Raw genomic sequence first — 72,089 nt, forward strand, 5'->3', positions numbered from 1 at the left:
TTAGTTTCACTAAAACTGGGATCTGGATTTTATTTAAGTTCAAAAGGATGTTCTTTCAAGAAACACTTATTGGATGGTTACTATATGCCACGTGATACTGTTAGTACTACAGAGACATCTCAATTAATACTCAGAAAGATACTATTCACTAGCCATTTTAGTTTTATTTTTACATCTTAAAATAGATGTGAAAACAGAAGCTCAGAGTTGTCAAGTAACTTCCCCTAAGATCCATAGCTCTAAAGTAAATAAAATCAAATTAAAATGCACGTCTAATTCCAAAGGCTTTGTTCTTTGCCTCACGTCACACGGCTTCCATAAACTCTCCTATTTATTGTAGCCTAATGCGTTACCTTCAAGATGCTTAGTTTTCATATCCACTTTAATTTTAGCACGATTTCTTATTGTACTTCCTTCTTCCCTTCCCCAGATTTCTGTCTTACACTGTGCTTTACCATCATGGGGTAAAAAAATGATCCTTCCAAAAAATATTTATGGGGCAATGGCTCTGTGCTCGGCACTGTGTTGGGAGATTAGGAGAGAGTAAGACTTGGTACCCTGATTCGTGAAATCCCAGGAGTAAAAGGGTAAAAGGAAAAACACACACACAATAATAATCATATACTAATTAATTTCTAATTAATATATGAATTAACATCTATGCGACAAACACTGTGAGATAAGTACTTTACATGTGAAACTAATTCTAACAACATCCCTATAGAACAGAAATGATCAATATGCCCAACTTATCAGGGAAGTCACCATGGTTTAAGAAGTTAAATAACTTTTCCAAAGAAAACAGTTTTGTAAGAGACAGAAATCATAAATTCATGCTCTTAAGGGAATCCTAAATTAAGGGGATTACCTTTTCTTCCCAATTTGAAGATAACCACCCTTGCTCCATATACCTACCAAAAATATATATATTTCTTCCAATTTAAATATATAAAAAACTTCTTGGGGATGGATTTGATATATTCAAATGCCCCATATCAATACTTAATTTATTATCATGGTAATGTATAAGTATATTTAAAATCACCTATTTTAGAAAATAACCTATTAATTAAGAAAGACAATATTTCTTTTTCTATTATCACATTTTGGGAAGCAATTGCTATTGCCACACTTTAATATCAGGATCTTCAACTCACTGGAGCCAGGGTTCAGGCATCGAATGCAGCTTCCTGAACACTTTGTTGTTACTTTCACCAACATCGTTTGAGCCACGGTACCTTCTCACTCCATTTATAATGCTGTCACTGGCAACTGTACCACAAGCACCAATTCTCATACCCATAGAGCTGCTGTTTGCTTCATATTCATCCCGTAAGTGGGTATTTGTTGAGATAGAGCCAAGTATTGTGGGATTTTAGTGTTCCTTAACAGGCTTGTTTACAATTTCCAACATCCACAGTTGCAAAATTATGAACCTAGGAAGTCCGAGGAAGAGTTCTGATCTAGACACAATAACAGAAATGGTCGTCTTGGATACAAATGGCCAACAGACACATGAAAAAATGTTCAACATCACTAGCCATCAGGGAAATACAAATCAAAACCACATTGAGATACCACCTTACACCAGTCAGAATGGCAAAAATTAACAAGACAGGGAACAACGAATGTTGGCTAGGATGTGGAGAAAGGGGAACGAACCCTCTTACCCTGTTGGTGGGAATGCAAGCTGGTATAGCCACTCTGGAAAACAGTATGGAGGTTCCTCAAAAAGTTAAAAATAGAGCTACCCTATGACCCAGCAATTGCACTACTGGGCATTTACCCCAAAGACCCAGATGTAGTGAAAAGAAGGGGCACATGCACCCCAATGTTCATAGCAGCAATGTCCACAGTAGCCAAACTGTGGAAGGAGCCAAGATGTCCTTCAGTGGATAAATGGATAAAGAAGATGTGGTCCATATATACAATGGAATATTACTCAGCCATCAGAAAGGATGACTACCCACCATTTGCATCGACATGGATGGAACTGGAGGGGATTATGCTAAGTGAAATAAGTCAAGCAGAGAAAGACAATTATCATATGGTTTCACTCATATGTGAAACATAAGGAATAGCGTGGACGACCATAGGGGAAGAGAGGGAAAATTTAATGGGAAGAAATCAGAGAGGGAGATGAACCATGAGAGACTCTGGACTCCAGGAACCAAACTGAGGGTTACAGAAGGGAGGGCGGTGGGGGGAAGGGGTAAGCGGGTGATGGGTATTAAGGAGGGCGCATGTGGTGATGAGCACTGGGTGTTATACACAACTAATGAATCATTGAACACTACATCAAAAACTAATGATGTATTAGATGCTGGCTAATTGAACATAATAAAAAAAGAAATTAAAAAAAAGAAATGGTCATCCTGGGATACACTTAGTGCACAGAAAACTTAGCCTTATATACTGATGAAAACAGAAGTGAATGAATCAATACAAATTAATCATCCAATTGGGAAGGTGAAAAAAAGAACAAAAAAGTAAACGAAAAGAAAATATAAAAAAAATAAGATGAAAGAAAAATTTCATGCAGTTGAAAGAGAAAGTAAAATAAGTTTTTAAGAAAATCTGTAGGGGTGCCTGGGTGGCTCAGTCAGTTAAGTGTTTGCTCAGGTCATGATCTCAGGGTACTGGGATCAAGCCCCACATCGGGCTCCCTGCTCAATGGGGAGTCTGCTTCTTCCTCTACCCCTACCCCCCGACCCTGCTTATGCACTCTCTCTCTCTTGACCTCTGTCAAATAAATAAAATCTTTAAAAATCTACAAAACAGATCAACCACTTGCTAACCTAATCAAGTAAAGAAAGCACAATATAAAACAAAATAAGAAATGACTTGGGAAAAATAATCACTAAAGGACTACATTTTTTAAATTGTGCTGGATTTCTCCCACTAGCCCCTCCCTACTTTCCTTGCTCTGCCCTGTGCCAAGGGAGGGCTGACTCAAAACTTGCAAGCTTCCTTTCCCTCCGGTTTTCATTTGGGTTTGGCCAAGTGGAAAATCACAGAATGGTAAGGAAATAAGATTGGGCTATTTATTGCCCCCAAGAACCCTCCCACTAAGCTACTTTGGACTACCTGCATTCCTTCCCCAAAACTACAGTTCCTGCTAGGCAGCCTTCACTATAAAACCACCCTCTCTGGTTCTAGTAATCCTTCTTTCTCTTCTCCCCTTCCCTGCATTGGTGAGAGCTCCCCATTGTTAAAAGCCCAATATCCTGTACTATTCCTCTTTGAGTTCCTTAAACCTTGCCCACATCTTTGTTCTTTTATTTAACTTTCCTCAGAATGCTCAGGTTAAATATGCCAACTATTTCTTGCCAGGGTTCTAACATAGAAAAATCATAGTATATAGAGTGTTTGCAAATATATGTGAAAAACAGGTTAAATTGATAATTTTCTAAGAAATACAATTTACCAAAATTGATTCTAACAGAAAGAAAAAGTATGAATCAATAATAAAGTTAGAAGGAACAGAGAAAGTTGTCAAGTAACTACCCCCTCCTAAAAGGCCAAGCCCAGGCCCAGAAGAACACAGCCAGTTCAGCAAAGGCCAAGCAGAACCAATGCCACTTAATGGTTTCAGAGCACAGAAAAAGAAGGGACATTTACAAAGCGTGTTTATGAAGTGAATTTACCACTGATGCAAAAACTGGATAGAAACTGGACAAAAAAGAAACATACAGACCAGACTCACTTCTGACTGTCAAAGCAACAACCCCAAATAAAATCTTAGCAAGCAGAATTCATTAAGGCATCAAAACAACAGCATATCAGGGGCAAGTGAGGTTTTCTCAAAAAGTCTAAGAATAGTTTCATATTAAGTAACTTATTAAAATAGCTCAAGGTATTAACAGAGCTCAGGAGAAAGATCATGTGATAAACTTCATAGATGCTAAAAAGATACCCCAAAAAATCTTCAGCATCCATTTCTGATGAAAAGCTCAATGATTATTTTTCAAAGTAGTATTGCACACACGTGTGCATGCCCCCAAACCAGCATTTTACTCAATAAACACCAAGAGCATCACTGCTCTAATGAATAAGGTAAAAATGCCCACTTTCCCGGCTACTATTTAATGCTTTATCTGAAGTATCAGACACTTCTGCACAGCAAAGAAAACAAACTCCTACAACTCAATAGTGAAAAAACAAGTAACCCAATTAAAACATGGGCAAAGGACCCAAATAGACATTTCTCAAATGTCCAACAGCCACATGAAAAGATGCTCAGTATCACTTATCATCAGGGAAATGCAAATCAAAACCACAATGAGCTGTTCCTACAAAGCTGTTAGAATGGCTATTATCAAAAAGATGAAAGATAACAAGTGCAGTGAGTAGCAAGGGAATGTGGAAAAGAGAATGCTTGTATACTACTGCGGGAAATGTAAACTGATACAGCTATTACGGAAAACAGTATGAAGATTCCTCAAAATATTAAAAATAGAACTACACTATGATCCAGCAATCCCACTTCCGAGTATACACCCAATGGAAATGAAAACAGGATATCAAGAAAATATCTGCATTCCCATGTTTAGTGCAGCCCTATTCCTAATGGCCAAGATACGGAAACAACCTAAGTGGTCGTCAATGGATAAATGGATTAAGAAGATGAGGGGAAAAAAAGATGTGAGACACACAGACACGAGTATTATTCAGCCATGAAAAAGGAGGAAATCCTAGCATTTGCAACAATACAAATGGACCCTGAGGCTATTACCCCAAGTGAGCTAAGCCACACAAAAAAAGCAAATACCTTAAGTTACCACTTACATGTGGAACCTAAAAAGGCTTTAAGTCATAAATACAGAGAGTAAAATGGTGGTTACTAGGGTTTGGGAGGTAGGGGAATAGGAGAGATGTTGTTTACGGGTACAAACTTGAGATTAATAGACAAATAAGTCTTGGAGATCTAATGTACAGAACAGTGAATATAGACAACAATATTGCACTGTAATCAAACTTGCTAAGAGACTTCGTCTTAATTATTCCCATCACAAAAAAGAAATGATAATTCTGTGATATACCAGCAGTGCAAACTATTATTACAATGGCAATCACATTATAATACAGAAATGTGTCAAGTAAAAAATAAGTTCAAGCTTTTCTTAAATTTCCCCAGGCAAGAAAAAGAGGGGGAAATTCTAACAAATTCCATGAAAGTTCAGGTTTCTAAGGCTATTCTACCAGAGTCAGGAGTAGCAAATCTAGAGTTTAGGGTAGAAACAATAAATGCCAGTTATCACCAGAACTTCTCATTGCATTTATCACTAAGTAGCTGAGCAGACAAATCAATAACATGCAAAATAAATTTCAGGTGACTCCTTTTTCCTTGAAAATAAATGATGAACGATGAGATTTGTCTGATGTTTTAGAATAGCTGACATTTTAGAATAGGTAGATGCATAGATTGCTTGGCTGCTGGTCCTTCAGGAGTGTAGTAAGCACCACAGAGATGAAAAAATTTAAAATGAATTCTAAACCTAGGGCCAAAAAAGGAGTTATGAAATCTCACTAATAATTTCTGGAACAGTTTCAAGACTTTCAAAATGATCAGCAATGTCTGGGTATGTGTCCAAAAGAATTCAAAACAAGATGTCAGAGAGATATGGACACCCATGTTCATTGCAGCATTATTCACAACAGCCAAGAGGTGGAAGCAACCCAGGTGTCTGTTGGCGGGTGAATGGATAAAGAAAATGTGGTAGACGCATACAGTGAAATATTAAGTATTATCCAACCTCAAAAAAGAAGGAGATCTTATCGCATACTGCAACATGGATGAACCTTGAAGACCTGAGGCTAAGTGAAATAAGTGAGCCACACAAAAAAAAACCCATAAAAAATAAAAAACGAAGAGACAACTACAGTGTGATTACACTCATAGGAGGTAGCTACAGTAATCAAACTTAGAGCAACAGAAAGTGAAATGGTGGCTACCAGGGACTGGGGGAGGAGGAAATGGGGAATTGGTATTCACTGGGGATAGGGTTTCAGTTTTGCAAGACGAGAAAGGGCTAGAGATCTGTTGCAAAATGTGAACATACTTAACACTACTGAAATGTACTCTTTAAAATTGTTAAGTAATGGTATATTTTATGATACGTGGGTTTTTATTGTTTTGTTTTGTTTTACTGTATTTTTTAAAAAATCAGCCATGGATTTGGTTCACCACAGTTACCATAGCGATTAAAAATACGGATTTTATGATTGATCAAAACTGCATTTGAACCCTGGCTCTACTGCATTCTAATACCGTGACTTTGCAAACATCACACGAACTGTCTGTGCCTATGAGACTATCTGTAAAATGGAGACCTGTAACAGCCTAGACTCAGGAGACAGAGTGCCCAGATTCTAGTACCATCTGTGCCACTTACTTTTTATAACTTAACCTCTGTAAGCCTCAGTTTTCTAATTTTAAGGATAAAATGAGATAATGTGTTAATAGAATATCACAGTATGTCAGGCACATCATATTCACTAATTGAACCAATATTTATTAAATACACAGTATGTGCCAGGCACTGTTCTAGACGCCGGGTAAGGGCCTAAGGATTGTGTAGCTGGTCGCGGGATAGTGTGGGCCTGGAGCTGGAGTAGGCTTGGCAAGATCCCCGAACAGGCAGGGGGACCCCGTAACAGCAGTAGTCAGTGAGGGGGAGAGGGTAGGAGATGAAGTTAGTGGAGTGACAGGGGCCGGATCCCTCAGGGCTCTGAAGTCCTTTGTAAGGACTTCGATTTTGACACTGAGTGAAATGCAGAGCTATTAGATGGTTGTAACAGAGAAGTAACCTAAATTGACTTATATCTCAAAAAAAACCTCATTCTGGCTTCTGGGTTGAGAACAGATCTTAGGGGGCATTGGTAGTGGCAGGGACTTGGATTTTTGTAAGTAGTACCTGCAACTGATACTATATTTTATTATTATGTTTTATCAAAGGCAGGCATGAAATATCCATAACGCCATGTTGAAAATTCCAGCTTGCACAGAAGACCATAGGCAGTAAATGCAGAGATAAGATGGACAGAAAAACTGGCCAGTGCTGTAATGACTTATTCTTTAAACTGGGAGTTGATTCTGAGTGCTTCTCCCCTTGGGCCTCTGGGCAGAAGTAGCAATTGTAGACAATAGAGAAGGACCCCCAGTACAGGCTGGGGGAAAGCACTGACCTGGCACTATGACCTGGAAGTTTTGAGCTGAAAGACTTCTACCTTCAAAGGCAGGAAACAGGAAGCAGAAGCTGGTCTGCCCCTTCCAGGTGGCTTATTTTTCCTCCCCTAACTGGGATCTGACAGGTTCATGGAAATGCTGGGCAGTGGTGGAAATATTAGTCTGGTATTTGACTTAGGACAATTCTTTATCTTCTTAGTTTTTCTTGAGCTACCAGTGAAAATCACTACAGCTTTTCCTTCTTGATGACTAAGTAACAAAAGCACACAACTAAACACTCTTAAAACAGGGAGAAAATGCAGGTAATCTCAAACTTGTCAAGGAATCAGTTCCTCCTGAGTAACTTGTATGCTCCCATCCAACTCAGAGTGACAAACAGAGTCAGGAGAGCGACCTCTGACACCTTACACAATCCCTCTCACCCTCCACCCAGATTCTTTTCTGACAGCATTCTTCCATCTCTTGCTCTCCACGTGTCTGCTAGAGCCACACAGGCCTCCTTCCCGCTGTCCACGCACACAGGGACTGGCGTGAATGGTGCTCCTCAAAAAGATGTGTCCTGTGTAATATGAATACGGCCTTATTTGGAAAAAAGGTTCTTTGCAGATGTAATTAAGGACCTTGACTAAAATCATTCTGGATTACCGGGGTGGGCCCTAAATTCAGCAACAAGCGTCCTTACGAATTACACAAAAGAAGACACAGATACACAGAGAAGGCCAAGCCGGAGACACAGAGGAGAAGGTCATGCGGAGATAAAGGCAAAGATTAAAGCGGTGCAACCACAGCAAGGAACACCTTGAGCCATCAGAACTGGAAGAGGCAAGGAAGGATTCTCGTTTCGAACCTTTGGAGGGAGTGTGGCGCCCTGTTTGCAGCTTTATTTCAGACTTCTGACTTTTAGAATTGTCAGAGAATATATTTCTGTTGTTTTAAGCCGCCTGGTTTATGGTAATTTATTACAGTAACTTTAAGAAACTAAAACAACCATACAACAGATACTCTCCTCTCAGGACCTTTGCACTTGCTGTTTCCTCTGCCTGGACCATTCTCTTCAGATATTTGCATGACTGTCTCCAGCAATTCCTTTAATTCTTTGTTCAAATGTCACCTTCTCCATGAGGCCTACTGTGACCACCCTCTTTAAAACTGCAACTTGTGGGGCACCTACATGGCACAGTCGGTTAAACATCTGACTCTTGGTTTTGACTCAGGTCATGATCTTGGGGTCATGGGATCGAGCCCCACGTCGGGCTCTGTGCTGAGCACAGAGTCTGCTTGAGACTCTCTCTCCCTGTCCCTCTGCCCCTCCCCCCATTCTCTCCAATCTCTCTCTCTCAAATAAATAAATACATTTTTTAAAAAGTGCAATTTGTGTGATGTTCCCTAGACCCTCTTCCTAGAATTATTTTCCAAAACCACTTTTTCATATATTATATAATTTGCTACTTGAATTTTTATTACCTGTTGTATTACTTTTCCAGTGTTGCTATAACAAATTATCACAAACTGGGTGGCTTATGACAATAGAAATCTCTCAAAGTTCTGGAGGCTGTAAGTTTGAAATCAAGATGTCAGTCGGGCCATGCTCCCACTGAAGGCTCTAGCGAAGGATCATTCCTTGCCTCTTTCTAGCTTCTGGTGGTTGCCGGCAGTTTTTGGCATCCATGGCTTAGAGATGCATCACTCCAATCTCTAACCTCTGTCGCCATGGTGTTTTTCTTCTCTGTTGGTGTCTGTGTCCAAATTTCCCTCTTCTTATCAACAGGATATTGGCCATGCATTAGGGACCACCCTAATCCAGGAGGACTTCAATTTAATTTTTTTTAAGTTAGTTTTTATTGATTGATTGATTGTTATCTCTACATCCAACGTGGGGCTTGAACTCACGACCCCCAAGATCAGGTGTTGAATGCTCTTCTGACTGAGCTCCCTGGACCTCATTTTAATTTGATCACACCCACAAAGAACCTATATTCATATAAGGTCACTCACCTTCACAGATACTGGGGGTCAGCACTACAGCATGCCCCCCTTTTGGGGGGGCACAACTGAACCCATAATACCTGTCTCCCTCTACTAGATGGTAAGCTCCATTAGAGCAGGCATTCTTGGCTATGTAGAAGCTAGAGCCATTCTGGCCATGAAAAAGACTCTTGATAGACAAACATTTGTTGGAAGAACAAGCAAATGAATACGTGCTAATGAAATCAGGATGCCTCGGGAGATACAGTCAAATTAGTTGGATACAGACAAAAATTTTGCAAATTCTTAGAAAGATATGCTAGGATATGCACATCTACAGCCATAAAAATAAGCAGTATGTTGACTAATTCATGGTATTAATATATTTTCAAAGGAAATATATTACTTTCCCAAAGCATTCAGGGTCACTTACTTGTTTCTGAGCCTCTTCTTTTAGGTAAATAATAGCTTTTTTCCTTGATTTCATGTCACTAGTATAAACTTCTAGTCCTTATTTCTCTGTATCCTGCCTCCTTATTGCCTCAAATGGAAGTACTTGCTAAGAGGATTTAATCCATTGGTAAAACATTCAGCGGGTGCCTGGGTGGCTCACTCGGTCAAGCATCTGCTTTTGGCTCAGGTCATGATCCCGGGGTCCTGGGATGGAGTCCCACATCGGGCTCCCTGCTCAGCGGGGAGTCTGCTTTTCCCTCTGCCCCTCCCCCCGCCCGTGCTCTCTCACGTGTGCTCGTGCTCTCTCTCTCAAATAAATAAAATCTTTTAAAAAAATAAAAAATACAAAATAAATAAAACGTTCAGCACCTGAAGAGCTAAAGTCAAAATTTTAAATTCCAATGTGAGGTTTCCAGGTATAAAAGAACGTCCAATCTCTGGCATTTATTGACTACTTCACCATATTAATGTCGTTAAAAAAAAGCTAAAAGGTAAATCATTTAAGAGCAAGAGCTCAAGTTTCTATTAATAGCAATAGGTACTGTTCATTCTTTAAGTGAAAACCGCTGGTGACAACATTATTCAAAGTAGAACCACTTAAGAAGGCCTCTGCGGGTCTGTATCTAATATCAGAAGCCACTGCACACGTCTCAGAAAGAGTAACTGTTCAGTTCAGTCTCCAACTGAGTCCTGATTCTGCTAACAGGACAGCACAGAAGGTCTCTACTCCTTCTACCTCAACACATTTCTTTTAATGAGTAGGAGTTGTGATCTTTTCTTCTATAGAATGAAACCTAACATAAGGAGAAAAAGTAATGTACTAGGTATTTTCAAATATATTTTTGTCAGTATGGATGCCGGGTATATTATTATGAAATGCTAAAATATCCTACTGAGGCTTTCTTCCTGTTTTACTGAGCTCCTTTGCAGGAGAAGTAGCAGCAGCGCCATCTTCTGGAATAAATGGAATGTGAAATAATTAACGGTGTTTTAAAACTCAGAGTCCTGAGGAAAAAAATAGATCATCTACATGTACGTAGCACAATGAAAGCCTGCAAATCAACCTTAGGTGTTAATCGTCACAGAAGAAATTAACATGGAATGAATTTCTGACGTCAAGGAGCGACTGCATAAGGGCAGCAAACCTCTCTTCCAGCAGAAGATTGTGTGGGTAGCTCATGCCATTGCGGCATTTTTAACATATAAATGACACACAATAGGAGGTAAATCTATGTTCTGGAAATTAACTGGAAAAAAAAGCAAATCATGAGATCCAACTAGATTCAAACCGCTTTGCTATGGCAAAGTAGAAGAGACGGAGGAAAAAAAAAAAATTCTGTGGTATTTCTCCTGCCTGCCATTGAAGATAATGTATATATAAAATGGAATAAAGAAACTCACAAGAGAAAATTACTGCAGCACACCATACAGAGAGTCACTGTAGGGTCATATCTGGGACAGGTTAGTCAGGGCACTAATCACAAGGGGCACTAAAACCGTCTCTGGGAAATTATGGTCATGAAGAAAGAAATGATCATTTCTGAGAGAGTGCAACAGACTGGCTAAACGGAACACCTGGATTTGGGACAAGATAGGTGCCTCTTGTGTGGGGGGAAACTTGTGAAGCTCCCCCGGAAAGCATGGTCAGCGTGGTAGGCAGAATTCTAAGATTCTAGGCCCTTGGTGTGCATTCACGTTCTCCCAGCTATTCCAACACTGAACTAGGCATTACTATAAAGGAATCTTGCAATGAGTCCATCTTCAGGTCCAGAGAGCATTTAGGGTGGGCCCCAATTTAATCAGATGAGCCCCCTAAACGCACAGAATTTTCTGTGGCTGGTTGCAGAAGACAAAGTCAGAGAGTAGAAGTGCCATTGCTGGCTTGAGAATAAGGGAGGCCACCTGTCAAGGAACACAGGTGGCATCTGGAGCTGACAGTGGCCTCTGCTGACAGCCAGCAAGAGAATGGGGACCACAGTCCTCGAAGTGCAAGGAACTGAATGCTGCCAGCAAGAATGCACTCAGAAGTGGATTTTTTTGCCAGTCTCCATATAACTCAGCCTGGCAGACCCCGAGATTTTAGGCCGTGATACCCTGAGCTGAGAACCCGGCCCTTCCCTGCTGAACCGACACGACTATGAGCTAATACGTGCCTGTTGTTTGAAACCACTAAGTTTGTCGCCATTTATTATTTAGCAATAAAAAATTAATAGGTGAGAATAGATACACTTAAAATTGCTTTCCAAGGAACACGGTTCCAGTGACCATCCGGCTTTAGTATTTGCTGAGGAGGTTATATGTTTTGCCCTTTCCTCTTATAATGCTTAGTTGAACTTTTAGATAAATATTTGGGGACACATTAAAAGATTAATGCCTTGTCAGGTTCCACATTATCAGGTTTCTCAGTGGGCCTACGGCATTAACTCACACTCGGGTGCCTTCATGTCTGCCAATGAGCAGGAGTGAAAATAAAAATACTGAACAGCCGGTACAGCATGGGCGGGGACCAATCACTCAGATGCCCCATCTCTCGCAAAGGCCGGTAGCTGGTTACCATGCTGGCACTGGCCGAGTCTCGTCTCTGCCAATAACAATGCTCCCGGTGGGAAATAGGCAAGAACAAAGCTATGAAAGTAGTAAAACATCTTGGGAGGCAGGAAATAGGACAGGTTTGCAAAGCTCATTTTATCTAAGAATTGTCCCTCCTTAGCTTCTGGGAGGGGCAGTTGTCTCAATAGCTCCATCCTCAGGGTTGCCAGATTTAGGTGAAGGAAATAACACGACATGGAGTTAAATTTGAATTTCAGATAAAACATCAGTATTATACATATGGGTCCAAAATACTGCAGCTATCCAATGTAGACCAGTTTACCCTGAACCACTCAATATCACATGAGACATATTTTCATAGAAAAAATATTGTTTATCTCAAATTCACTTTTAACTGAGCATCCTATGTTTTGTTGGACAACTCTACTTATCACCGTCTTCTCTTCCTTCCTACTCAAGTTATTTTTTTAAAATATTTTATTTATTTGTCAGAGAGAGAGAGAGAGCACGAGCAGGGGAGGGGCAGAGGGAGAAGCAGGCTGCCCGCTGGGCAAGGAGCCGGACGTGACACTTGATCCCAGGACCCTGGGATCATGACCCGACCTGAAGGCAGACGCCCAACCAACTGAGCCATCCAGGTGTCCCTCAAGTTATTTTTTGCTTAAAATAGATCAAAGTTTCAGGGTGCCTGGGTGGCTCAGTTGGTTAAGTGTCTGATTCTTGATTTCAGCTCAGGTTGTGATCTCAGGGTTGTGAGATCGAGTCCCACACTGGGCTCTGTGCTGAGTGTGGAGCCTGCTTAAGATCCTCTCTCTGCCCCTCCCCGTGCTCACTCACATGGGTGAGTGCTCTCTCTCCAAAAAAAAAAAAAAAAAAAAAAAAAAGGTCTAAGTTTTAGGTCGTTCTGTCTACCAAAATATACTACAATAAGAACCCACATCTTCACCATTTCTATACCTGGGTCCTGAACTTTGTTTTTTTTTTGTTTTGTTTTTTTTTGTTTTTTTTTTTTAAAGATTTTATTTATTTATTTGAGAGAGAGAGAATGAGAGAGAGCGAGTACATGAGAGGGGGGAGGGTCAGAGGGAGAAGCAGACTCCCTGCCGAGCAGGGAGCCCGATGCGGGACTCGATCCCAGGACTCCAGGATCATGACCTGAGCCGAAGGCAGTCGCTTAACCAACTGAGCCACCCAGGCGCCCCAACTGGGTCCTGAACTTTGTAGACGATCCTCATAACGAGTTCATTTCCCCACACATTGACTTCGACTTCAGCCATGTTACTTTCTTTGACCAATAAAACAAGGCAGACATGACAGTGTGCATTAAGAACTTCGTGGGTGTTTCCACTTGCCCACTAGGACCTCTTTATCGACTTGAGTCCCGGGAGGAGGCTGCAGCCGTCCCAGCCAAGCCCAATCTAGAAAAGTTTACTCATAGCCAGTCAGCGGCCTCATGAGCGAGATAAATGCATCCTGTTTGCTAGGGAGATTCTTGCAGTCGCTTATTTACACAGCACTACTGTTATCATAGGTAACTCACACTTCCCTTCCCACTTCATGGTTAAGGTGTTAAAAGAGAATTCAATAATCACAATACTGGCTGGTTTAAGAAGACACAAAAGGAAGAAAAGAAAATCAGTCCCGAACACGTAAGGATAGATTCTACTACCCCTTCGGCTCCCTCAGGGGCTTTGGGAGAATGCCGGGGAGAGCACTAATGGGGGAAGGGAAGCATATTGAACCTTACTCTAATGCTCCCAGAGTTATTGTCTTGTCATGTCCCTGTTTTATTTTGAACTGTCATGCTGAGCTTCATTGAGAATTACAGAGTTGATAGGGAGGATCTGATAAAGCCTGTGCAGCATTACTTTTCTGGAAGTCTAGGCCTTTTTTTTTTTTTTTTCTTTTCATTTTACCCAGTGTCTATCTGAATCAAGCACTTCTGATTTTCTTATATCTACCTAAGGATTAGAGCTAAATAACTTTATTAAAGGCCAATGAACTCTAGTTCAATTCTCTCACACTCAGATATATTTTCCCGCATACGTGAAGGCTTTAACATACACAAACAGCCTCGCAATTTGATTTCTTTTTCAGTACACTTTCTGAGTGTGTGTAGTTGAGCATTTATTTTTAATATGATTGATACTGTAGCAGATACTCAGTAAATCTCTATGCCACACAGCCTTTCAATTACAAATTGAAGTAATAGCTTATATTTGTTCATTTGGCTTTTATGACAAAGAATAGATAAAGTGTGAATCTCACTGGATGGTTCCAAGACTGATAATGGAATATTGGTCCATGTATTTCTGGTGCGTCGTCTCTCTGAGTTCATCTAGATATCATCACCAAAAGTATCCTGAAAGCTGTTTTATGCAGCATTCTATCAACTGGACATCTCTATTAAGCAGCTCTTCCTCTCTTTGCCAGGGTAATGATTGCAAGCATATCTACAAGACCCTAAAATGCCTCCTTGCCAACGATATTAAATTAAATCCAGGGTAGTTTCTCCGCTGCAAATATATTACTGAACTTCAGTGCTCCCAACTCTGGAAGAGCATGCATCGTGTATCCAGCAGCGTTCAATCTGCCTAATTAGAACAAGCTGGGCTTTCTTTTACCATGCAGGTAACAAAGTTTACTGAGGGTACATTGTCTCCAAGGATCATTTATATTTCCTCCCAGAAAGCAAAGATCTACTGCCCTTTGGGGAGTCCTCATAAGCCTAAGCACAGCTGGTCTCCTTGACACATCAGGGACATGAAGATGATCTTAAGGGAATGCCTTGCTTCTCAAAGCGTGGCCTGCAGGACCGTGGCAGCACGTGGGTGTCCTTAGAAATGCAGGATCTCAGGCCCACCTCAGACCTACTGAATCAGAATCTGTGTTTTATCAAGATCCCCAGAGGATGCCTATGAACACTGAAGTTTGAGAAGTGTAGCTCAATGTTTACTCCCATGATGCCATTCCTCCAAGCAGCAAGATGCACTTGAGGATTTCCAGCTGGACACTTTCGATAAGCTACCCAACCCAAATACTTCTAAGGCTGCAACTCCATGACTAAACGGGTTTCCTACAACCCATGTCTCAAAGCTATGAATATTAAATAAGATCATACATTCTAAAACCCAAAATGACCTATAGAAATGTTAGCTCTTGCTACTGTTCACTGAGCATGCCCTCGTTGTTTCATTCCCAGTGGAGTCTTCAAAAAGAATCACAATGAGGGGCCCTTGGGTAGTGCAGTCGGTTGAGCGTCCGACCCTTGGTTTCGGCTCAGATTATGATTTCAGGGTTGTGGGATTGAGCCCCACATCCCCCACGTCGAGCTCTGTGCTGAGGGCGAAGACTGCTTAAGACTCACTCTCTCTCCCTCTGCCCCTCCCCTCCCTTAAAAAGAGAAAAGAAAATGTAAATCTGAAACCTCTGCCCTGGAGAGGCTGATGCAATAGATCTGAGGTCATGCCTAGGAATCGCTATTTTTAAGTGGTACCCAGCAGATTTTTGTGACCACTCGGGTTCTAGAAATGCCATTCCAAATGAGAGTCTCCTCCAGAACTGGCTGCCGTTGCAAGTCAACACCATCTCCACACACATATTCTAAGAACCCACCCCTTAAAGTGCAAGGCCCGGCTCTCATTTGGCTTGCTGCGGAGCTTCATTACCTCCCGTGATTTCCTTGGTGACACAGGCCAGGAAGAAACTAGCTTCATCTGCCTTTCAAATGAACTACAGCTACCCAGACAGACCCGAGCGAGCTGTCTGTCTTTTCTCGCCCACAGGCTGGGAATGCATGTGTTCATGAAGACAGTTCTCTCCCATTTCCTTTGTCAGTGCCACTGCCCTTACCCTGGAATCCAATCTCAATCAGATTGCATGTTCAGCTTTATTCATGGCATAATCTTTGCTGCTCCGGCCCCCCAACAGTGTTTGTACCTGAACACATAACAATGTCATTCCACAAACACAGGACCTCCTCTATCTGAACCTATATTATGTTTTGAGTTCTCAGCCGGCCATTAGATAAAAATTGAATGCCAGGAAATTCCCCAAAGGTAGGTGGCCTGCGGAGTGACAAGGTTTTGGGGGTGTATGCAAGCCTTTCTCATGCTGGTTTCTATCGTGATGTCCACGTGGCCATCACTTGTATTTGTGTGTGTGCGTGCACATGCACACACGCATGCGCAAGATGTCTGTGCAGGTCACTGCCTGAAACCTTTGTGCCGACCACAAGTCCTCTTCAGATGCAGGAGGTATGTGAGCCTGGTTACGGCCACTGTCAGGGCCATGGAGTATACTCCACTGCTCGGGCCCCGCACAGGGCACCAGGCAACTCTGTGGCAGGGTCTCAGATACCCCAACTTTCCTCCACAGTCATGTCTCCTGCTTCCCCGTGCTCTCTCTAGGAAATGGAGGAGGCAGACGTGAATAGCAAGCATTCTCTATCCTTGGTTTCCACAAACCTAACCAAGATTTTAGTGCGAAGTGGCGACCAGTGGGTCCCAAGGCCCCTTCCCTTGAAACCTCAAAACCAAGTTTTGCCCCCCTCTCTGACTCTGCCTGCCTCGTTGTGGGCAACTGTCTAACCTAGAAGGGAGAACAGACTTACTCTATGGCTTCCTAATTCTTCCAAAGTGTTTATACCCTGGGTTTTTTCATCCCCTCTAAAATGGAAGCTTTTAGAATCCAAACACCCATTACTGACAAACCTCTGCTGCCTGCTGTGAATACAGCATTAGGCATTTAACCTAATTGTCCGAACACAGGGGAGTGTAAGGATAAAAGGAAACACAAGAAAAAGAAGCCAAGGCTGACATTTCCAAAATATGACTTTGCTGTACAATTATTTTTCAAGTATTACAGCACCTTCCCACTGTGGCAGGTGGCCTGATGAGGGATATAGAAACTGCATGAGCTGATGAAATGAGAAGGCAGCAACCACAGCTCCCAACTAACCCTGCCATGCCGCTCAGTGTTTACTTTTCTTTCTGAAAGAAAATTGACCAAGCATCCCCCTCTTGATGTCCTCAATTAAGGTTCTACCGAGGAAGAACTTCGAACGTGACCCAAGTGTGAGAAGCACAAATACATGCAACACCATAGGGCACATGAAGCGAAGAGTTAATTCCCCGGCCAGCTGGTGACATCGCCCTTGGCAATAGCAAGAACTTGCTCTGTGTCACCTACTCCGTGGAGCCTTTTCACATTCATTATCCTGTTTTTTTCCACAACAGGCCTATGGTTGCGTTATTATCATTTCTGCTGTTTTCACATGAGAAACATAAGTAACTGGTCGAAGTGGTGGGGCTCAAACAAAATTGTTTTTGGAAACCCCATATTAAATTCACCAACACCGTGTCCTATTGCAAATAAGGGAGTGACGGACACCACACCCAGACAGTCCTCCCATGTGATGGGGTGGTGGGTCTGCTGTGGCCGTCCCTAGAGGAGCCCAGTCTGTGTCAGTCAAACAGATAAGTACACGTGGGATGAGTACAGAGCTAGTATCACCTGATCTACCACTTCTACGATCTGGACATATCTCCTCAATCTTGGAATGATGTATGTGAGAGATTCTTTCTCCTTCTGAGGGCAATAGATAATGTAGATGTGAGTGGGCACAGAAAAGAGATTTCAAACTAAAACAACACTGTGATATAATAAATAATCTTTCATTTAAACCTCAAGTTGAAATTTGAAGGTATGTATTGGAGGTACGTCTTCCAAGTCTCAGGCCTATAAATATAAACCAAGACCCAGGAAGACAAACCCATACAAACTGAACAAACCAAAGGGTAAGAAAAAAATTCAAGTAAAATATTAAGTGCTCATGCTATGGATCTGTTCATTTCATCTCTGCCGGATTAGACAGTTTGGTACAAGTTTTCATGTATTACATTGCAATTCTTCAACCATCATTTCACTCCTAATGTCTTGCCAGCATCCTCTTTTATTGACAACTGTTTTTGTTCCAAAAGCTATCACTGTTACATCACAATTAGCTGTGTATGGCACTGAATCCTGTTAGAATGGGGGGAGGCCTATAATCCAGTTATAGGCTCCTTTGTCTCTGGCTCTAATCGTTGCTTTTGACAAAATACTCCTTATAGGGACTAAATGACTAACTCTTTTGTAACACATAAAGAAACACAACTTATGTTTAATTGGAAAAATATGAACTAATGCTTAAGAGTCATCTACCCCAGCCCATGGGGCCCATGGTGCTCGGTAATGGCAGGGCTTCTGTCCCACACACAGCATGAGCTGCTTTCATTGCTCCGTTTGCCTACATTTCAACTCTAGGTGCCGAGCAGAAAAGATCTCCATAAGAACAGTTCATTTCCCTGGCCAAAACAAATTTATAATTATAAAGTAACTAGTTGCCTTTGTGTTGTTCTTAAAGTGCTTTAAGAACTTGTGTAGCCCTCAAAACAAGCCCTTTCGATTCTGCTGTGAACTTGTCTGGTTTTCATCACCCCGTTTCTATTCTCTCTCCCACCTAACTCCCCGCGGCCTCTCTGCTTCTCATGACTTTCGCACTGGAGAAGTCTCAGTCCCTTTTTTCATTACCTAACACCCATTTCAAAGAAATGTTAAGGTAATTTAATCACCCCTGAGACCCAAACAGAACAACATCTTACTGCCGTAACAGGACCTAAGGAATTAACCCCCTTGGTTATTGTTTAGGCTTTCAAATTTCCTCCAAAAAGAAAGGATGTTTTTTTTCACTCCTGTTAACTGGCGCTTTGTCCCTTTGGTTTAAGTGGATGCATAATTCTTTCTAATAAACAGGCTTCCATCTTATTCTCATTGTGAGGGGAAACTGCTTACAACATCTCAGCCAGCTAAAGATAGGGATTTCAACCATCGAATAACAAGACCCTCTCCTTTTAAAAACAAGGGGCTTGATGCCCCAGGAAATCAAGTGACTTCGTGAAGGTTAATCAGCAAGCCACACCTCTTACTTTTCTTCTGTCGTCCAAATAATTAATCTTATTTTCTTAATTCCACTACCCAATATCCCCTATCAAACTTCCAAGTGACCAATCTTCCATATTTAACAAACACGTATAATTATTAGTTTAATAGGCTTTGAGCTCCTCAGTGAAGCATACACAGACTACCTGCTCACTCGAATAGACAACAGATTCTCCTTGGAATCAACAGCTGGCAGTGACAGCCATTCATGCAGAGTTTATTTTTTAAAAACCCTTAGACACCAAGCGACTTTGCAAGCTGCAACACACACCAGCTAATGGACGGTTCTGTGTAGTCTGACAAACGGCTATTCCCGAGTCTTAAAAGGAAGCGTCAGAATGAGTCCCTTGCCTCAGTCAATACCTATTTTTTCAGATCTATAGCAATTTCATAAAAATATGGGGTATTCGTGTGGTTTATAGGTTACATTGAGGAAAATGGAAAATATTATTTTTTCCGAAAGTATAGCCCTTCAGAGGCTAACAATTGAAGGGCAGTGTGTGTGTGTGTGTGTGTGTGTGTGTGTGTGTGTGTGTAGACGAGGCTGAAGGGATTGACCCGTGCTGGGGTGGAAATGCAGTGCTTTGGCCACAAGCTGAAAACCCGCCGGCTGTTTTAACCTCTGTGTCATGTGGAAGGAGGCTGGCTCCAACTGCAGATCACTTAAAACTATAAAAACTTCTTCTTCAATAATACCAGCAAGGCTCATTAGCCACTCCACAAGTCTCAAGCATTCTATTTTCTCCACACAGTATTTCATTAGAGAGCTGAACAGATATTACTGTAAGAAATGAAAGTATTTCTTTTCTTCGGAAGATTATTAAATATGATAGCACACTCAAAAATTCAATAGCTACTCCCATGCATTAAGAAAAACCAAAATGATCTGTTCATTTATTTATTAGCTGTTTATTGTCTATTCTATGATAGACTCTGTTCTTAGTGTTGTGGGACAATTTATCGTAAGCTAGATAAAGCTCTTGCACTCATTTGAATCCGTTTGCTTTGCCATTTGACAAAAAAACTCCCCCACTCTACTCCCAGGCAGAAACCTCTGTTCAAGAAGTTGCCTCGATCCAGAAGTAATGTGTGAAAACACACCAGGGTTTTATCCTAACATGCAATATAGTCCCCGATCTCGACATTAATATAGTCACTGATTCTCCTCCTTTGACTATAAATTTGGCTGACAATTAGCTTCTCCTTATTAGAATTCTAATGCACAATTGCCCCTACAGAGCTCATTAGGATTTTGCTCAAGTTACATGCATTCTGGTTCATAGTTGGCATATTTTCTAACATTACACGTGTGCCTTATTAAGCAGAATCTTGCTGAATGAGGCAGACACCCATTTTCTTCCTCATTTTTAGAAGACAAAAAGATACTACTCAATTCCAAAAACATAGGCTTTAAGCAGCCTATGAAAATGTAAAACCGGCCTATACTAGTGACTGTAATTTGTGACTCCTACAGCAAGCACACTATGAAATGTTTTTAAAAATTTCACCATTACACGTTTATATCGATTGTGTTCACTAAAAATCTAATAAAGCTGGGTGTTAAACCAAACAATGAATCATGGAACACTACATCAAAAACTAATGATGTAATGTATGCTGATTAACATAACATAATAAAATAAAAGAATAAATGGATGGGAATAGTTAAGGAAATACTGAAGGGAAAAAAAAGAACAATGAAATGGAAGTAGAGTTGTCAGATTTAGCAAATAAAAATAAATCTGAAATTCAAATTTAAAAAGAAATCTAATAAAGCAATGTCTTTTATAAGCATGTATATTGGTTTGTTGTTCAATGAAAATAAGTAATTTATATGAAATTAGAGACAGGCAAAATTAATATATGTGACAATAAAAATCAGAAGAGTGGTTGCCTACGGATTGCGCCAGTGGCCCGGAGGGGGCATGAGAAAACTTTTGGGGGGGGATATAAATGTTTTATATCTTGATTGGAGCATTGAGATAAATGGGTGCATACATTTGTCAAAACTCATCTAACAGTTCATTTGAGACTTGCATATGTCACTGTCTGTAAATTTTGCCTCAATAAAACAATAAACAGAGAATTTCAGGGGATTATTATAATCAAAAGTAGTCTTTAAGGAAGAATGAATGCAGATTTTCCAGAAAGGCTGAGGAACAGTTTCCTAGAGAAGTAGTAGCCAAGAAGCAATCTGAAGGATGATCATGGATGAGAGAATGAAGGAGGAGAGAAGGCTATTGCAGGCCCCTCCAAGGAGGAGCAGACACAAAAGTATGACTTCGGTGAGGAATGACAGTTCAAGAGGCTGAAAGGCACACAAGAGCCAAGGCATGGAGGGTTTTCATGCCCTAAGGAATTTAGACTTCTTTCTGAAGGAAATTTGGAGGAAGTCTGGAAGATTTTTAACTGAGAAGTGATAGCGAGACATATACAGAGATAGATAGAGAGAGAGAGAGAGAGAGACATTATGGACACTGACCATATTTCTGGCTTGGGCAACCAGGGAGAATTGTGTTGAGGTAGAGAAGGCAGGAGGAGTAGATCTGGAAGGAGAGGAAGCTGAGTTCTCTCAACCCATCGTATTTTACGTGCCTAAAAGACAGCCAGGCAGAGCTATCCAATGGGCTGCTGGATTGAGGTACTGTAACCCTATCTACAGATTTGCCCAGGACAGTTTTTGCTTATTATTTTTGCCCCAGAAAAAAATTATTAATAGCACTGCCTTTCATTCCCCCAGCAGGTTCCAGTTTTGTCACAAATTATACGGTCACCCTGGTCATATGTAGGACAGGATTTTAGGCCATTTGTGTTCAATTTAGACAAAAGATTTTTGGTGTCATCAATACATGGGTAGTAGGTAATGTTAAAGGATGGGATCGTCGAAAGAGAGATTTTAACTGAACCTGAGGAATACTGACACCAAGAGGAAGATGGACGAGGGCCCCCAAAAGATGAAAATAACAAAAAGCATTACGGAGTTAGAAAAAGAAAACTAAAAAAGATTACTATTCTGGAAACCAAGGGAAGATTTCTTCCAGTAATTCTCTCCCCAAGAGGAGGCATGCTTTCCAATGTACTTAGAGAGGGCCGGTGTCCACTACAGAACTTCATATGTAGAAAGTACTCAGTAGATGTCTGATGATTAATTAGTGGAAAGGTGCTATTTCTGTTCCTAAGTGGCAAATACTCTTACAGCAGCCCGGTTTCAAAAACGAGCAATTCTTTTAATATAAAACTTTAGTTTCAGAAGCTATGATATAAATCATTTCTCCTTTTCTGAAAGAGAGTACACATTATAGCTCCAACAACATTATATTTTCTCTGTGATTCTTTCTTGCTTCAGATGAAATACAGGGAGATAGGTCTTTGTCCATAATTCCCTCAAATACCATCTTCTCTTGGCTTTTACTGCTGTATATCATCTTTGAGTGTAGAGATTTCACTTTTATAAGTACCACCCTTCCTATTGTTTATAAGTGTCTAACAACTAGAATTATTTTTCCCCTATTATTCTTACATTTTCCTGCTGTTTCTGCCACACCTTGCCAAAAACAAAAGCAGCAACCAAACGCTTCTACAAAGGAGATGCTGATCTCCTGGCAAAAATATGTAAGTTAACTGTTTGCTGTCTATCCCTAAATACAAAACATGCATAAAGATCAGGAAAATAAAAAAATGTAGAGTGATACAGCTACCTAAAACTTTTTCCTTACTCTCAAAAAAATGAAAAGTGAATTTTACTTGACCAGATTTATATATACAAACCTAAACATTCCCACGAACCATAATTTACATAAATCTTCTAAGATGTGGGAGTTTACCTAATTCAGAACATCAACTGGTATTCCACAATCTAAATCTTAAGTAACATTTATCTACAATCAATACCTAATCTGTGCTAATGGCATCCAAAAGAAGAAAAACAAATAAAAAAGGATACTAATGTAACATTGTGTGTCAACTACCCTATTAAAAAAATTAAAGAAAGAAAAAAGGACAGACTACCTACACTTATATGAAGCATAATGGTCATAGTTTCTGGCACATCTGTGGGGTTGAAGCTAGCAAACCATAAATAATTCTCAGTAAATGTCAGTTCCCTTCCTTTTTAAAATAGGTAAGAATACTTTTGAAGAGTAAGAAGCTGGTTGGTTTAGCAGGCTGATGTCAATGATGCAGACTGATCGTGAGCGGTTGTGAGCCCAAGACACTGAAGACAGAACCTATCCATATGCATTTGTCTGGATTATTATATGACCACCATAAGACACATATTTCCCTTCTTGAATCAGTCGTGACTGGCTTTAACATAGAGTCTGTTCTAGAGTCTGCTGTATGCTGGTGTGGCATCTTTCGCTAGGTTCAAAACAAAATTATCTAACTCTGGCCCACTTTACACCCACATACACTGAGGTTCAGGATAGACAGCTTTCGATAAAACTTGTCACATGGAGGTGGTTAAAACACAACCGGTAAGAAAAAGTTGTCTGGACCACTCTCTACCGAATCCTGAATGCCGACTAAAGAAATCCCATTTATTTCTAAAGGGTAATAGTTAAGATACTTGTAGTTTTTAACCAGTGGCCTATTATTTTATAAGGTTGAAGAAAGCTAATCGGACATCCTTCAAAACAGATTAGAAACAAACTAAAAGCAGGAAGAGCAGCTGAGATGATGACAGTAATTGTGGGACCAGATTTGGGAAAGATGGTAGAGATGTAATTTATTTTTCTGGTGGACTTGTAGTTTATTTTAATAAAGTTATTGATATTTACCCAGTAATTCAGCCTGGTGTTTCGTTCCATTAGTGCTAATGAAGCTTTACAAGATGGTGTAAAAACAGTGACAACAAAGTGTGATTTTGACCCTCAGTGGAATTTCACCCATTACAAATTGGTTTAGACAGGATATTTTTGCCTTAAATTCCAAAAAAATGAAATCAATTCAATGAAATTGCATGGCTCAGCTCAACTTTCAATCTTCTGAGTAATCATCATAATTGGAATCAGCCAGAAATGGCCGAGTTTTAACTTGGAAAGCAGGACAATGTTTTGAGATATTGAGGGGGTTTTTTTCCACGTAAGTTTCCTTGAGCCCATTGCTTTTCTCTCCACCATTCAGCAACCTCAAGGAGGGAAGGAATATAGTCAAGAAGTTAATTGAGTTTCTGAAAGAAATAAAAATGAAACCAGAGCAACAGCAGTGGAATTATTTCTGAGAGCCATAGTTTTCCATCTCGACAGCCACAAATTTGATCGACAAACTGTTTCGTTTGATTTTTTTATTATAAAGACTTGTCAGGCATATAATGCATAATAATGCATTTTTATTGTCTAAGTCACTGAGTTCTGGGGTGGCTTATTTCACAGCAGTAGTGATACAACCAGGAAAATGTATGAATTCTGTGCAAATTCTTCAAGACCTTAGAATATCCATGGGTAGAAATGAGAAGAGGACAATGGAAAACATCGAGTTTAAACTCTGAGTTAACCACATTTAAATCTGGAAGTAAGTACATTACTTTTGATTGGAAAAGTGGCAGAAATGGGGGTTTGTGAACTACAGTTCGGTATGAAAGAAAGTCACGTGCGCATCTGAGATGCACTTATAAATTGTCAACTGGATATACTTTTGCTAAACTATACTAGTGAGCTGTTTCCAAGAAATCAGTGTTGTTAGCAGCCGTGCCCTCGGAGACCATAGTACCTGGTACACCTTGTAGTCTCCGAATCCAAAATTATTTCAGGACATCTGTCACTATTGTTTCCAGAGCACAGTATTTAATTTTAAAAATTGAGAATAGTCTTTCTGTGCACAGTGGACTGCTTCTGAAAGAAAAATGTGAAATTAACCCAAGACTGTAGCAAAGGCCTATAGGACCATCAACAAGGCTACTTATTTCCTCAGCCTCAGTCACTCGTGTGACCTAGAGTGCAGGCTGAAATAAAGCCTGTCTATATGTTTGCTATGACTTCTATAAAAATATCTAAGTACCTACTATCCTTGACCAAGAACTCTGATAGAAGGATAAGAACTGGGAACAGAGGGGTGGGACTTTGGGGGGGGGGGTGGAGAATCGGGTTTCAGATAATATCACCCAATGCCAGAAGTTACAAGTCAAAGAATTAACAAAAGTAGGACCCAAATCGGGACTGAGAATTTAAAGCCAAATAAACGGAAGGAACAACAGTAGAGAAAATTAGGATGACTTTTCGAAATAATACTGCTTCTCTTTGTTTTTAGAGAACATTCACGGCCACTGTATTTCACAACTCCAGGAGTCAATGCTCATATCCTGATCTGTGTAAATGACACCCACTGTAGTTGAGCAGCGTACAGCTTAGACTCTATGTAGTTGCCCTTAATACAGGACTGACTTCGGTGGTGCGTTACTCCAGAAGAATATACCAGCCGATTAAGGATTTATCGATGAATTATTGGTAGTGACATGTGCTGGCACTTTATTCATGTTATATTATTTGATTATTCCATCATGAGTAATTAAACTTATTCTTTATTAATAATTGTTACATAATATGATACTATATAGCAATACAAGGCTCCAAATTGCAGTACGGGAAAACACTTACGTTAAGTGTGGCCTAGCACAGACCAGCAGCATCAGCATCACCCGCTATCTTATTGGAAACACAGAATCTAAGGGCCAACTCCAGACCTGCTCCCCACCCAGACCTACTGATTCAGAATTTGCATTTTTAACAAGATCCTCGGGTGATTTGTATGTATGTTAAAGCACGAGAAACAGTAATCTATATAACAGTGTCATATATCATACTACTCATTAACTTCCAAGACTGTGCCCTTAGGTGGGTGATAAAGAAGTCTGCATTTCCCCCCTTGGGTCAAGAAACTTGCTTATATCCCTAAATTAGTTCAAGAATCATATTAAGTTATGAATGCTATCTGTAGAAAAAAGGAAATAAAAACAAAAATGGCCTACAAATTCAAGGTGTCACAAAAAGCATCCATCCATATCTCATAAAGTGGTAGGATCTATGTTCTCTGCCTTTGAAGCGGGATGGGACTGTGACTACTGGAAAAGTGGTGGTTGGGGCACCTGGGTGGCTCAGTCAGTTAAGCATCTGCCTTCGGCTCAGGTCATGATCCCGGGGTCCTGGGATTGAATCCCGCATCGGGCTCCCTGCTCAGCGGGGAGCCTGCTTCTCCCTCTCCCTCTGTGTACTTTCTCTCTCTCTCTCTCAAATAAATACATAAATCTTAAAAAAAAAAAACCTAAAATTTTGAGGTTAGAGTAGATTAAAGACTACATTGGATCTAGTTCATGTATTAGAATTTTCTCTTTTGAAACAGCAATAAAAAGTCCTGTCTTACAAAACCAACAAAATGTACTGTCTCTGACTTGTTCTATAAAAGCAATTTCCATAACATATCTACAGCTTCAAAAAAATGGTTATGATCAGCTGGGCTTTGTCTAATCAAAGTTTTCCCAAATGTACCTAATGGCAATGCATTGATATTTAATGAAGAAGGAACTTCAACACGGAATCGAGTGTCCTCTAAGTAAACAGACTGAACTTACGAGAATTTCATTTATGGAAAATCAGGTCATAAAGTAATTCTTCTGGAAACAAAGGGAAAGTATGTTTCTCAGAAATCATCTCTTCAAAGCCAAAGAGGGACTTACAACAAAGTGTCTCTTCCCTTTCCCCCCCAAATTTATACTTTATTTCATTTCTGTTTTATGAGAATATGGATGTCAAAACGAACAATTTAGCCAAGTTATTTACTTCCATCAAACAAACTTGCAAGTCTATTTTTTTTTTTTTAAGATTTTATTTATTTCAGAGAGACAGCAAGAAAGAGCACAAGCTGGGAGGGGGAGGGGCGGAAGGAGAGGGAGAAGCAGGCTTCCCGCTGAGCAGGGAGCCTGACCAGGTGGGGCTCAATCCCAGGACTCTTGGATCATGACCTGAGTCGAAGGCAGATGCTTAACCGATTGAGCCACCCAGGTGCCCCTCAAACTTGCAAGTCTTAATGACTAATCCAGGCGCATCAAGTGAATCTTATTACTGCATTTTAAGGATAATCCAAGAATTTTTTTTAAAGATTTTATTTATTTGAGAGAGAGAGAGAGACAGCGTGCGCACGCATAAGGTCAAGAGGAGAGGAAGAGGGACAAGTAGACCCCACGCTGAGCACAGAGCCTGACTCAGGGCTCAATCCCACCACACTGAGATCATGACCTGAGCCAAAATCAAGAATCAGACGCTCAACTGACTGAACCACCCAGGCACCCCAATCCAAGAATTTTCTTAGTGGTTAAGTCTACATAAAAGAAATAATGCTGTAATTGGCCTTTGTATCAGTGATGCACATTATCTCTTTAATTCTTAAAAACATAAGATCAGAAAGTAAGCATGAACAAACTGTTGACTCATTGTCTTTATATTATAGGAGGGGGCATGCATGGATTTCATTTATAAGGAATCTCTGAAAATTCTGTTTCCAGAGCATAGTGTCTCTTAGTCCAGTGGAAAGGAAGCGGTTTGGTGATACATGAGGAAGCAATGCAAATATCATGGAATTACATGTTTTTTGGAGGGACCCAAAGATTGCTTTTGGCAATATCCCTCTAATACTGCAATCGTTAGTTCATTCATAAATTAAAAGCTTAGTGCTCTAAATCTAAAAACTACAATGGTACAGAGATCATAGGGCTCTGGAAGCTATTTAAAACTATTCTAAATAGTTTTAGAGTGTGGTGTGTACATAAAGGACAGGATTTTTTTTTAAGTGATCTAAAGTTGACTGCATAAAAACCAAAAGTCAAAACTATAAACTAAGACATAAAGCAGCATTATAATAGTATTTACACTAGGAATATATCTGTATTCTAGTTAAGCGTTTGGTTCAGAAGACTCTGTGTAATTAATCATGTCTGTGCTATACTAAACACAAATAGATAAACCTCCTACTGAAGAATACCAGTAGAGGCCCTTCAACTTTTAATACGTGAGGAATTTGAAGAGGACTTTCAGCAAAGTAATGAAAATGATTAAAGACTCAGAAATAGGATTGAGAAACAAAGCTTAAATGATTTGACACTATTTCAACCTAAAGAAAAGAAAGGCAGGAGGTGTTTTCATAAGGATTTCCAAAATATGAAGGCTTATTACAAAAGGAGTGGGTCTCCAACTCTGGTATTGAGAGAATAAAAGGAAATATTCAAAGTTAAGTAGACTACCTATTTTCTGGTGGAATGCTGTGACACATTCTGCCACAAGCTTAGAAAATACAGCTTTCAGATTGTATAAAGGAAATTTTTTTACTTCTATAGAAATCACTATCAAAGAAGAGAGGCAAGACCTCGGACACAGCTCCTTCCAGCCCCACTTTACCGTGTAGGTTTTTGTCGCTGTGACAGGAGGTGATAGTCATACATGATACTCTCCCGTCCTAATACCTAAATGAAACACCTCAGCAAACTAGCCCATCATCACCATGACCACTAACCCATTTTTTTACTTGGTAAAATTTGCTACAACACAGAAGAGAGAAGGAGACACACAGGTCATTAGGGAAAGAACCGAAATATTTGTCTTCAATACATAAAAGTTGAACATTAGGTGAGTGGCAAAAAAAAAAAAAAAAAAAAGTAACGTCACTGAAGTTAGATCCAGCAGGTCAGAAATTCTCTCTCTGCCATTTTCTACATGTACTCAAGGTTTGTTTCATTCATTCCATCAACAAGTATTTATTGAACACCTATGACTGGTTACTGTTCAGGCCCCCAGGGAAATATTTGTGAGCAAAATATAATAACCCCTGGTTTCACGGAACTTACATTCCATTAGAGAAAAATTGTGTAGGGTCTTATATGCCATTGCAGGAACTGTGGATTTTATTCTGACAATGATTTTAACACAAGAGCGACATGATTTAACAGAACTTTTTAGAAGATTACTCTAGATGCAATGTGTAAACTCAACTATAGCAATGCATGTGTGAAAGTGGCCAGAGGAGATAAGACTAATGCAATAATCCAGGCAAGAGCTGATGGTTGTCCGGAGCAGTGGATGTGATGAGAAGTAGTCTGATTTTGTAACTATTCTGAATGTACAATCTGTACAGTCAATAGGACTTACTGACAAATCAGATTTGAGGTCTGAGAACAAAGGTCAATAGAGCCCCAAGGTTTTGTACCCAAGCAACTGGAAAGACAGAATTGCCAATTGGCAAAAAGACAGTCTCTTCAACAAATGGTGTTGGGAAAATTGGACAGCCACATGCAGAAGAATGAAACTGGACCATTTCCTTACACCACACACAAAAAATAGACTCCAAATGGTTGAAAGACCTCAATGTGAGACAGGAGTCCATCAACATCCTAAAGGAGAACACAGGCAGCAACCTCTTCGACCTCAGCCGCAGCAACTTCTTCCTAGAAACATCACCAAAGGCAAGGGAAGCAAGGGCAAAAATGAACTATTGGGACTTCAAGATAAAAAGCTTCTGCACAGCAAAGGAAACAGTCAACAAAACCAAAAGACAACCGACAGAATGGGAGAAGATATTTGCAAATGACATGTCAGATAAAGGGCTAGTATCCAAAATCTATAAAGAACTTCTTAAACTCAACACCCAAAGAACAAATGATCCAATTAAGAAATGGGCAGAAGACATGAACAGACATTTTTCCAAAGAAGACATCCAAATGGCCAACAGACACATGAAAAAGTGCTCAACATCACTCGGCATCAGGGAAATCCAAATCAAAACCTCAATGAGATACCACCTCACACCAGTCAGAATGGCTAAAATGAACAAGTCAGGAAAAGACAGATGTTGGCAGGGATGCAGAGAAAGGGGAACCCTCCTACACTGTTGATGGGAATGCAAGCTGGTATAGCCACTCTGGAAAACAGTATGGAGTTCTTCAAAAAGTTGAAAATAGAGCTACCATACGATCCAGCAATTGCACTACTGGGTATTTACCCCAAAGATACAAATGTAGGGATCCGAAGGGGTACGTGCACCCCGATGTTTATAGCAGCAATGTCCACAATAGCCAAACTATGGAAAGAGCCAAGATGTCCATCGACAGATGAATGGATAAAGAAGATATGGTATATATATACAATGGAATATTATGCAGCCATCAAAAGGAATGAAATCCTGCCATTTGCAACGACGTGGATGGAACTGGAGAGTGTTATGCTGAGCGAAATAAGTCAATCAGAGAAAGACATGTATCATATGACCTCACTGATATGACGAATTCTTAATCTCAGGAAACAAACTGAGGGTTGCTGGAATGGTGGGGGGTGGGAGAGATGGGGTGTCTGGGTGATAGACACTGGGGAGGGTATGTGCTATGGTGAGCGCTGTGAATTGTGCAAGACTGTTGAATCACAGATCTGTACCTCTGAAACAAATAATACATTATATGTTAAAAAAAAAAAGAAGATAGCAGGAGGGGAAGAATGAAGGGGGGGAATCGGAGGGGGAGACAAACCATGAGAGACTATGGACTCTGAAAAACAAACTGAGGGTTCTAGAGGGGAGGGGGGTGGGAGGATGGGTTAGCCCGGTGATGGGTATTAAGGAGGGCACGTTCTGCATGGAGCACTGGGTGTTATACGCAAACAATGAATCATGGAACACTACATCAAAAACTAATGATGTAATGTATGGTGATTAACATAACATAATAATAAAAATTAAATTAAAAAAAAAAAAGAATTGCCATTAACCGGGGTGGGGAAGACTGTGGGTTGAACAGGTTGGAGGGGAAGATAAGGCACTCAATTTTGAACAAATGTTTTGTGATGCCTATGAGAACATAAGGTGGAGATGTCAAGAAAGCAATTAGATGAACCCCATCTCTCTGAACTTCATTCTACTTAGCTATAAAATTGGGTAACAATTATGTGAGGATCAGAGATAGCACACGTCAAGCACACGGAAGGCCATAAATACAATGAACAGCAATCACCATTAACGTGACCATTACCAGCCAACACAACTATCCTACCGTCAGTGGAGGTGACTAAGACCCAAGAGGCAAGGGACAGTTAATTATGGTCACAATCACAATGCAAAACAAACAACCATAAAATCTCAATGGCACATGACAAGAAACATTTACTTAGCTGGCTGTCAGCTGATTTAGGCTGATCTAGGCTGGACTCACTCATGTGTCTGCTGCCCGCTGGAAATACAATTGATTTGGACTGGTGTCAGCTGGGAGTGGTTCTGCTCCATTCAGATCTCCTCCTCCTCCTCCCGGGACTAGTATATACGTCCCATAGTGTTAAGAGATGTAAAAGACGGACGTACTCAATAGTTAAGTAACTTCGTTGTAATTTGGTCTTGGTTTTGAAGGGGGAGATTATGCCACCCAAAACATGCCACTTTGGCGTATTATTTTGAATTAAAGTCACTTAAGAAACAGCCAGTGCAAAAAGGACACTGTGACCCTCTTTTGTTCCCCCTGAAAGCAGGAAATCAATCTCCCCTGTGAAAGGTGCCCTCCCCATACAGGAGGGTAGAAGGCACCCTTATCACTGGAGACAGGGAATTTAGGGCCAAGAAGGCTACATAAACAAACTTTGTTTCTTCTTCTCTAATTTGCTACTCCAAGCCCAAACCCCTTTGTCTTGTCAATTCTTCACAAATTTATTGTTTCCTTGTCTCAAAAGTGTAAAGGCTGCCTGCTTTGGTGACTTCTTTGAGTCTCATATTTCTATGAGCTCCCGCATGTATGAAATTAAATAGTTTTTTTTTTTTCTCCTGTTTATCAGTTTTATGTCAACTGAATGATTAGACCAGCCAATAAAGCTAGAAGGGAAGAAGGGAAAAGTTTTCTTCCTCTACAGTTTCATACCAACTAAGCTCGTCCCGGCGTGAAGGGGACTCGGCAGACCCCTCTTAGCCCTGCCGGTCAGCTCGGGAGTCCCAAGACCCTGTTGCCCCCTAGTGACAGGAATGCCTCCTGGAGACTTATGCCCAAGGGCCACCCTGCTCAAAAATGGATTTAAATTGCGCATGATCCAACAGGTTGTCACAGATCTTCATGCTTTCAGCGATCTGACCACAGCAGTGAGAGATACTTTCCACTTTAAATATGGGGAAAGATGCATCACTTGACGCTGTACCACCACCCATCGCCCAGCTCTCCTGAGTGACCAAAATATTTCTAGTCCGTTGGTAACCATGACTAGGATTTAGGTCCCCTTTCAAAAGTGATTCCTTAGCTTTTACTTACTACTCACATTCATTCTTACCCCTAGCCGGATTTCTTAAAAATCTGGACTGATGACAGAGTATAGAGCAAAGAAGGACATTAAGAACTGGGCTATGTTTCTTCAGTTGGATCATTTTTATGAAACGTTTTCACTGAGGAAGTAAATGTACCAACTAGTACAAGTTAATACCAGGGTATGAAATGTAAATGCACTTATCTGAGATACAAAAGGCTCTGCTATCTATGTTTAGTCCTGCTTGTATTATGTGTACATACATATAGCATATAGATTTAAATATAGTTTATGAGGAGGGAATTATGGTTTAATTATTAATTAAGCAATATGTGGCAAGGCAACAGTTCTGACATTTATGAGAAAATTAAATTTCCAACATAGAAAGCGTAAGACACAGTCGGGTGCATCCAATCCCCAAGGATGTGATTATCTAATGATAAACCATGTTTTCTGCAGCTGCATGATTGCTGTTACAAAAATAAATGTTTATTATAAGTAAGATTGTGTTCTTTTTCTATGAAGAATAGATGAAGTTGGTTGCACAGAATATCAAACAGATGTTTCAACCAAATTGTGTATCTTCAATGGATTAATTCTTGCTATTTAAACTGGACTACTTCTGAAAACAGATATAGTCTACATGAGGAAAATGTAAAGAGTTCTCGAGCAAACTTCGCATCACTGTAAAATAACAAACAGCTCGTAAAGGTACAGATGTAGACAGTTGTGAGCTTTCCAGCTTCATTTGGTGTGTACATATACACAGAAGCTCGTGAGCGTAATACAGACTCAGGGTGATTTGGGAAATGTTTCCACTAGTAGGACTAGTTCTGCGATGGTTCCACCATCTGCGAGGGGACTGGTGAGGATTAGGCACAATCCCTCCCTGCCCCCTCTTTTGTTTTTACTTCGAAATTTTTTTTAATATACCTGGTATCTTTATCTTGTCAGCCTTATTTTATGCTAGATAATCTATAAAACATGTAATATATGTACTACCTCATTTAATCCTCCTCGTAACCTTAAAAAGGTGTTGTTAAATTAATGTTAACTGAAGTCCAGATACATAAAGCATCTTAACCATAATCACCCAACTACAGAATACAAACACTTGGATTTGAAACCTAGGTTTGCCAGACTTTGAAATGCATGCTTACTTTCACTATGTCATGGTGCTGGATATTTTCCGTTTACCCCTGTCCAGATCTACTTTCCACCCTTCTCCGTCCTGGTTTTGGTCCTTTGAGCCTAATCTGTGTGGATTCATCAATTTCTTTCTTTCTTTCTTTCTTTCTTTCTTTTTTTTAAGATTTATTTGACAGAGAGAGAGAGAGCGCACACACGCACAAGCAGGAGAGGAAGAAGCAGACTCCCCACTGAACAGGGAGCCCGATGTGGGGCTCGATCCCAGGACCCCAGGATCATGACCTGAGCCGAAGGCAGACGATTAACTGACTGAGCCACCCAGGCATCCCAATATGCCCATTTCTTTCTGGCTTTTGGTTGGGTTCAAACAAGACAGCCCCTGCAGGAGATCTGACAGCTACTCTCTAGAAGATACTTCTCTCTCTCATTCTCTCTCCCTCCCCCCGGGTTCCACTCACAGCTCCCACTTCTTGCTCACATAGGCCATGGTGGCAACACCTCCCTTATATTACGAACTCCAATTCCCTGCAGTTTCTTTCAGTTTCTCTACACCATGTAAAGAGTTTCCTTATTACATTATCTTCAAATTATTCAATCTGACTGTTCCATCTATTTCCTACTGAAACTCTGACACAGCTATGTTGTTTTTTCCATTTCTTAAATAATATTCTATCAATTATAGTTTGACTTCATCCCTTCAACAAAGTACAGTATGTTCCAGACACTATTAGGTACTGAGGACACTAAGATATAAAATACAGCCCTCCTTTAAGAAGCTCACAATCTAGGACACCAATACGTTTTGATGCTTAATATTGTAGAGGAATTGACAAAGAAAGGGTAATTAATCTAAACACAAGGGTCAGAGAGAGCTTCCCAAGCAGGCCATGTTTGAGCAAGGCCTTAGAAGGATGAATAGGAGTGGCTGGGCATGGTGTGGGAGTTGCTGGAAGGGTACTGCAGTAGAGGTCCCAGGGCACCAAAGTCACAAACGTTTGACAAAGAAAAGCCTGGGGCTAGAGGGAGAGATCTCAAGCATGGCAGTCCTGTCCATGTGCCTGGAACCCAGAGTGCAAATCGAGTTTTGGGAAGAGGTGGTCCTAGAGAGATGGACTAGTGGTTTCTAAAGTCTGAAGGGCCTTCTATAGTCTGTCCATAACAGAGTTTACTCTTGAAATACTTCAAGTAGAAGAGAAATATTCACAATCTCTCATCTCAGGAAAGTAGTTCTGAAAACAAAAAAAGCAAGTGGGTTAGAAGGAGCATGTTCTAAGGAAACTGGAGAAGTTTGAGACACAAGTTACTTCGGCTTAAAATGGTAATGGGAAGGAAAACATAGAAAATATTCTCTTGCCAGACTGGCCTATAGATAGTCTATATATTGTGTGGTTGGAGGAGGAATCAGGATGCCTCCCAGGTTTCTGATTTGGGCCACCACGTGGAAATCACCTAAGTATCAGGGTTTCTGAACCACAGCGATTGACACTGGGGCCAGATAATGCCATCATGAGGGTCAGTGTGGGGGTGATGTCCTGTGAATTACAGGATGGTGAGCAGCATCCCAGAAATGCACCCCACCCCCGCTGTAACAACCGAACCTATCTTCAGACATTGTCAAATGTCCCCTGGCAGGCAGAATCACCCCTCATTAAAAACCACTGTCTAATGTAATAGAACTGACCTGCATAGCACAACAGTGAGTGCCCGCTTTGGACACAGGGCATTTGAAGTTTTTATGGTAGAGGAGCTGTTCGTACAAATGAGGGGGACCCAAGGGACCTGGGTGCTGGAGATTTCCTTTTGAGAGACATCGGTACACAGTTACGAAAACCCCTGGAGAAATTCAGATCACCCTGGCAGCGCATGGCTAACCCTTTGACGTATTTCAGTCGTGAAATGTATGAAGGCCATCTGAATTTTTATGAGAAAAAAGCAATGACATACACTAGAAGCAGTCTTTGCAGACCGCTCAGAATCTATAACCTTTTATAAATAAATTTAAATATACATACTTCATCAGCTTTATAAATAAATTTAAATATACATACTTCATCAGATTATCTGTGGAAAAGCAGTTTATCAAATAAATCTCTGTGTGTCCCTGCGTGCACAACGGTTCCTACCTTCACGGCCTGCCTGCCACTGCCTTGTGATTGAAGGGGAACGGCGTTGATCACTGAGATACCTGTTTGGAACAGATAAAAAGTTAACGTTGCTAAAGCCACCTGAGTAGGAAGAAGCAGAGCAGGAACTAGAGCTTAATGGTATGTGATTTTTTTGTCGTGTACTTTTCTTTTGTCTTTTTTTAAAAACACTCCATGTATGTTTCTGTATTTTATAAAGAACCCGAGAGCATCTTTAATCTGCATTACCACCATGATATGAACTAACGCCCCTGAGAACTTACTAGGTACCAGAAACGCTGAGAATTTTATAGACGTCGTCTCATGTGATCTTCCCCCGAACCCTGAGAGTTAGGCACTATTATCCTCTTTTACCGATGAGGAAGGTTTAGAGAATTAATGAACTTGCCCAAGGAAGCAGAGCTGGTGGACATTGTAGCTATGGGAATTCCAAGCCTCTGTCTTCAACCCCACGCCACACTTTCTCAATCTCGTATACATACAGACACATGGCAAATAAGAATTTAAGGTGTTATGTATTTGACTTGGTAAAATGACTGGACAAAAACTGTCAAGCTTATCCGTATTTCATGCACGAGTGCACTCAGTACCAAAAGTACAAATTGTGTGTCAAAAAGACACCTAGCTTCTTCCTCTGCTTTAGTTCTTACTTTGTTCTGACTTGTATTTCATTTCCTTATTTATATGGTTGCGTTTCCCATTTGATTTTAAACTTCTTGAGAGCAGAGACCGTCTTTGTAATTCTTATAACAAAGCTGTACTGACTGACACACAGTGAGTGCCCCCAAACCGTTTCTTGATTGCTTAATTATGAATCAAGGAATGGATTTGTTCTAAATGCCTGATGGTGAGCTCCTTCCTGCATATTGTGGCAATACCCCCATTGTATTAAACTGTGCTTCTGGCGGTTTCTTTTAAATGGCAAGTGTTCAACTCTCCCAGGCAAAGATGTCCCCCTAAAATGTAATTATTTGACCTACTAATTTCCTGCAGAAAGGAAAACTCTCTCTTTTTTTTTTAAGCCTACCTCCTTGTTAGGTAAATTCTTTCAGAGGGTAAAAGAGAGTTCGGCAGATATTTAGCTTTATTCCCAGTTTCCATGTGCAGATAACAGAACAGCGGGTGGTGGGACACTCAGGCTTTGGTGTCAGACAGATGTAGGTTCAAATACCACATTTATCCTTTCAGAGCTGTGTGATCTTGGCCAAGTTATTTAGCCATGCTAAGACTGAGAGTATTTTTTTTTCCTCCTATCTAACCTGGAGATACTAGCAAACTTATCAGGGAGCTGTGAGCATCAAATGAAAGAACATACCCAAAGAATTTCCCACAGCTTGGCATTCATGTTCTGGGGACACAGTGATGAACCAGGTACAAGACAGCTTCTGCCTTCACAGAGCATACATTACAGTAGAAGATCTAACATATACTAAATACGCTTACTGAAAGAAAATAATTACTGCATACAGGGTTAAAAGGAAACAAGCTACTGAGATAGGTGGTAACGGGGTGGGGGGTGGTGTGGGGGGGGAGGGGAAGTGTGCATTCTGTCCTCAGGAAAAGGAGAAGCCATGGAAGCTTTTTAAGCAGAGGCTCATGCCAATCTGATTTATAATATTTAAAGTCCTCTGTGGCTACAGTGTGGATCAGGATTAGAGGAAAGTAAGGGTAGAAGCAGGGAAAGGGTTAGGAAGACACCGCAATCATTCAGAAGACAGATGATAACTGCTTTGAAGAGGCTGGTGGCAGTAGGGATAGAGATGACCAGATGGGGTTACTATGTATTTTGTATGTAGAACCAATGGAATGGAAAGGGAAATATAGAAGAAGACTCCTAGATTTGTGGCTGGAGCACTTAGGTAGGTGGGGATGACATTTACCGTGATGGGTTAGACTATCTACTAAAATGACAGGTTTTCTTGGGCTTATGATGGGGTTACACCCCAATAAACCTATTGGAGTTTGAAAGTATCTTAAGTCAAAAATGCATTTAATACACCTAACCCAACCAAACATCTCAGTTTAACCTAGCTTACCTTAAACGCGCTCAGAACGCTTACCTTAGTCTATAGCTGAGCAAAATCATCTAACACAAAGCCTTCCTTATAATGAAGTATTGATTATCGCAGGTAATCTATTGAATACTGTACTGAATGTAAAAAGACAGCATGGATGTATGGGGACAGAATGGTTATAAGCATATTGGTGGTTCAACCTCTTGATGGGTGGCTGACTGTGGCTCACTGTCACCGTCCTGCATCCCAAGAAGGATTGGACCACATTTAGCTGGCCCAGCTAAAGATGCAAACTGAAAATCTGAAGTATGGTTTCTACTGAATGCATCTCTTTTGCACCATCGTAAAGTCAAAAAATTTTAAGTCAAACCATCCTAAGTCAGGGATCATCTGTATACATGCTAAAAATTAAACATACTAACTTTGAGCTGCCAATGATACAACTCAGTGGGAAAATCATATAAACACTTGGATATATGAAAATTTAAGGGCAGATCTGTGTTACAGATATGTACTTGGAAGTAATGAACACAGAAGTGCTTGTAATAGGAGGCTCTGCCCCCTTTCCTCATATCTCCTAATTTTAATTTCTGTGCCATTTCCCAAGAGAGAACAATAGTGGGAAAATAAGTTGGATCTATCCCCAATTTTCCTCCCTCATTTCTTTCCAAGGGAGATAGGATGGGTTTTTTCATTGAACAAAGTAGAATACAAAAATGGGCAGGCAGAGCTTAACCCCCTTCAAGGTTCCCTCTTTTGGTATATGACTGTGTTTGCATACCCCGAGTCAGGCCCAAGTCTACTATTAGAAGGATGTCTGGTGGCCATTCTTCCACTGCATTTGTCATCAGTGCTTGAAGGTGGCTGGGTAGGTGTCTTACTGGCTTGCAAACTCATTCTTTAGCACACATCAGTATTCAAGTAGTAGGAAGCCTGATTTTAGTACAGAACCAACCACATTACCATGATTACCTATTACCCTAAAGCAGCCACGTTTCTCTCAAGACCATGAGAATAGATTGTATTGTTGAAAAAGACCAGAAATAGGCTTCACAAAATACGCAGAGGTCAGAAAAAGAGGAGGAAGAGGTGAATGAGAATGAGAAGTCAGGCAGTTAGAAGGAAAGCAAGAGGGAATAGTCGCCTAGTAAAAGCACTGAGACAGGGCGCCTGGGTGGCTCAGTTGGTTAAGCGACTGCCTTCGGCTCAGGTCATGATCCTGGAGTCCCGGGATCGAGTCCCGCATCAGGCTCCCTGCTCAGCAGGGAGTCTGCTTCTCCCTCTGATCCTCCCCCATCTCATGCTCTCTCTCTCTGTCTCATTCTCTCTCTCAAATAAATAAATAAAATCTTTAAAATAAAATAAATAAATAAATAAATAAAAGCGCTGAGACATCAAGGAAGATGAGGACCCAAAGGTGTCTGTTAGGCAAACAGGGAATACGAGGAAAATTCTTTTGTGTTATGAAAGGTTTCTTTTTTGATGCATTAAAGATATCATATGAAATAATGAAATGTTAGAAGGAATCCCTTTACTGTTAAGAAGAATTCAAGGAGCTAAATCTAACAACTAATACTATAATGCTTCTAGAAGGAAACAAAGAAAAACGAACCCCTTAATTTCCTTCTACTTGAAAGTTCTTTAATGCCTGAGCTACAACACTTTCTTATAGAGATACTGATTAAACTATTAATATACATGGAAAACGTAATGGCTAATGACATTCATACGAAGACATAATTAAATATGTATCATCTCTGTAGTAAGTTTTAACAAATACTTCTAAGAGGGAAGAGGGCAGATAGGGAAGTGGGCTGGCTGATCCAATCAAGAAAGACTGAGGTTTACCATAGAACTTTATATTTTCTCTAAGCAAGAGATACACAAGCCCTGACTTTTATGACCTTCTAAGGCACTAGAGCATTAATCTGTTTGTTCTGGAGGATCCCCACTGGCAGGGATGAGCTTCCTCTGGATGGAAGTGATTATGACATGGCTGAGCTGAAAGAATTTATAGTAGAAGACTCAAAAGCTGGAGGCCTATTGGGAATCAAACTCAGTTGTCGGGTAGCTATGAAGAGACTTTGAATATCAAAGTATTTAAGGGAAGAGGAATAATGTAAGCTGTTAACTCTCTCCCTAGTGTCAAGTAGAGACACAAGGGGCCTTAAAAAAATTAGTATCAGTTTGCTCTTCTTCAGAAACAATAAAGTGGCCACAAGATTTTATGCCCAAAAGGCCACTTTACACCGTACATAAAAGGATGTATTATTTGACTCCTAGTCTTCTTTATGGGCAGAGATGGTTCTTCAAGTATTTTGAATCCCCTAAGACTTTTTTTTTTTTTTTTTTTTAGATTTTATTTATTTATTCATGAGAGACAGAGAGAGAGAGGCAGAGGGAGAAGCAGGCTCCCAGGGAGCAGGGAGCCCGATGCGGGACTCGATCCCAGGACCCTGGGATCATGACCTGAGCCAAAGGCAGACGCTTAACCATCTGAGCCACCCAGGTGCCCATGAATCCCCTAAGACTTTTGGTCCCCATGGGAGAGAGGAGTTTCTACAAGGTTGTTAGAAAACCTTTATTGGGAAATCTGATTATCAGAGAAGGGGGATCAAGATTTAATTTGAACACAGATAATCAGAGCGCCAATCAATGTAGACATTTATCTCACCATGCATCAACAGATTCTTTATTAGTGCCATCCAATAGAACTTTCCACAATCATAAAAAAATTCTTTATCTGTGCTGCCCAATATGGTAGCCACTACCCAAATATGGTTGCTGAAAATATGAAATGTAGCTAGTGAAACTGAGAAACCGAATTTTGACACTTTAGTTTATTAAGTATAAATTTATATAACCACATGTATTTAGTGGCTACTATAATGGACTATTCAATTTTAGACTACTCCATCCAATGGTCTTTGGATGTTAAGGATATGATAATTTCTCTTCTTTTCTGGTCAAGTGACTTTACATAGAATGAATCTCAATTTCCTGTTCATACAGGGAAAAACTTAGGCTTAAGCTTCCTTCTACAGGTGAGACCAAGGTAGAGAGAAAAAGGAGCACAGAGCCTGCACTGCATGAAAACTACAATTTCTTCTTTTCTGTAGCCCCAAACTTTAATAAATCATGTAGGTTCTCTTCAGAAATGTCTGTCTTTGGTTCCCTCACATGTGCTCGAGCTTTCTGAGATCTGGCGTCAACAGCTATCCCTGGTAGGTGGTACTGAGGGTGTAACAGAGATCATCTTGGTAGACACTAATACTTTTTCATCTCAGGTAGTTCAAGTCCTGAAGTTATGAGTTCAAGGGCTAAGACAGAGTTCTTTGCACAGAGTAAAGAAGATACTATTTCTGTCCATGACCATGAAGTTTACTGTCCTGTAGTAGAAAAACATGATAAAGGACACAAACCCAAAACCCACCCATTATGGGTTGAATTGTGCCCCCCAATTCATATGTTGAAGCCCTAACCCTCAGTACCCCAGTTCCTCAGAATGTAAATATGGAGACAGGGCCTTTCAAGAAGTGATTAAGGTAAAAGGAGGCCATTAGGGTGGGCCCTAATCCAATCTGACAGGTGTCCTTATAAGAGGAGGAAATGTGGACACACAGAGATGCCAGATGCACAGAGGAAAGATCATGCGAGAACACACAGAGAGGGCAGCCATCTGCAAGCCAAGGAGATGGGCCTGAGAAGAAATCAACTTTGCCAGTACCTTGATCTTGGACCTCCAGCCTCCAGAACCATGGGAACACACATTTCTGTTATTTAGGCCACTGAGTCTGTGATATTTCAATATGGCAGCCTCAGCAAATACACCACCTCTCAGATCTTCATGGATTGTGAGGGGGGAAGAAAAAGGAAGGAAACACCGATGTCCCTCCTGTATACCCACCTCAGCCTCTCCCCCCCCTCATGCCAAACTCAGGGGAGTGAACAGAGAGGGGCTTTAGAAACACAGGGAGAGTGGTTGTGTGCTCTACACAGGGTACGTGGGAAGCTGGCACCCTTAAGAGAACCTCACCGATGGCCTGGACTCCACTCCCCTGATGGCACATAGGGCACATAGGGCACGGCATCAAGTGTGAACAATCATCCAGGGCCTGAGTCAGCCAGCCTGGCTGTCGGGAACTCTCACAAGCCATGGGCACCAGAAGTGATAATATACATTCTACTCCTACCCTAAAGCAGCAAGCCTCACAAACCAATGCCCTAAACCTATGGGGATTGTCTCTATCCAACAGGGAAACCATTATGACCTGGGGTCCTTGCAAAGCATCTTTTGTCCTTGATGCTGGGCAAGGTGTGGAGTTAAGGATTACAGAGAAAGAAAACAGACTGGTTCAGTATCTGCAAAATAGTATCATACCTCAAGACACTGGTAGAAAGTACTATGAATCCGGAGAATTCCAGACAACTTCTTGGTAAGGAAATAATATATGCTAGTTAAAACTTTTGGCTTCCCTTGTTTAAATTATACTGAATGGGCAGAGTTGAGATTTAAAATGTGGAAGGCATTTACCAATTCATTGAAGAGAGACACCTGCTGTGATTGGAATCTGGGCAGGAAACTTCCCCAGAGTTAAGAGACAAATCCTGGGAAAGTTTAAAACCAGATATAAAAAAGGAACAGCACTGCCATCTGAACCAGGTGAATGCACCCTGTGCATCATGGGAGGACTCCTGATCCCAGACAAAATGATGACTGTGAGCCGGTCCACCTGACTGCTGGTGAGAGGCAGGGCCACTTAACCAACCCTTTCGGACACCACAGGCGACGGGTCTCCAACAACAGATCCCTCCGGTCTCACAACCTTCAGTTTCTGAGTAACACCATGATTCTCACACCTTCTCTTTGTCTCCGAACACCTGAAACATACACCCTTTCCTCCCTTCTGGGCCTTCATCCTTCCCTTACTCCACCGAACAAATACTTCGAAATCTGGCAATTTTGACAGAGCTGGGTTTCATCTGTGCATTTTTGTTTGTTTTTAATTTTGAGCTCATTCCATTATCTTGTCAAGTCCTCAATAGGCGCCTCACCCTATTCCTGAACACATTCCCACTGCTGATCGTCACCTGGTTTCTTAATCCTCATCCAGGCACTAAGAACGTGATTAAAGTATCAGGCATTCCTCAGGCCCAATTCCCACTTGTACAAACTTCTTCAATTTTCCACTCTCAAAATGTTTCATTTTTAGTTGATAGTCAACAAATGTGTTGGCTGAAAGTATCTACTACCTTCCACGGTTTTATTTTATTCAAACAGAGGAGATTAAAGAACTCAAATATCTGAAATCCACGCTTAGGAACCACAGGTGTGAGGGATAATATTTAGTGGCAGAAAGCCCTGTCTGATACTTCCGCAGATAATAAAGAAATCCAAAGAAATTCAAAATTGGCCACTCTTGGGATGTTGGTTTTGCTTTTTAGGCCACCACTGAGCTACAGATGATAAAGGAGTCTATAATTTGACTCGCATATTCAAATACCTTTACTATTAACAAGTGAAGCCACTTTGTCAAATTATTTCCATGGCAGCTGAATTTCACAGGAGATTAAGCGTCTGGCAGGAGATTAATTAGATGCAACGTGTGATGCATGATTTTTAAATACTGCACACAATTCTGCCAGGGTAAATACAGGCTAAAAAAATTACTGTATCACTCCTCCCATGGTCCCAACGTTAAAAGTCAATCAGTGTAGTAGTTCAGTGTGGGAAGTTGGTAAAAAGAAAGCTAGGTGTTGATGTTTTTTTCCTTTTTTCAGTTCTGAATATTTATCTTTTAGGTTACCTAAGTGTCCTTCATCTATTTGAAAGAATTTCAAGCTTACAGAAGAGAGGCAAGAGGGGCACCTGGGTGGCTCAGTCATTAAGCATCTGCCTTCAGCTCAGGTCATGATCCCGGGGTCCTGGGATCGATGAGCCCCACTCAGGCTCCCTGCTCAGCAGGGAGCCTACTTCTCCCTCTCCCCCTGCTGCTCCCCCTGCTGTGCTCTCTTTCTCAAATAAATAAATAAAATCTTTAAAAAAAAGAGAAGAGATGCAAGAATGAAACCCGAAAAACACTTTCTCGGTCACATCAACTAACATTGTTTCCATGAACCACTTGAGTGTAGGTTGTAGACATCAGGGCCTCGTACACATGAATGTTTCAGTGGGTATTTCCTAAGGGCAAGAACATACTCATACATACCACATAATTGTAATTATAAAAGTCAGGGAATTTAACATCACTACACCATTAATATGCAGTATAGATACTATCTGCAATTTTTGCCATCTGGCCCTTCCCACCCACCAGCTATAGGTAATCAGTCATTAATATCTGATTTATCTTGCCTGGGTAAATTTTCAGAAAAATGAGCAGATACTTCTCTATTTTATTTCCCTTTTTTCTTACCCAAAGTGGAGCAAACCATCTGTACTTCTTTTGTACTTTGTTTTCCACTTCACAAAAGATGCTGGAAACTACGTCTTATCAGTTCATGAACATATGAAATGCTTTTTCTCCCCCACATTCCATTTTGAGAGTACGTGCTGCCTAGGCAAGTACTGCAGAGGCAGTTTTATACGAGGTCAACAATTTGATAATATAGTACTGCTCCAAGTGGCTTCATGGACACGTGGACTGGTATTGGCCCACCAACTGTATGTTACCAGTCCTCAAGGAGAAAGGTACAGAAAGTCAAAGTAAGTGCACTTGCAAATGTTCCTTACCAACTTGGCAAAGCAATTTTATGTTGGAGTCTAGTGTTTTGTTTTTTTTTTTAACTTGCATTGTATTTTCATATCCTTATTTCATTTTTTTTTAGTGATTTTTCATTGTTTCGTTACAAAAAAAGTATGTCCACAATGAATTTGAAATTAAAGACACCTGTCTTTCTGCTCCTGTTTAAGAGGAATTTTTCTGTGCGTTTAAAAAAAAAAAGTTTAAAACAAGTTCTTAAAGAAGTAATCTTAGTAAAAACTAGTAAAAGTTTTAACTTGGCCAAGATGACAGATACTGAAACTGCCAACATTTAATTTTGTTCAGTTTAACAAACAGCTGCTTAACATCTTCCACGTATTAAAAGATATAGTATCTTTGTTGATGAAGGGAAAGTAGGAATAAGCCATGAAAAGAATAGGAGTTTTAGAGTTAGAGAAGTATTCCCAAGTTCAAATTCCAAGGCTCCCCACTCCACCAGCTAAGAACAAATGCGTGCCTTCTTTGAGACTTAGTTCCTTCATCAATAAAACAAGGAAAAAGGATCCAATTCACTTAGTTGTGGTGAAAATTAAAAAAGAGAGAGCTTAAGTTAGAAATTATTATCTATAGATAGCATCTGTTGGACACGGTTCTTTGAATGTTATTTTGAGTGTCCTTAGCAGGCATATCCTATTTACACCGCAATGCCAGTTTCCACTGAATTATGTCCTAATCTCACTAACATATATCATTTTAATGCTCCCAATTTAATTATCAAAAATTGCCTTGGTGCACACGAGCCTGAACAAAAAGATGCTTGGCCTCAGAGGGTGCTGAATGAAGGACTGAATCGAAGTATCTATTGAAAACATGCTAAGCCAGAGATCAAGTAGGTAATTCATAGACAATTGGGCTGATCATATATTTGTTTCTCTACAAATACATTTTACAAGTAATCTCTAAAACTTTTTAATCAAAGTTTCTGAGTTATCTAGTGATGAAGAATAGACCATGGTAAGGGAAAAAAAGGCACTCTAGAATACGAGTCGCTCAAAATTCTTATTACAGTTCCTCATCTGCCCATGTTTTATATAAATATAATGTCTTCGTTTCCTTGCCTCTTCAAAAACTGCTTTTCTGGCATCCAAACTGATTTTAAGATTGAGTTTCCATTTAAAAAGCCTAAATTGGAAGTTAACACTGAAGCAGAGCACAAATAGAAACGAACACTTCAAAGCTGCCGGGGCACCCTGTTGCACAGCCATGGAAGCAAGCTGGGTTCGGTGCGCGGCTCCTTCCCGGCAGCATCTCACGGCTCCGGCGCCCGTGTTCAGCAATTCTTTGTTGATGTTGTAGGGGAGCAAAATTGACCACCCCAAAATGTGTCTCTTCGGCAAGTGGATTATTTTAGGCTGAATATTTTTAAGAAACACAAGACTCAAGAAGTTTTTCTTTTTTTGTCTCCCCCCAAATGCCTAAAAGAATTTAGAGGACCTGCCCCAGGAAGGGAGCCCTCACCACGGATAACGACAGCGTAACATGACGAGGGGGGATTAGACCAGGAAGAACCTCGAGAAGCCTGTTCCTTAAAATTCTTCTCTAGGTCCCGTTGCTTCTGTATGGCCCAGCAAACATCTGTTTACAAAACATTTACTCCTTTTTTATCTTCTTGTGAATGGTCTTCCTTCCTTTGAAGTCTCAGGCCCTAACCCCTTCTCCTTAGCTCTGGCTGGCATATAAACCTCAACTGCCCGACTGCGTGTGGGCCTCATATTCTTATGGAGCCTGTAAGTACATAATTAAAGGTGATTTTCTCCTGTTAATCTGTCTAATGTCGATTTAATTCTTAGACCACCCAGAAGAATCTTGAGGATAGAGGAAAATTTTTCCCTCTCAACAATACTGAGTCCATAATCAGTTTTTGTTTCTTTTGAAAAGCTAATTAGGGGCATCAGGAGGCGGGAATTTGGAGGAAGGTGGTCAAAAGGTACAAACTTCCAGTTATAAGAGAAATAAGTACTGGGGATGTAACGTAGCACATGATGACTACAGTCAATAGTGCTAGACAATATATAGGAAAGCTCTGAGAATAAATCCTAAAAGTTCTCATCACAAAGAGAAAATTTTTTCCTTTTTTCTTTTCCTTTTATTGTACTCCTTAAACTTATACAGTGACATTTATCAATTATTTCTCGATAAAAGTGGAAACACATTCTCAAAAATAATACATTTTTTAAAAAGCTGATTTAAGGATTTAATTTTCATAGCAATCTGGTTATATAATCTTCAATACCTACTCATGTTTCAGAGAGCCAGGACGAGGCAAGAATTGAAAAATAATGTCATCATTCTGAAACATACTACTGGTCTCTGTGCTCTCTGTCAAGGATATCTGATTTCTGTTAGAAGACAAAAAGTATGTGTGCATGTATATACGTGCAACATAAGAACAGGAGTGACAGAGAAAGAGAAAAGAGATAAGATAGAAGAGGTGTTTGAGAGCTTAAGAAAAACTTCAGGAAAAAAATATTCTCAAAAGCACCATTTTTGTGGTACATTATTGCAATAATAGCCACAATTTGTTGACATCTCCCTAAATCCTTACCTTTCAGACTTCCCCTCACACTGACTCTAGGCTGGGCCACATGACTTACTTTGGTCCTTGAAAGATTTGAAAAATCCTTGTGACTTGAGATTCACTTCCTTCGTTTGGAAACTGCTGCCGTGTGAACAAGCCTAGGCCAATCTGCTGGGGGATTAGAGAGCCATTGCCCAGTTGTCCCCTAACACCATGGATGACAGGCAACCAACCCTAGAAGCAGGGCCACTTGGCTGACTCACATCTGAATACAGACGCATGAGGGAACTTAGCTAAAACAAACAAAAAAAATTACTCAGGGAGAAAGACAAATATTACATGATCCCAGGTAAACGATGAATCTAAAATAGTCAAATTCATAGAAGCAGAAAGTACAATGTGTTTGCCAGAGGCTGGAGTGGGGGGAGGGGAAGAAGGTATTAATCAAAAGGTACAAAGTTTCAGTTATAGAAGATGAGTAAGTCCCAGAGATCTACTGTACAGCACAGAGTCTACAGTTAACACTATAGTATTGAATACTTAAAAATTTGCTGAGGGTCTATCTTATGTTAAGTGTTCTTACCTCAATCAATCAATCAACCACTCAATTTTAAAAACGAAGAAGGTGGTAAGAAAAAAAAAAGTGCCCAGCTCAGCCTTGTCTGGATTACCAACCCAAAGAATTAATGGTGGTTGTCTAAGCCACTGAGCTTTGGGGTGGTTTGTTACCCAGCCATAACTAATACAGCCCATTTGAGTTTTGTTTCTTACAAGTATTAGATAAATGCAAAATGATAATCATCTTATCATATATCCACTTTCAGCATTATTGCCTGTAATAGATGTGCTCCCAAGAAAAAAATCACTTCTATTCATTACAGCAAGTAAAAGTTATTTTCACATATTTTCATTTCTCTGAGCACTTCGTCTTAATATCTTATCATCTTAAAGGTTGCAAGAGTTGAATCTACAGTTTTACACTGAAATAACTTGGGAAAAATATTTAGCACAGTGCCTGGAAAATATTAGGCTCTCAGACAACACTCATTTAAAAAAGGAAAACACTGAACAGGACAATAAAATAAATATAGAAGAGATGATCTCGAAGAATGGAGAAGAAAATGTTTACCAGCAGGGGCTTGACTTAGTCCCCAACTACCACATGAATGAATGACTCTGAGTGACCTCCTTATTAAGATGCAAATGGTATTTCCCAGCAGGTTTTTAAAATGTAAATAAAGCTAGAATTTGTGCATTTATGAGACAGAGCCATCTGCAGATGAGGGGTAGTCAAAGAAGCTATCTAAATAATGGAGTAAAAAAAAGAAAACGTTCCAAATCAAACTGGATTCCCTTCATAAATACTATTTTTGCATACACTGCCCAACACTCCTCTGTTAACCTGAAATCAAAAAGTCCCTAATGTGAGGGGAAAGGACATTTTTGGAGGCTGGTTCTGACCATTTCAGGAGCCTCAGTGATAGAGAAGGTTTCACCTGTGTCTAATGTTTATCTGTATCCCGTGAATTATGTAGTTTGTTACAGCATAACGTTCATCATTTTATGATTCAAAACTGTATTAACATGACATTTTTACCTTTGTGACCTATTTCTTCATATGCCATTAATTAACAAATATTATTTACCAAACATCCCTTTCAGACATCCAGCAACATTTTCTCCGTATTTTATGTTTCTAGAACAGTTCTGAGCACATATTTATCACATCTCATTATGGTGACTGTTTACATATGCAGATCCTCCACCAGCCATGTATCTCTCAATGGTAGGAACTTTATTCATTTCTGTATCGCCAACAAAATACCTAGTATCCAGGGGGCATTTAATAAATATCTGTTGAATTCAATTCATTAACAAAAAACCCTTTTTCATGTTGGAACTTTAGCAAAAATACTTCTAAAATATGACCACAAACATTTAAAAAGTGTTTCAAAGAAGCAACATATACATTTTAATGTAATCTTCAGGATTACGGAAGGGACATTCTAAGAATGAGCCCCAAAGTAGAAGTCATCAGGGAAAAATATTCAGATTTGACAATCTAAAAATTTTAAATGTTCTATGCAAAATATTAACACATAAACAAATACAAAGGGCACATGATAACCTGGGGCCAATATCTGCAATATATACAAGAGACCACACACAAAAAAAAGCATTCTTATATAGGTAACTCCTATACATTAGTTTTAAAAATAAACACTTTAATACAAAAAGGGACAAAAATAAAGAAGAAATTCATAAAATAATTATAAATAGGGATAAAACATATGAAAAAAGTTTCTGACAAATCTGCAAACAGGGAAATAATGAGAAACTTTTGTCCAACCAGATCAGCGAAGATCAAACAGAATGATAAATTTCAACAGACATCTCAAAACATAGCTGATATGAAAAAATAACCAAGCAGGTCTGAAAAAAAATTTTTTTAAGAAAATCTTAACCAGAAAAATACAACCTCACCTATTTTTTTCTAAGGTGGTTTTTAGTACATTTCCCAGAATCCCTTCCCTGTTTGGATCCTGGTTAAATTGGGACAAAATGATATTCAGAAGGTGAAAGAAAAACAGCAGCCACTACTCTCAGAAGGTTGAAGGGGAGCAGAATATGCCACCCCAAATATGCCTCTATGGCATAAATATTATTTTAGGCTAATTATTTTTAAGAACCAGCACACACAGAAATAACTCTGAAAACCTGAGAAGTTACCCTTTTGTAAGACATTTATAAAGGAAATCTCCATTTGTAAGGGCTTTTTCCTCTCTGTACCAGAAAGAGGAGGATGACTCTCAATCTTTAGAAACATTTATCAGTGGAGAAGGCAAGGACTTAAATCTGTATAACAACCATACACTTGTTTACTGTGCTTTTCCTGGTCACCTCCTATAACTGACTCCCCATCCCCAGCATCTTCTTTTGCCTTTAGCTGGAAATGATATTTAATGCCCATTTTAGGGAGTTACTCAGTTTTCCAAGGTCTCTGCCATGCACACTGGAGGTACACAATGTTATTAAACCTCTGTTCATTTTTCTCTTGTTAATCTGTCTCTTATTATAGGGGGGGATCTCAGCCAAGAACCTAGAAGGGTAGAGGGAAAATTATCTACAGTCCACGAAAAGATGTGCATGAGAATGTTCAGAATGCTCTATGTGTATAATAGCCTCAAACTAGAGACAAGGCAAATGTAATCAAAAGGTGAATGGATAAAGAGATAATCATACAATGAATTCCTCCCCACCACTGAAAAGTAATGAATTTTTCATACATGACACAACACGTGAATCTCAGAAACGCTGTTTTGAGCAAAAGAGCCACAAACCAGAGAGTATATATTGGGTGATCTCATTCATAGGAAGCTCAAGAACAGGACAGACTAATCCATGGAGACAGAAACTAGAGCAGTGGTTGTTATGGGGGAAGCAGATTGACTGGAAAGGAGTGGGAGACTTACTGCACAGGTAGAAATGTGCTCTGTTTTGACTGGGGTGGTGGCTACATGTGTGCAAAAACTTGTCAGAATTTTTTCAACTCTGTAAAAACAGTGCATTTTATTGTATATAAATTACCCACTAATAAAAATGGCTTTTTAAAGAATAGAGTGGAGAAAAAAATTAGAGTTTTTAAAGAGCAGGAAGAGAGCAAAATGGAAGGGAAAACAATATTGGAAGAAAATAATGACTGATAATCCTCTAAAGAATCAATCCATAGAATCAAAAACTCCAAAGTACTCCAAGGAGCATCAATAAAAATTAAACCTAGACATATTATAATGAAATTGAAGAAAAACAAAGAGCAATGAAAAAACCCTAAAAAAAAAAAAAAAAAGCAAAAAAACAGCACAAAACACCAGACTTCCTTGAAAGGGATCAACAATTAAATAGAATAAATAAAACACAAATGAATCTCAAAAATAATGTTCAAAAACAGATAAAAACATAAGAAAGGGTGACAATTCAAAATAGTTGGTTACCCCTAAGTAACAGGGACAGTGAGGGGGCACAAGAGGGAGCTTCTGGAGTGCTGATAATAATCTATTTCCAGACCTGGGTGGTGGATACACAAGTGTATTCACTTTTTGAAGTTTCACTGAGTTGTACACTGATGATTTACACACCTAGGATTTAAGCCACATTCTATCTTGCTTAATGTGCATGTTGACCTACAGTCAAGTATTGCTATAGATAAAGAATTTCTGGTCTAGAATAAGAAAATCCACAGAGACAGAAAGTAGACTAATGGTTGCCAAGGGTTGGGAGTTGTGGGGGGGGGGGGGGGGGGGGAATGTGAAGTGACTGCTACTGAGTACAAGATTTTGGAGGGTTATGAAAATGTTCTAAAGTTTACGTGGCAGTGATGGTCGCACAACTCTGTGAATATACAAAAACTAACGAACTGTTCACTTTAAAAGGATCAATTTATGGTACGTTTACCATATCTCAATAAAATTGTTATTAAAAAGATTTCTGCCCCTGTATTTGCATAAATTTTTTAAAAAGCACTCTGGAAATAAAAATTACGATAAAGGAAAAGGAACGAGATCCTACCAAGAACCAAAGTTTCTTGGCCCCTTTGTGCTCCCTATGGAAACTTTCTTTCTTCTTCCCGTGTCACACCTTGTCAATAGCATGTTTAAGTACAAGGAAGAGCTCTCCTGTTATTTTAAAACTATTCAAATACGTGCAGCTAATTACTGTACTTTCCAAGGAAACCCAGCATGAAAATAATATCGATGCTATTGAAGAAATGCATTGGGATTTTGAGCCAAGTGAATCTTGTTTCCTCCTCCAATAATTCTTAAAGCTTTAGCCTGCCAACATTGACACACAACGCCTGAATTAATCAGGCACTGGTAGAAAAATGATCCGTTTAGGATACTAATCAAAATTTACTTCAACATTACTATGTAATTTTAAAACACAATGCTTTCGCAGAATGATTCCTTCATCCTGCTGTGTTTAGAGATAAAATGGTTAAGAACCTATGCTCTACATTGTATTCCTGGGAAACCTTACCTCTATTTTCCAAACACCACCAAGTACATACATACTGATGACGACCAAAAGCCACACAATCATTCTTCTAAATTCTGGACTGGTATATCCAACTGCCTACAAAACATCATCCTTTGATTGCCACTCAGATGTCCCAAATTTAATATAAACAAACTGAAATCTTCTTCTCGGACCAATCCCATCATGTCTATTTGTTGTATTTATTTAATAAACAGTTACAGAGTACCTACTATGTGCCAGGCACTTTTCTAAACTCCTTACGAGTATTACCTGATTTAATCTCTATAACGACCTATGAGTTATCCCCATTTTTACAGATGAGGAAATTGAACCAGAGAAAGGTTAAATGACTTATCCAAAAATCAGCCAGTCAGAAGAGCTGGATTCAAGGGCAGGCAGTTGGGCTCCAGAATCCTCGCCTTTAGACCATTTAGGTCTTAGACTAGTTAGGATTTATTTTTTAATCTCGGTGGGTGGCACATTTACTCCTCTAATGTACCATCGAATTATTCCTCGATCATGGCAGCATCCTCCAAAAAAGAATCTCAGCCCCCTTCTGGCCTCTTTCCAATCCAATGTTCACCTCAAAACCAAGAGACATTTCTAAATTGCAAGCCTGATCTTACCACATTCTTACATAATACCCTTCAGAAGTCCTCCACCACTCTGAGGAGGTGGCACTTCTTCATTGTAGTTTGAGGTCCTGTGTAATTCTATCTCAACGAAGAAAAGACTCAGAGAAGGATAAAGTCTTAGTTAATATAAATACAAAAGAGCATTTCCTTAATAAAACACAGAGATTGATTTCTGTATGAGGCATTGTGATTTTTCATGAAAAACATTTAGCTGGCATAGAATTATACTAGTAATTTCACTATTCAACAAGAATATGTTAAAAAATAAATTTTACCAAGAAATGAGCTATCAAGATGTAAGAAGACATAGTAGGAAGTGAAAGAAGCCAATCTGAAAATGCTACATTCTGTATGATTCTAACATATAATATTATGGAAAAGGCAAAACTATGAAGACAAGAAAGATCAGTGGTTACCGGGGGTTAGGAAGGAAAAGAGGATGAATACGAACACCATTTTTAGGAATTTTTAAGGAAATGAAACTATGCTATAGATACTACAATGGTAGATATACACCATTCTGTATTTGTCAAAACCCATAGAATGTACAACACCAAGAGTGAACCCTAAGGTAAACTATGAACTCTGGGTGATAATGTGTCAATGTAGGTACATCAGCTCTAACACATGTATCCTCCTGGTGGGTGATATTGATAAGGGGGAAGCTATGCATGTGTGGGGATATGGGAAATATCTGTACCTTCCATTCAATTTTGCTGTGAACCTAAAACTGTTCTAAAAAATAAAGTCTTTTACTTAAAATTTTTTTTACCTAATTTATGTCCCTTAAAACCCCTACTATCTCTTACACATTTCCTTTATTTTTTTTAAGTCTTTAATTCCTCTTACACATTTATTTTAATTAAGGCTCAGATCCTTAAAGCTTAATCAGGAAAGAAAAGGCTTGCCTCCACACTTTTTAACTCCAGAAGGCATTCTCAGTTCTCTCCTTTCATTTGGCTTCCACATGTCCTCATTCTAGAATGCTCTCAGTTCAAATAGGGAAACTCTGAGAAGTGAGGTAGAATGGAGATTGGACTTCAAGATTTATCACTGTTTATTGCAAAAGCAAAAGCTAATGATCACCGAGGTCTGTACCTACACTGAGTAAGGCTGCACCTGGCACACAGTAGGTGCTCAATTTCTTCATCAAATGAATGGATTAAACGCATCATTTTTCAGTTGCCGTGCAACTTACTTTTTATTCACTGTCTCACTTAACTCTTACAATAAATCCAAAGGACAGATACTGTCCAGTGATTTTGCAGATGAGAACAATAGGGCACATAGAAATGTGAACTTTCCTCTGTGACAGAGCTGGATTTGAGCCCAGTCTGGAATGCTCCATCTTTGTTTCCTTATTTTCATTTCATACCTTCAAATAAATTGCTTTTTACAATTTATTACTTGTAGATTCAGCCACTCAATGGACTGCCAGTTTATGAACAATGACTCTCTGCACCTGATCATTATCAGCCTCAGTTCTCAGTTCTTGAACTCACTGTTACTGTGCCAAAATTATGATCTGTGTATTTGACCTCTTCTATAAATCTGTTGTCTTTGCTGCAGTCCACACAGCTAAATGTCACTCATAGCCTAGACCTGGACTGTCCAATACAGTTTCCATTAGCCACGTGTGACTACTGAACACTTGAAATATGGGTAATGAAAACTGAGCTGTGTTATAAATACAAAATACATATTGGATTTCAAGACTTAGCAACTTAAAAAAAGTAATAGAGTTTAGTATTTTATTATGTTGATTGTACGTTGAATAATATTTTAGCTATACTGGGTTAAATTCAATATATTATTAAAATTAATTTCACTTTTTTTTTTTTTTACCTTTTTAAATGACTACTAGAAAATTTTAAATTATAGATGTGTCTCACATTATTGGCTCACATTATTTTTTACCGGATGGAGATGGCCTAAACTGACATCAATACTATTTTCAAAAGCTTTTCTTATTGTGAAAATATACATACAGAAAATTGTATAATTCATAATGTATAATTTTATCAACAATTATAAATGGAAGATCTGTGTAACCTCCACCCAAATCAGGAAATACAACATTTCTGGGATTCTGGAAAAATACTATGTGCCCCTTCTCATTCAAAACACTGTTGCCTCTTCCCCTAAATGTAGCCACTATTTTTTCTAAAGATTTATTTATTTTAGAGAGAGAGAAAGAGAGCAAGCATGGGGGGGGTGCAGAGGAAGAAGGAGAGAGAAATTCAAACAAATCAAGTCCCACATTGGGCTCCTTGCTCAGCGGGGAGCCTGCTTCTCCCTCTGCCTGCCACTCCCCCTGCTTGAGCTCTTTCTTTCTCTCTCAGATAGATAGACAGATCGATAGATAGAGTAAAATCTTTTAAAAAATAATAATAAAATAAATTAACTGACTCGAGTATATACCTGCCTATCTTCAAAGTTACTAGACACGAAATTCTCCAAAGTGGTTATATACAAACTATACTCCCACCAGTAAAGTATGAGTGTCCCAGTTGCTCATCATCCTTGCCAACAATTAATATCATTATATGTATTAATTTTTGCCATCTTAGTGGGTGCATCTCTTTGTGGTTTGAACTTGCCTTTCCTTACTCACCAATCAAGCAGGTTTTCATATGTTTAAAAGATATTTGAATTTCCTTTTTCTTAAGTATCTGTTAAGTATTTGCTCATTTTCTATCAACTGTTGACATATATTTTGATCATTCTGCAAGACTACCAAAACTGCACTCAATTTCACAGCTATTTCTTCCAGATTAGCACATGTTCTCAATACAAAAAACTATTTGAGAGCCACATTTAACTTCCTGCGTTCTCAACTTTCCCTTGTTTAGGCCTGCAAATTCTTCACCATGTTGTTAGTTCTCCACTGTATTTAAGAGGTTTTCTTTTTTATTTATTCTTACTATTTTTAGTTGTCCTAAATTATAAGAGTGGTCTGATTTATTATTCCATCATTCCAAAAATCAGAAATTCAATTTTTATGATTTCATTACAGTGATTTATTATCATACAGGACTTTGTTGCCTAGGATTTCAAGGTGCACATCGATCATTCCATGTAAAAACTCACCTCATGACAATTACTCTCTCACCATCAACAATTATAAAATGGGAAAAAATATATGAAATAAGTGCTTTATGACATTCAACAATACTAAGCACAAGAACGTGATCCCTGTGAAAAAGAAAACAATTAAGAGGAGCTCTATGACTTACTCAACTCTCTGCTGAGTGGAATTTTCTGAACTATGACAAATGAAATGGGAACCAAACCTTGTTCAGTAGTGTCACTGAGCTGAGGAGACAAAAACGAAAATTGGGGAGGCTGAGGTGGCTATAATTTGGGGGACAGAACAACCAAACCAGGGAGTGTTACACGGAGAGTGTCCTCCATAAATCTTTGTGTTTGTCCTACTGACTCTTCGTCTGAATACCTACCTGAATATACACAAGATGAAACTCCCTGAGGCCAAGCAGAGAGTAATTCTTAGCGAAGAATAATTACTAAGGATCTGAGACACTATGGGCTGAGAATTGTTCAATTACCCACCAGCTCAGGAGGAGAGATCTTATTAAATACATGGAAGAATGTGGTATAAAACCCAAAGGACTATGATTTAGTAGTATGGCTAAAATCATCCTAGAATAAAGGCTTACTTTATAGACCTGCCCCCAAAAAGGCTGAAAAGAGGCCTTTAAAGGATCAAGCTGATCTGCAAATGCCTAAGCTGCCTGCTAGAACAAATTCAACACTCAACATATAATTTAAAATAGCTGGAATACATTTAAAAAAAAGTAATACCCATGTGAAGCCGTCAAAAAATATGACACGTAACCAGGAGAAAACTAAGTCAAAATAAGTAGACCTAGAAATAACAGAGATGATGAAATTGACAAGAACTTCAAAATAGGTATTATAAACATGCTCAAGAGTTTTAAAGAACATATGAACAACAAGAAGAACATATGAACATAATGTAGAGAGAATGAGAAGGTGAAACAATATACAGGATGGAACTTCAGAAGATTAAAAACAGTATCTGAAGTGAAAATTTCACTGGAGAAGAGTAGCAAATTAGATGCTGTAGAACAAGAGATTAGTAAATGTGAATACCTAGAAAGGATTCAAAGTGAAGCATAAAATAAAGGAGACTAAAAAATTAACATAGCCTCAGTGCCCTGTGGGACACCATCAAAAAGTGTCTAACACATGTAATTATAGTCACAAAAAGAATATGGGGGGGGAGGGGAGGAGTCAAAAATAGTATCTCAAGTAATGATGCCCAGAAACTATTCATCTGATAAAAAACTATAAACCTACAGGTCCAAGCAGCTTTCCCAAGCCCAGTGAAAAACACAAAGAGAATCACACCAAGGCATTTCATAAATTAATGAAAAACAGTCATCGACAGAAAGTCATAAAGCAGCTAGAGAAGGAAGACACATTACATACAGAGGAACAAAGATACAAAAGACCACAGACTTCTCATCTGAAATTATTTAAGGCAGAAGAAAATGAAACATTCTTTAAATACTGAAAAAGTTGTCAATCTTAAATTCTATGTATTATGATAATATCCTTTAAAAATTATAGTGAAACAAATAATTGTTGTCATACAAACAAACATGAGAGAGATTACTGCCAACAGACCTATACTGCAGGACTGTCATGTATGTTTTCCAGGCAGCGGGAAAATGTGAATTGTGACAGTTAATTTTATGAGGCTGGGTTAAGGGATGCCCAGAAAGCTGGTAAAACATTATTTCTGGGTGTGTCTGTGAGGGTGTTTCCAGAGAGGAAGAGATTAGCATATGAATCACTATTGTGTAAAGAAGATCACCCTCACAGATCAACTGTAACTTGAAGACAGATGCATTTTATTGTATGTGATTTATTCATCAATAAAATTGATTTTTATTCAAACACGTTCTAAGTTGTGGGCCAAGGCATCAGGGTTCATCTCCCTATTCCCCTTCATTCAGCCTGCACTCCAACCTTAGTGAACTCCTGGCGATTACCAGAAAGAACAATGTTCTTCCTTTTCTATGAGTCTTGAGCTGGAATGTCCTTCCTTCTACGTGTACTTCTAGTCAAACTGCTATTTATCCCTCATGATGTTGCTCAAATGAAGTAGCATCGTTTCATAAAAATAGAGAGATCTGAAGAGAATGTGTTCTGCCACGTTTTTGCTCTACAACACTGAAAAGGACAATCATCTTCAAGCTAATATCTTCATTTCTAACAAAACAATATAAATCTCTTCTTTATAGAAATTTTTTAAGGGTTAAATAAAATAGGATACATAAAAAAAATACTTGGAATACATAAGACACATGATAAAGGCTCATTTTCATTGTTCTATCCCATCTTTCATCACATTATAATTATCACCAACTACCAGAGTCTCTGACAAATAATAAACACTAAATATGTATTAATTATATTAACATGAATGAACATGGATGAACAAGAAGCCATGAAGGCTAGATATTAATTCTGATTTCCTTACTACTTTTACTTACTTACTTATTTTTATGGAATCTTAAAGTCCTTTATTACTTTTCCACCTTCAGGACAAGCCTTTTCCGAGAAGAGATTTGATTAAGCTGACACAATATGGTGGCCTAAATAAATACAGAATTGGTATCTTCCAAGACGTAGCTCTACTTGGATAATGAGATTCGCATAAAATTGTCTGATGACTCTACCGAGAACATATTACCACTAATAAAAATTAATAAAAATTGATTGGTTCCAGAGAAGATCGGTAGTGATACTATCTTCCATTTATGACTGAAGCACATGCTATTTTATGAGTATAAGCCACCGTCTTTTTAAAAGGTTAGACCTCTTAAATACATCTTTTCCAATATAAAATACTCATGGTTTTCTACCTTCTGAAGTGACCGAAGCCAGGAGACAGATTTTTCTAGCACTTTATATTAATGTCAACAACCTTGTGTTTTCTTTCCTCATCTTCCTTAAAAGCAGCCTGTATAGATTTTGATAGAACGCAAGCTTTCTGTATTCAAAGCTAACACCATAAAACGAGGGCGAAAACATCTGGTGGGTGTGGAATGGAGTCGTCATTTTGTACAGGGCAATGGCAGTTGTAGGACAGAAGCAAAACCACAGCTGTGAGGAGGTTCTGAGCAGTTCCTATTTTCAGGATATGCTGAACTCATAATTCAGGCCTAATGAATGTGTCTTTGAGATGTAACAGCCTGTTTAGATCCCTGCTTCCGCCGCTGCAGAAAAACTGAATACAGAAATGGTAATGATTTCATGTAAAATTCATAAATAAAATGCAGAGACAAGGGGAATGGTGTGCCCCAGTGGATTGTCATGTGGTAGGAGGGCTAAGTCAATGGAGTGGTTTTTAAGGCCACAACTGCAGTTTCTTTTCTTTTGGTTGGAATATATGGGGAGCCAAAATATTTATCAAGGCCTTTAACACCATACTGTACAATACACGGATATGCTCTGTTCTTCCTACAAAACTACTGAGTTTACGTCATCATCGGTATAAGAACCCAGGTAAATTACAGGGGACACGAGCCTGTAATGAAGGTTCATGATGGAGGACTAGATGGAGAGTGTACTATGCACATCTTTATTTGGGCAAATATCTTTTACATTACCGGTTCAGTGTGACATCAAGTACACATACATGTCAGCATTCAGAGGCCTATGAACAGTTACTTGCTAGGATATCCATAAATGGTTTAGAAGGAAACATTAGTACTCTGGGATATTGGCCGATAAGTGCTAGCCAACAATGGAAAAAGAAACATAATGAAAAACTCACCAAAAGCTTACTAGTCTAGCAACTAGCTAAATATAGCTACAGAGGTAGATGAAGCTATAGATGTAGCTATAACACGGATGGAGATCAAGAGAGTCTAATGCTGGGGCAACTTCTCATATACGTTTTGTGTTTATTCTAATATTCTGCACAAGTAATAAAAAAGCTAAGAAAAAATCAAGTAGGCAAAGGACATACAGATCATGGATAATGACTGGGTTCACAGAGCAAGAGACAGCTCCTCATTTGAATTTTAAATCACAGAATGCAGCAATCTTTGACCTTTCTCATTTCTTGAATATGAGAAGGTAGACAGACTGAGGCAATATACAGCACCTGCCTGAACACTGTCAACAGGACTGCTAAGTTATATAGTGCTTTCTGCATTGCAGCTAGCCATCAGTACTGAGCGAAAGGTCATTTCCCAATGCCAATAGGAGAATAAACACATTTATGCAAAGTGCAGCATAACTTTACTCAAGGTAATGAAATTGAACTGTCTAGCTAGTTCCATATAAAAATTGTCACTTTAAAGTCTTTGCATCCACACTGTTGTCTAGCTTAATAAAAATTTGTATACTCATAGCAGATTTAATGCTGGAGCATGCCATTTTCTCCCAATTTCCACTGAACAAATATGACAGGAAAGTAAGTGTGACACTGTTAAAAGCAAAGTTGGCGACCTGATACAAAGTAAATCTTGATATATGGCTAGACGTGGTCCTCCTTATAATGTAAGGACGTTCCAAGTCCTACTGGCAGCGACACTTGCATTTAATTGTAGTCAGTCATTGCCTCAGAGAAATCTTTCACTGAATTTGTCTCCCCAGAATGCTCCAACCCTTTAATTAACTAGCTAGACTAATAGTTGTGGAAATTTAAGGCAGCCATTTTCGGACTTGAGGTTGGTAAATTCCTACTCTAGGCCAGTCCTTTTAATTGAGGCTTAACAATGGATTATGAGGATAGTATAAACTTTGAGGATTTTATGATGCTTTAGAATCAAAACCCTGAAAACCACCACACAGCCAACATTCAAAATGTACATGTTTTACCGTAGTTCCCAAAATGTGTTCTCTAGAGTCTATCAGCCATTAAAAGGTTCCAAGGATTCTTTGGAGAAATGGCTGAATTCAGGAATGGGACAGGAAATGTACAAGATTAGTTTAAGATATTACTGTACTAGAAAGCAAAAAAGCTATTAAGAACTAATAGGTTAATGTCAAGGTGAAGGAGCTTCTGGCGGACTAAGATGAGATAATTTGAGCATCAAAAATAATGACTTCAATGGGTTTAAATACGCCAAGTGACTACAAATCCGTAAGTTCATAATGATACTAAAAATAATAATTGGTCTCAATCAGAAGTTGCCAGGGCATCAACTCATTACTATGAAAATTGATAAATTAAGGAAAGAAACATTTGTCCTGCCTCTCCAATGTGAAGTTGATCAAGTAAAGTCTTTCTATAAATAAACTTTGTCTAATAAATGCAAAATGAATTCTAAAATCAAAACATCACCATTGTATAACCCTTGATGTAAAGCTTAGAAAGGAGCCTGTGAAGTCACCTAATCAAAATCTAAACCCAAATCCAATCGAGATCTAATTGCCTGTTCACAAGATGTATGAGGAATACAACAGCAATTTGAATGACACCATGAAGAAAAAAGTCAGCCAAAGCCAGTATGTGGGACACTCTACTGGACAAATGACCGGTTTCTTAAGGCATGAAGGGGGACAGAAGGAAGGGGAAGTGTTATATAAAAAAACTCAAGAGATATACAAGCAAATTCAGTGTGTGAAAGTAGATTTAGGTCTTGATTCAAACAAAACAACTGGACAAAAATAATTTTGAAGAGTTGGGAAAAATTGAAAATGGAGAGTGTTATTAAATAATATTAAGAAATTACTATTAGAACAAAATTGGAAGATGCACACGACCTGATTTTAAGACTTACTATAGGGGCACCTGGGTGGCTCAGTCGGTTGAGTGTCTTGATTTCAGCTAAGGTCATGATCTCAGGGTCATGAGATCGAGACTTGCATCAGGCTCTGTGTTCAATGGGGAGTCTACTTGAGATTCTGTCTCCGCCTCTCCCCTTCCCTCCTCGCGTGATCTCTCTCTAAAATAAAAAAATAAATCTAAAAAAAGAAAGCCTTACTATAAAGCTACTACAAGCAAGAGAGTGTGGTATTGGTGAGAGGAAAGACACATAGATCAACTCAACAAATCACAGAACACAGAAACAGACCAACACAAATATAGCCAACAGTTAAGTTTCAAGATGAATTCAATGAAGAAAGGAGTCTTCTAAAGAAATGTTGCTGAACAATTGTGCATCTACATTCTTTCTCCCCCTCTCCCCATGAAAGCAAGAGAGGGAGAGAGAAAACTTCAACCTGTATCTCAAACCTTGTACAAAATTAATTCAAAATGGATCACAGGTATAAATACAAAACTTTAAATAATAAACTTTTAGGAGAAAATCTTCATAATCTTGGGTTAAACAAAGAGTTCTGATCTGGGGGACGCCTGGGTGGCTCAGTCGTTAAGCGTCTGCCTTCGGCTCAGGTCATGATCCCAGGGTCCTGGGATCGAGTCCCACACGGGCTCCCTGCTCGGTGGGGAGCCTGCTTCTCCCTCTCCCTCTGCTGCTCCCCCCACTTGTGCTCTCTCTCTCTCTGACAAATAAATAAATAAAAATCTTTAAAAAAAAAAAAAAAGATTTCTGATCTGGGATGCCTGGGTGGCTCAGTCAGTTAAGTGTCTGCCTTCGGCTCATGTCATGATCCCAGGGTCCTGGGATCAAATACTGCATCGGGCTCCTTGCTCAGCAGGGAGCCTTCTTCTCCCTCTGCCTGTTGTTCCCCGTGCTTGTGCACGCATTCTCACTGACAAATAAATAAAATCTTAAAAAAAAAAAAGAGCTCTGATCTATAAAAGATAAAGAAGACAAATCTGAATTTATCATAATTAAAAACTTTTGCTCTTCACATGACAAGAGAATAAAAGGACAATCTACAGACTGGGAGAAAATATTTGCTTATCAGTTACCCAACAAAAGACCTATATGCAGAATATAAAAGGAAGTCTCAAAACTTACTAAAAAAAAAAAACAAACCCAATTTTAAGTTTTGCCTGTTATATATCTTCCATATCTTTTCACTGAAGAAGAAACATGGAATGCAAATAAGCACATGCAGAGATACTCAAGACCATCTGTCATCAGGAAAATACAAATTAAAATCACAATAACATACCTATTAGATGGCTAAAACAAACATGCATAAAGCTTGACAAAGTGCTGGTGAGAACGACGTACTAGATCTCTCAGACATTATGAGAATGTAAAATGGTACAGCAACTCAGGAAAACAGTTTGGCTACATTTTTTTTAGATTTTATTTATTTGAGAGAGAGAGCACATGTGCGCGCATGTGCAAGTGCAAGCAGGGGGAAGAGCACAGGGAGAGGGAGAAAGAGAATCTCAAGCAGACCCCACACCGAGAATGGAGCCTAACAAGGGGCTCGAGCCCATGACCTTGAGATGACAACCCGAGCCGAAATCAAGAGTCGGATACTTAACCAACTGAGTCACCCACACACCCCAACAGTTCAGCTATTTCTTAAATTTAAACATACACCTATCATATAACTCAACTTGTAGGTATTTACCCTAAAGAAACTAAAACTATGTTCACACAAAAACCTGTATATAAGTATTTATCACAGCATTATTGACAATTCCCCAAAACTAGAAAAACCTAAATGTCATTCAACTGAAGAATGGAAAAACCAACTGTGGTACATCCTAAAAACGGACTACTTCTCAGCAAAAAATAAAAGGAACATGTTACTGACCCATTCAATAATATGGATCAACCTCAAATGCATTATGCTAAGTGAAACAAAACAGACTCAAAAGATTACCTTCAGTCCATTTTTACCTATATGACATTCTGAAAAGAGCCTAACTATAGAGACTGATAACAAATCAGTAGTTTCTAGTGGTTAGGAGTACAAGGGGGGTTTGATTTCAAGTGGGCAGCATACAGGAATTTTTGGCAATGAGGAAACTCATCTGTATGCTAATTCTGGTGACTGTTAGAGAGCTCTGTACATTTGCCAAAAGTCAGAGAAGCGGTACACATGCAAACACACACAAAACTACTGTATGTAAATGAAAGCATAACATTGAAAATAAATTAATTTTTAAAAATAGTGTTAAATTTGTTAACTCCTTTAGTGACATGGTGATATTAAAAACAAAAAGATCAGTTAGGTGTGCTATGATAGATTTTTTGCTTATAAAAGCAAAATGGCACCGCCACATGTGAAGACAGCTTGGCATTGTTTTCAAAACTAAACATAGCCTTATCATACCATCCAGCAATTGTGCTACTTGGTGTTTAGCCAAAGGAGTGGAAAGCTTACATACACACAAAAACCTGCCCAGCGATGTTTGTAGCAGCTTTATTCATAACAGCCAAAATTTGGAAGCAACCAAGACATACTTCAGTAGGTGAATGGATAAACTGTGGATATCCAGACAACAGCATATTACTCTGTGCTAGAAACAAATGAGGTATTGAACCATAAAAAGATGTGGAAGAACCTTACATGTACAGTACTAGGTGAAACAAGCCAATCTAAGAAGGCTATGTAACTAGGATTCCAAGTATACGACATTCTGGAAAAGGCAAAACTATGGAGACAGTACAAATATCAGTAGTTACCAGGGTTTGGGGTGGGAGGGTGGGGTAGGAATCAATAAGCAGAGCGCAAAGGACTGTTAGGGCAGTGAAACTTCTCTGTTTGATACTATAATGGTGGATACATGTCATACATTTATCCAAACCCACAGAACGTATGACATCAAGGGTGAACCCTAATGTAAACTATGCACTCCGGGTGATAATGAGGTGTCAATGTAGGTTCATCAATTTTTTTTTTTAAGATTTTATTTATTTATTTGACAGAGAGCGAGCGAGCACAAGCAGGGGGAGGGGCAGAGGGAGAAGAAGCAGACTCCCCACTAAGTAGGGAGCCCGATGCCATCCCAGGACCCTGGGATCACGACTGAGCCACCCAGGCGCCCCTAGGTTCATCAATTTTAACAAATGTACCACTCTGGTGGGTGACGTTGATAATGGAAGAGGTTGTACATGTGCTGGGGCAGAAGGTATAAGGGAACTCCCTGTACCTTTTGGCTCAATACTGCTGTGAACACAAAACTGCTCTAAAAATAGAGTCTTGTTTAAAAAAATGGCAAGAACAATTCCTCTCATTGCCCGCATGCCTCTGCACAATGTGCCTTTGCCCTTCCTTCCATCTAGAGGTAGAGTCTATTTCCCTCCCCTCAAATCAGGGCTGGCCCTATGACTTCCTGTGACCAATGGAACGCAGCAGGAAGTGGTGGTATGTGACTTCCAAGGTCAGAGCCCTTGAGACCTGTTTGCTCTCTCTTGGAATCCTGAAACCACTTTGCAATGAAAAAGCCGGGTCTAGCTGACGGGAAGGTGAGAGTCCACGTGGACAAAATCCAGGTGCTCCAACCTGCAGCCAGTACCAAACGTCAGACCGAATTTAGTTGACAGCCAGTAGAAAATGCTGGAGTAAGCCCAAATGACACGACCCAGAGCAGATGTAAGTCACAGAGCCGAACCCAGATCAGATCACAAAATCATGTACTCAGTAGCGGGGGGCTACGCTACAGACCAGGCCATAAGTGTAAAAGACATACACTGAAGTAGGCAAAGGTGAAATGACACAATATCTAAAATTTAAAAATGCCCCTAAAAAGGGAGGAAATAAATGGGAAAAAAATGGCAAAATATTGAAAATTGATGAAACCAGTTACACGGGATTTGGGCCCATCATTCCTTCTACTTTGGTATAGGTTTGAATAATTCTGTAATATAAAGATTTAAAAATAACATGCTTTTAAAATGATTATAATAAAAATGCTTTACTTATAGATCTACCACACAAACAACAATCAACAAAACAAAAATAAAACACTGTAAATTAAGTATAACCTTGCCCAAGTCAGGCAAAGGAAAATAATAAGAACATCTAAAGTATCCAAAAATTTCATGTAAAACCTTTTGACCTATGCTTAATTCTATTGTCAAGTGCCTCCACGAAGGCAGAGTTACTCCATATATAAAACAGGTCAATACTGTTCTAGTTGTTATATTACTGAGACCAAGGGTGCTTTTCTTTACTAGGTTTACCTCTTTAAGATAAGATATTTTAGTCACCTTAAAAATAACGGAATTTTTTTTTTAAGTTTTTTTTTATTTATTTATTTGACAGAGAGAGAGATAGCGAGAGAGGGAACACAAGCCGGGGGAGTGGGAGAGGGAGAAGCAGGCTTCCCACAGCAGGGAGCCCGATGTGGGGCTCGATCCCAGGACCCCGGGATCATGACCCGAGCCAAAGGCAGCCGCTTAACCGACTGAGCCACCCAGGCGCCCAAAAATAACGGAATTTTGAGAACAGGTATTTGATCTTCAAATACCCTTAGCACAACCACAGCCTTTTAAGAACCAAAATGGCCTCCCCCCTTTGAATGTCCTATCAAGAACATCCTCTTGATGTTTATCAGTCAGTCAGAGAATGAATTTACATGAATAAGCATATATAAAATATTTCTATTAAATTCAAAATAATAATAGGTTTACATGAATAAGCATATATAAAATATTTCTATTAAATTCAAAATAACAATAGGTTTCTGCAGAAAGCCAATCACATCTGAATATGAATGCTTCTTATACCTCAACATCATCAGTAGAAGCAGAAAAGGATGATGAAGTGAGCTCACCATCACCCGAGCAGAGTGAAGCTGGAAGAGAGCGAACACATGAAATGAGACATATGAACGCTATTATACCACAGTCATAGACAGTGGTGGTGGCGATGTTACCTATGAAGAGTTAGTTTCACTCTCATTTCCATCTGGCTATTTGGAGATTAGAAAACCAAAGAAAGGAGGGTGCCTGGGTGGCTCAGTGGGTTAAGCGTCTGCCTTCATCTAAGGTTGTGATCTCGGGGTCCTCAGACCCCGTGTCTTCAGTGGGGAGTCTGCTTCTCTCTTTCCCTCTTCCCCTCCCCCCTGCTCCTGCTCGCTCACTCTGTCTCTCTCAAATAAATAAATAAAATCTTTAAAAAAAAAAAAAAAGAAAACCAAAGGAAAGGAGTAAAAATAAAACATGCAAGAAACCTTGATTAGTTCACAAGAACACAATTAGAACCATCAGGAAAACTTTTATAAATACAGATGAAGAATGGTCATGGGTATCTATGTTTTTAAGAGCCCAAAATGTGACTGGTATGTGCCCAAGTTGAAAAGCACTGTAAAATAAACAAGTAACAAAGAAATGGAAATAATTTATAGGAAACCAAACTTCCTAGTCAACTTTGAAACTTTATTTTTTTAAAGGCAATATATCTCACATTTAAGGTAATTATTTAGTGCCCATTATGTGCCTGTCCCTAAACGAGCCACTTTTCCAAAATGTGTGATCTAATGTAAAAATCACTTCAAAGTAGTAAAATGATTTGCATTTGAGAAATGAGAACACTAAGGCTCAGAGGTGGAAAATGATCTCCTATCTCTTTGATCCACTGACCACATTGTTCCCAGTGTACTGCACAGACTTTTGTGCCCAGCTCAGAAATTAGTATCAGATTAGGTTGCCTCAGGTAAAATGACAACAAATTAGCCATGCAATTTATTTCTCTGCTATATGCAACTTTCTTATTCAACTAATGTATGTAATTTGAGGCTCATAAACTTTAAAAGTGGAGGAGGAGGCTAACAGGCCAGGAAGTACCATTATGATATGTGCAAGCTCTGTCTTTCATCTCTTTCTGCAGATAATCCAACAATTTTGTGCCTATCTCTTAACTCTACAGCTTCTGGCCATCTTCTGCCAGTGTTTTCCCTATGATCACTGTGTTCTTCACCCCAAGGTAAAAAACATGCTCTGGACTCCATCTGACCCTCTCATCATCATTAAAATCTTTAGTCTATTCCCTAGGCCCCTGTTTGGCAACTGGCTTGAAAAGTCAAGTTAATTTCTAACCCAAAGAAGAAAGTGGGAGTTATTTGGAACTATGGGAACTTTGGACAATAAAACATGGCCACTGGGAAAAATACATTGGTTTCAATTAGGATGAGATAGTATGGCTTTTCTTAAAGCACACCCACCCTGCCTATCAGGAAAATTGACCACACATAAATGAGCAACTCTTAGGTAATTCATGTATCTCTTTATAAGACCAAATAATAGAGTAACTCCATTTCATCAGCACCAAGGATGGTTTGATGGGAAACTTCACTTTCTTGGGGCAGGTAGTTGAGAGGACTCATAGGTAATGATGACTCCACAGAGCTAAAGGGATTTCCACCACTCCATGAAGTACACAATGTCATCTGTGTCTTACACATGAGGAAAGTGAGGATCAAAGAAGCTTATGCAAATCACCTTAGGACACAGAGCTTTTAAGTGTTGGATCTAGCACTTCTCCTCAATGATCTCCTGCAAAGTTTACAGAGTGGGAAACGTTTCCTAACAATTAACATGTTAGTGGGAAAATGAAAAAAATTACTGGAGATTCAGGGAAGAGTAGAAAAAAAGAAAAGGAAAAAAGAGTTCATACTCCCCAGATTCCCATGTCTAGGGGTGGGTTTCTGAAACTAAAATGCTTTAAAAAGGGAATTGTGGGGTTCTTGAACCCAACAAAATTTTTTGAAAATGTTATGGGTATATAATTTTTTTGTGCAAAGATAATCTTAGCTTCTACCAGATTCTCAAGGGTAGTAATGAAATGAGATTGTAGGGGAAGAAAAATGATCTTCCCTCTACCCTTCTGGGTTCTTGGCTGAGACTCCCTGTAATAAAAGATAGATTAAGAGGAGAAAAACAAACGGAAGTTTAGTAACATGTATATCTCCTGTGTACATGGGAGAGACCCAAGAAAACTAAGCAACTCCTCAAAATGGCCCATACCACCATCCTAATACCATCTCCACAGTACAAAAGAAGATGTTTTGGGGCAGGGGAGGGTAGTTAGTTATAGGAGGCTATCAGGACAAAGCACAGTAAACAAGGGCAAGGTTATTAAATAGATTTAAGTCCTTGCCTTCTCCAATGACAAGAGTTTCTAGAGATTTAGAGTCATCCTTCTCTTCCTGGTACAGAGAGGCAGACACTCTTATAAATGGAGATTTCCCTTAAAAATATAAATATAAATGTCTCTTAGAAAATGCTAACTTCTACTCAGTGTTCAGAGCATTCCCTGTGTCTGCTGTGTCTTAAGAAATAATCAGCTTCAACTAATCCTAATGCCAAAGAAACATACTTTGCGGTGGCAAATGCTGCTCCCCTTCAAGATTCAAAATAAATTAAGAGCCACTGATTCAAATACAACTGTGGATTCAGTAACAGATAGTGTCAGGAATCTTAAATATAATTTTCCTACATAAGCTCTTTAAAAAAATCATTTTCTCAAAATCAGTTGAGCAACCATTTGTTAATTAGTATTTTTACAGCACAGGAACACTGTATAAATCCTTGCAAAGACAGAAGATATAACTATTAAAAACTAAATTAGAACCTTTTATTCAATAGAACCCATTGAAATAATTAAAATCATTTAAACACAACAGGACTGTAAAAAATGGTCTTGAAAGTCATGTAAAATATCAAAGATGGTTTACCTTTTGAGGAGAAGATAAAAGGAATGTTTTGGTGAACTTAATCACCTTAAGAAAAGAGGAGGAAATCAGTTAAGAAGTTTCAAACACAGCAGAGCTCATCTGTTTCTTTGAGTAACCATATACTTTCTCATCTAAATAGGAATGTTTTTGATAGTGAAAAATAATCAACAGTCAAACCAGGATATATGGTGATCTCAATGTTTTCCAACATATTAAAAATATTAAACTTAAGTTTTTATTATTATTATGTTGCTGGATTTTTCTTCCATTTCATTTGCTTTGCTTTTTTGTTTTTTTCTTCTGAAGGCCCCAATCTACAGCCCTATAACCATACCAGACACCAACCCTATATATTGGCTGATTTATCCAAGTTTAGAAATGCAATTTTCATGAGACTGATTTTTTTAAAGTCCTTACCTACAAATTTTACTTTCTAGTCAAGAAAAGAGTTCAAGCTATAAAATCTATTTGCATGCAAGAACTAAGATTCTTAAAGAATCCAATAGGCCAGATGACCCCATAAACCTCTCTTCAGCAGAAATCCACAGATTCATATTGTGTTTTTAATTAATCCAACCTCTAAAACTAGGACATCCCAAGGCTCTAATAGGATACATCTATGAAGCAAAGAAATCAGTTAAAAATAATATTACCACGCTTATCTTTTCTTTAGTTCTTTTTTTCCATATTGCCATTGGCTTTATCATACCCAGAGACTAATGACTTGAATCCAAGTATACACTGTCTCTGTCCTCTATTTCTTACCAGGTTTCAGAGCTTCCTTAGGAGCCTAAACTACTGGCACAAATTTCCAGTCCACAATGAAATCCACTAGGAAGGACATTCTTATTGACATCTGGTAGTTTGTTAATTCATTAATAAGTCATTCTTTAATTCACAATTGGTAATTTATCAGCCCCAATAAAAGCAAAGATCTACTAGAGAGAGCTGTGGGATTCTGGTTGAAGTTATGCATTCTGATTAGCATTGCCTTCTACATATACTTTCAGTATCACTGTTTTTTAGAAAATAGTCAATCTCATAAATGCCTGGTAAATTTAAGAACAAAATGTTAGCAGCTGCAGGAAGGGGTAATGAAGATCAAAAAAAAAAAAAAAAAAGTCCCCAAATCAGAGGGAGGGGTTGAAAAAGGTGTCAGTGTAAACTAAAAGAGAAATCATATCCTATATATATATATATAAAAAAAAAAAGAACTGAAGAACATTGATGCTGGCAAAAATAACCATATATTCTACGTGATCCCTTCGGTGATCACCTTATTATTACCAAAAAACCCCATACTCTCATACACTTAGGATCTTATCCATTTATAAATCCATTTATAGATCAGTGCTCCAAATCCACCTAAAAATCTTTTGCTTTGCATTAGATCCAAAATGAGATTTTTCTCAGAGTTTTTCTCATAATGATTCAGGAAGAGCCCTCCTGAAATTATGTTAAATTGGGAATTCTAAGGGGAAAAAATTACTATCTGTTGAGCTCATGATGTAGTTAATAATTTCCAGAACAAGTCTAAAGTAATAAAAAGTGGATGGGATTGGTACCATAAAACCTGTCACATAAATGCAAAGAGGACATACCCCCCCCCCCCCCCCCCCCCCCCCCCGCCAAATAGCTTTCACATAAAATCTTGCCACCAGATAAAAAATAGCTTTGGGGTTAAAAAAGAGAGAGCAAGTGAGTCCTATCTTGGGCAATATCCATAAATAATTTACTGCTAGCTTGTAAACAATAGAGCAGCACAGTATGAATGCCAAAGAGGGTCTTTATATGTCATAAAGCCACTCAAAAGTACCCTTGCTGCACCAAGCCTGACTGTGAGCTTTGATGTGCTGGAAAAGGAACTGCTAAGCTGAGGTCATCAGTTAATGGAAAACAATTTCCCTCATACTGAGAAGCAGGCTTACTGCAGTGCATCTGACACAGACAGATTGGAATTTTAAAACAGGGTTGCATAACGCGCATTCGCTGGGAAAATGAAGCTGGGATGTTCCTTCTGAATGACCAGAGGTAAAACCAAAGGTATGGCGCTTCCTCTAAATCAGGGTTTCTCAACTTGGCACTGGTGACATTTGGAGTTGGGTAACACTGTCGTGGGGGCTGTCGTGCACATGGGAGGATGCTCAGCAGCACCTATGGGCCTCTGCCCACCAGATGCCAGGAGCATCACCCTCCTCCACCAGCTGTGTGAACCAAAACTGTCTCTAGACATTGTCAAATGTTGGCTGGGGAAGTAAAATCACCCCTGGTCCAGGAGAAGGCGGAAGTTTGCAACAACACTGCAAGGCTCACGTGGTGGCTTTATTTACATTTCTGATTTGATTCTGGTGTAATTTGCTTTCTTACCCAAATTCAAAAACACGTTGAAAGAAACACCATTTATTAACTGTCACATCCTTCCCCCAAGCCCACACCCCAAAAGTAGTAAAATAAGCCTATGTTATTTCAGATCCTAGAAAATGATGAAAAAGAATTATAGAGAAGCAACTAAACTCTCTTTTGATGCTTTTCTTTTGGTGTCTTGACAAATACTATACACAAAGCAGTGTTCTGGGAGGCAAATGAAGGGAAACCTAATAAAGACCAACTCTTTATTAATACTGAATGCATGAAACTATTCAATTCACGATGCCCTGCTGAGAACAATGTATATTCACAATCATAAACGATGCATAAAGGATGCAATTCAGGGGAAACAAAATTAGGTATACTGATTAAGAAGTACTGAGAGCAAAACAAAAGGCACAGAAACAAAACTGTGCACAAATGCCTTTACTCTGTCAGGTCCCCTACAATGAATGTGTCCAAAGTCTCACCAATTAAAAAAGCTGCCCTGTGAAGCCTTATGCATTCCGTGCCTTGCAATGCT

This window comes from Phoca vitulina, unplaced genomic scaffold, assembly GCF_004348235.1.
Source record: "Phoca vitulina isolate PV1807 unplaced genomic scaffold, GSC_HSeal_1.0 scaffold134, whole genome shotgun sequence".
NCBI lineage: Eukaryota > Metazoa > Chordata > Mammalia > Carnivora > Phocidae > Phoca > Phoca vitulina.